A 58,537-nucleotide genomic window follows, 5' to 3' on the forward strand; every position below is an offset into this window, starting at 1 on the left:
CAGAGGAGCTCGGAGCAGCGTGCCGAGGCTGTTGTTTCTCTCTTCCTCTGTTAATGAATGCAGAGGTGATCTGTTTGTCTGAGGAAGAGAGCAGAGGGGAAGCCTGATTTCCACTCAATTTTATCTGTGCCCCACAGCCTCTACCAGCAAGCCCCCTGTGCTTTACATGCAGGGGTCCCACAGGAAGCAGCACTCCATGAAGGTCAAAGGTCAGGGAAGGAGAGAAAGCCACTCGTCCTTTCATTCATCACCAAACCAACACACACACTGCGACTGTTTCTACGCTCCTTCCTTTGGCCGTCTGACAAAATATTATAACATGATAATAAAGTCACATGACACTGACCCTGTGAATGTATGTGTATTTTTATGTTTGTTTGGGTAAGTGTACACTTCAAGAGTACAAATTTAGAGTGGAGACCATGTATTCTGTGCTTGTAGTTTTTGCATCTATGCTGCACATAAATGTATTTCAGATTTATATACAATATATATTTATTCTAAGACTTCAAATCATGTCCTTTTTATAAATGTGAGTATAAGAATTTAGTAGAATTTTTAAATATTGGAGGAACTCTCATAAGTTTATCGAGATGGAACAAAGACAATTATGTCATTATCTTAGGTTAATGTTTAACTGTATTACTATAAAGTTGTTATTTTTTGCCAGATTAGAATTCCAACAGCAGATAAGACACCATTTTAAAAAGTCAATGGGTTTATTGATCCATAGTAAATGAAAAACATAGAAGAAAAACAATTTGCATCATTATATATTATCTTAGAAAGAAAAGCAAATGAGGAACACATCTGTCCAGCAGAATCAGCTTCATAAAAATAATACAAATAACATTTTAGCATCATTCTTTTCAGTGTGTTTTTCAATTTTAAAGAAGCATGAACACAAAATATAATTTGAGCTACAAAAAGTAAGCAAAGCAAAATCACCAAAATGAAGATGAGCAGTAACTGAAGCAAAGGGATTAAAGTTGTATATGAATAAAAAGGGAATAATCTCTGATTTCAAGTATCTCCTTTCAAACAAAGTACAGATATGCCTGCGTATAATAAAAACATATCATACATGTCCTGCATGCATGCTTCTTTGTCATTTTCCATTCATAACTTGTTGCCTAGTTGCATATTACAATAATTTGAGTGATATCCTTTTGTCCAACATTAATTAAAACTTGCTGAATCCACCAGACAGCTTGTTAAAGAGCTGGCAACATAATGCCTCACTGAGGAAAAAGCATCAGTCCGCAGGAAATGAAAAACTCACATTAAATACTCGGGGGAGGAAGGATTGTCACTGGTGGACCCAGTTTCGTGGTAACAGTTTGCACCGGACAGTTTCTCACATTTGAGTTTGTATGCATCTCTCTCCCGGACCAGTCTGTTCAGTTCATGTTTCAGCTGCTCGACCTGTGACACCAGGCTGGTCTTTTCGTGCTCCAAGATGTGCTTCTGCTGCACGCGCTTGTATCGGCAGGACTGTGCGTAACCTCTGTTTTTCAGGGTCCGGCGCTTCTGCTTCAGACGCATCACTTCGTCCTTGGTGAGGCCTCTGAGGTGCCGGTTGAGCTCCCTGACGGACATGGACACCAGCTGGTCGTCTGAGAAGCTGTTCTCGGCGTTGGATCGCCTGTCGTGGCGGCTGTGATGCTGCTGGAGATGGTGGTGCGCACCGAGGACCTGCTGGGCCTCCGGCGACTGAGGGGACGCACTTCCCATGTCATCTTTGAGAAAGGGGTCTTGGCAGTGACTGCTGGGGATGCCTTGCATGTCGGGGTGACCCGGGAGCCCCGGGTAGTGCTGGACAGGTTCGCTCAGGTGTCCGTACCCATCGTATTCAGCTGGAAAAGGTGGCGGATGGTGACCGTGGGGCGCAGATGGGTGCCCCTGCTGCGCTGTGGCGCCGATTAAGGCCTCCATAGCGTCCTCGGGTGTCAGACCAAAAGCTTGAGGGTACATCTGCTGAGGGTAACCCCCGTTGTTTGCTATCCAGAACTGGTCGCCCCCGGGGTTATTTCTTTGCTCGTTGGGATTCAGGTTTGGTGATGAGGGCATTGAGTTGCAAGGTGTGCTGGCAGGGGTAGAGGAAACAGAGTCTGGTCTCTGGAGCTGGCTGCACGGCCCGATGAAGGAGCGCTCTAGCCCCTGCATCGCCTCCTTTTTGACGCCGAACTTCATCAAGTCGAAGTCGCTCACAAAATCCATGTTAGTTTTCTGCAGTCCCAAATGTGAATGCGACTCAGCGGTCATTTCAGGTGGCACGCCGGTCTCTTGTACGAGCTCTGAATGTCCAACGCTAGTTCATACAGTCAGTCTAAGCGCGCTTACTTTTGAAAAACAGTAGTAATTCCAAACTTTGATTTCAGCTCAGAAAAAAAAGACATGCGTGCGTGAAAGCCTCCCACCTGATCAAACTGTGTGCGAGCTGGTGATTCTGTTCCGCGCAGCCTGTTTGGCTTCAGCAGCCGCACAATGAATGTCCACCGATGCCAAGAAGAGTGAACGCACCTCTCTGCCTGTTCAGGAGGAGCGCACTTTCTTCATAAAGCTGCATTGGCATGATGTCACGCCTTCCAGACTACACCTCCACGCTCCTCTCCAATGAAAACACGCTGAGGAGGAAGATTTGCATAAAAGCTGCTACGGGTCTATCCTGTGCTCACGAGCTGTTCGTGATGATCATTTGACCAAAACCTATAAATTGTAAAAGCGGACACAACATTATCTTCTGCAATATCTTATTTTAATTATTATAGAATTACTATCTGTTTTACATTTACACTTTAAATCCCATAGGGCTGCTTAGACTTATTACTTTGTTTAAGGCCTGGTCAAATACCTATGGACACAAACACTTGTCCATAGGCATAATTTTATAATTTTTAAAGTAAATTCTTAAAAAATATGGGATCATGTTTGTTTTTCAAATTGACAGAATTATACTACAATTTGATTGTTGTTGTTGTCTTATATCTATGTCTGAATTTGCAGTGATTTAAACATCTTTTAAGGACACCAAAGTTCATTTTAACAATAAAAAGGAGGCTGCAGGACAATTCATTTGACAGTTTGGTTGTTGCTGTGTTCCTTAGTTAGTGAGCAGGAGAATACTGACATCTAGTGGCCATCAGTCTGTACTTCATTGAAATATTCCCTCTATGTTGTATTTCTGTGTCCAGTGCACTGAGGATTTTACAGTGGACAGACGCTACGTCCAAACACCTGGAGAAGTGCCTGAAGATTTCAACAGGTTCCCTCCAGGATTCATGAGCCCCCTGACAACAGCTCAGCAACATCTCTGACAGAATAAGAACCTCTGGCATGTTTCAGAATCTGTTGTCTGTTTCAGGGCTGTCGACTCCAGTGGTGTCCAGAGGGCGACACAACTGCACAGGATGTCAGGGGGTTAAGCGATGTTCCTGCCCTGAGGTGACCCTCTCAGGCAGTGCTTACACCAAAGATAGTGAAAGCTTCGCTGACAAGATAGAGGACTCAAGCCAAAACCAATAGAAAATACTGTCTGAGAACAGCGATGCATTGTTTCAGTCAGTTTTAGTTTCTGGGAATAAAGGAAAAGAGGAGACAGCGTGACTGAGCAAGGACAGCTCAGGGACACATGTTAGGATTTATGCCAGCTGGGCAGGGCCACATTATATGTTATAACTTATGCTAATGACATGATGCTAACAGCCTAAGTGCACGTCAACACTGGTCATATGAACATTGAGGCACATGAACACCTTTAAAATAATTGTGTAGGAATTTCTACACACCAATACAACCAATGAGAATCATTTTAGTATCAACACCTCCTAGACACAAAAGCTTCTCTCAATTAGTATCTGAGACCATTACAACATTTGGATATTTAATTGATATTTATTCTATGTGCCAACCCAACAACAAACTCTACCAATCAGGCAGCTCACGGTTAAGGTTGGGGCTAAACATACTAAGTGCTTAGGTCTGCCAATTAAGTTGTCAGGATTTAGATGCTGCCTGAGAGGCTGGATGCTTTCACATCTCAAAGCTCACTTTAAAAAAAACATGTTGCTATTGATTCGGAGACTGATGCAGAAACCACATATAATAGAAAATATCACAAGCATGTTTTTCTGGTTTTCTGTTGCCAGACACACTTATGATGACCTTCACAATGAGATTATTCAAACTCAACCAGAGTTAAATGTGTGATGCATGACTGTGTGACTTCTGGGAGGCAGTTACAGCCGCAGACAACACAAAAAATAAAAATAAATAGATAAATAATTCTTCAAATAAATAAGTTGTTTTGTCCATTTTGTGCTGCAAATTTTGAAAATGTATTTAAAATGCTTAGAAAGTGTTACCCTTAATGCAGACTTCTGCAACAAACCTTTCAAAAGCAGTCAGAAGTCAGAGACTGCATCACAACATCCATTAACTGACTGATTAGAGCCATGACGGCAATTAGCAAAGGGTTGTCATGTGAATATCAACAATTATTTGTTTTTCTCAAAAAAAAAAAGTGACAACTGGGGACAAGTCAAACTTGCCCTGTTTGCTGATAAAATAGATAGCTAGAAAAGGAGTGATAGCTTCAGCGCTTAAGAAAGAATAAGACAGGCTTCTGTCCGCTGCTTCCAGACAGAAATGTACCAAGTCTTTGTCTCTTCTGTCTGTATACACAACATCTTTCCCACATGGCAATGGGGTTCTGTGTGGTTCAGGGGCTATTTTGTAAACACAGTGAGCCAAAATTAAGAGTTCCTCACTTACTTTCTGGTCCACAGATAACAAACATGGAGCGAACAAGTAGCATCAGGAGAAAAGCCATCGCGAGACAGCATAAAGCCGAAGTCATGATTGCTGGAGAACAACTCAGGTACGAAGAGAGATAGAAGGGAAATATTCAAGATTCAAGGTCAGACATGCAGCTACATTTTAAGGATTGTGGCTAAATTGAGCTTAATTTCAAGGTTAAGGCTTCATGATGGAAAACTGATCAAGGACCGACGCTACCACCTGCGCACATATCCTAACTGCTTTGTGGCACAGGAGCTGATAGACTGGCTGGTGAGCCATAAGGAAGCTCCTGATCGAGTGACCTCTGTGGGCCTCATGCAGCACCTCATGGATCATGACATTGTTCACCACGGTAAGAAGGAAACAACAGCACCAGTTTCTGTACCGAGATATTGAAGGAACTTCAGTTAAATGATTGTACCTAAATTAAGATAATTAAGACTCACTGATTTCAAAACTCACTTTAAACTTTGGTCTTTTTAAGTCTGTGATAAAAGGCCAGTCTTCAAGGATGCCAAACTGCTGTATCGTTTTCGCAAGGATGACGGCACATTTCCCTTCAATACAGAGGTGAAGATCTTCATGCGGGGACAAAGATTGTATGACCAGTAAGAGCTGCTGTTTGTTTTGGGCTATGTGTCTCTTACTCCAGTTGAAGCAGCTAGCCTTAAACTGTTCTCAATAACAGTCATGATCACACATACCAATATGATTAATAGGCTGGGCTTTAAATGTCACACACAGCAACACAGTCATCTCCTGTCAGGTACATAGGATATTTTGGTAACTTTGTCTGTTGCAAGGCAGTTGAAGGTAATTTGCATGTTCCGAAAAGATATTTGTGCGTTCATGTCTGTGTCCTCAGTCTCATCGGGGACAAGAACTCCATTCTGCAGCTTAGAGAGGAGCATGGTGTTGCATATCAGCGCTCCTTTCCTGGATGCCAGTTAATTGACTGGCTCCTTCAGAACGGAGAGGCAGAGAGCCGGCGTCGGGGAATAGAGCTGTGCCGGGCATTGCAGGAGCATGGCATCATTCAGCATGGTGAGGGGAGACCTCAATTGCCCTTTGATGTGTGACACCAGAGATGAGCCGACTGTCAGCAACTGCTAGCAGTGGGAGGCCAGCTGGGATTTTTGCAATCTAAAACAAATACACTCATCAACTCTTTGTGAAAAATCCAATTAAATCTGAAACATGTTTGACTTTTGTTTTGTGCTCTCTCTATCTACCACTTTCACCACTAGTGGCCAAGAAGCATGATTTCTTTGACAGTGGGTTGCTCTATCAGTTCTGCATCAATTTCCGTCGCCGTCGACGCCTATCTGAGCTGTTAAATGAAAATGAACAAGACAGTGATGAAGGTGTTGTGGTGTCAACACCAGAGGACAACCACCCTGATAGTCCATTTGTTCTGCGTAAAAGCCAACCTCAGGAAATCAACAGTGCTTTTCAGTCTGGTAAAAGAGTAACACTACCATTTCTTTACACTTTGTTGAAACTGCTAATTACAGCATAATTATTTTCCTACTAATGTAATCACAGTGGGGTCAGGTAAAGACCTGAAACAGGTTACCAGTGGGCGTCGAGGCAGCTTGAACTCCCTTCAGCGTCACACAGCTGGATTTCCACCGCTTGTCCAGCTGTCCTCAACTTCGGTGGTGAGGTGCAATCCTAAATCAGGCAAGGGTGATATTAATATTCATGTTTTAAAATGTTTTAAAAGACAACACATATTTATTGAAGCTTGCTTGTGTGTCATTGTCCAAAACTTGAAGGTGAATGTTGAAATCTTTGTTTACTTTGGTAGTACTTCGAAGGAATTTTACATGTGAAGAGTTACTGGCACCTGGTGCACCCTTCATCAAGAGAGTGTTGACGGTGAGTTAGGTAATGAGTTAACCATGGTTTATTTAAGACCAAAATATATATAATACCTAGGATTTAAGCTCATTAATTCAATATAGCCTGAACTTACATAGTGGTGATGAAAGCATTTATCTGTGATGCCACTATGGAATAAAATATTTCATAATCAAGCCTTATCTTATATAAACATGAAAGAATCCTCATCTGTTGTCCATAAAAAAAATAAACATACTTAGACCCCTTCATAGTTCACTTCAGAAACAAGACTCAACACATTCTTGGAGAGATTTTTTGCCCCTGTAGACCAAAGAAACTATATGTCACAAGGGAAAAATTACTATAATGTCAACAGAATGTGTCATTTCTCAGCTTCCTGTTATTACAGGTTATAGGTGATGCCCTGGGCTGGGGCTTTGTTGTCAGAGGCATGGCTCCTTGTTATGTGCAGGCTGTTGACCCTGGAAGCCCTGCAGCAGCTGCTGGAGTTAAGGTTAGATATATATATGCTACACTATGCACTTTTACCTTTTACAAAAATAAAAGCCTATGTACCTGATATTATTTTTCTATAGGTGCAGCAATTTGTGTGCCAGGTGAATGGACAGTGTGTTATCTACCTGGACTACAGGACGGTCACAAGGCTGGTGATGACAGGAACTCGCACTGTAGTCCTGGAGGTGATGGAACCACTGGAATGAGAATAACTTTCTTTGAGTCTAGCTCTTGTTTTAGACACATTTGCTAAGACTAAATTGTTGTTTTTGTTTTATAAGATTGGCTAATATTAACATTAATGTATTAATAAAAGAGTTAGTTCATGTACTTGGAAACTAAATACATGAAAATTGTATCTTGGTTGCAGCAAGAGTAAATAAACTATGAAAGGATGTATCTGTTTTTTTTCCTGTACAGTAAATGTTCACTTTTTATAGATGAAAACAAATTATTGAATTAATTACAACACAAAGAATACTAACTTTAGGCCGTCCAGCTCTCGCTCCGCACCCTGCTACGACTTCCGCCGTTTAGTCGCCATTTTGAATTCAGAGTTGGCTCACTTGGTAAAGATAGCGTTAGCTAAGAGGCTGGCCCGACCACCGGTCCAAGAACTGCTCTGAGGACAGTAGCTGATCCTGGCTGTCATCATTGTAGGAGTATAGTGTTCTCATGAGATGTGCACCACCCTGCATTGCCTTTAGATTCTCCTGTTTGGTGCTGCGGCATCAAAGCAGATGTTACAGCTAACGAGCTAGCTTAGTTAGCTAGCTGAGCATCAGCACCGGCTTTGATGAGAGCAAACACCACCGTGACACCACCGCAAGACCAGTGGGCTAACTCCTCTGTTAGCCATTAATGTTGTGACTCGACGAGAGTAAAGTTTGTCACCAGACGTATCATAAGGTGAGTGAAACGCATCAATTGATATTGTCAGTGAAAATGGGGAATAATTAGCGATTACCGGCAAGACAACGTTAGCTTTGAGTAGCTATGCTAGGTGACCGAGCAGACAAGAGCGGGCAACAAAGCTAATGTTGTCTACAGTACGGCTAGTCTACAACGCTAACAACATGTACTGTAAAACTCTGATTCCCCACAGTTACTGGTCACAGTGGAAAAAGAGGTCACAGACCTGCTCTGTGTTTCAGTGTTTCTGTTAAAACTAGCGCCCAATCAGTAATAAAGGCTAACTTGAAGCATGTCCGATGAAATAGTAACGCTATTGGGCCACTTAAGTATTGTACGTAGATGTCCTGTTAAGTTAATATGTTCGTAATTATTTATTGAATGGACAGCAGCATTGAAAGGGCGTACCGTATGCTCATGGAGTCAGTCTCTTATTATTGTGGAGATTTTTCATCTGTAATTTTCAAAATTTTAATCTAAAACGTAATTTTGAGTAATTTGCTTTCTGTGACTATGGTTAATATTTAGCCTTCCTCAAACTAATTATATTTGTATTCTCTGTTTGTTGTTTTGTAGACATGTATCAGCTTCCGGTGAATAACCTTACTAGGATCAGAAGAGCTAGGAAACAAGTGAAAAAAGCACTTGAGGACATTGGACTGGAGTACTGCAAAGAGGCAGCAGAGGTGAGTTTAATGGTTGTCCTTCATTTTGAAAACATATTTTGTGTGGGCATTTACTTTCTGTCTTAAAGACCTAATTTGGAATAAAAGTTATGAAATTATAAAAGCATGAGAAATGTAAAATACAACATATTGTATGCTGGCGTATGCATGTATGTTAACTCATGCGTACTCCATATGATAATTATTATCTTTATCTCCTCAATTCAACAGGAATTCAAAGAGTTTTGCCCAAATGAACAATTTGTAAAAGGCAGTCTTTGCCTTGATATCTGTGCGTGGGACCCATCATCCTCTAAAACACAGGTAAATCTTCTATCTGTATCCAAGTCATTTACAAACATTATTCCTCTGAACACCAAAATTGTCTTTATCTAAAGACTTTTTCCCCTTATGTCTTTTAGGAATACCGATCAAAGCCATTTTGCTGCACAGAGTGCCCATTTTCTTCCAAATACTACTCAGGCTACAAAAATCACTTCCGCAATGTACACAGGAAAATCTTTGATAGTAAAATACTGCTCAATTGTCCATACTGCACATTCACTGCAAGCAAGAGAACTTTGGAGACTCATGTTAAAATATTCCACATACCCAGTTCAGTACGGCAGAGTTATGGGACTGTTCAGGGAACTGTACTGGCAAAGAAGGACAAAGCATGTCTTGAGAAAGCTAGACAGGGAGATGGCGTGGAGAAAGCAATGTACTTTTGCAAAAAATGCACGTTCCGGGACACTCTCTACAATGTTGTCAGAAGGCACATCTACAGGGAACATTTTCAACATATTGTGTCACCATATCTAGGTATGGTTTCTGAATCGTCTGTCAGAAATGGTTCTAATTCTGTCAATGGCAACAACATCCTTTGTAAACGTTGCCAGTTTTCTACTCGTAGCTACGAGGCTCTAGTACAACATGTTATAGAGTATCATGAACGGATCGGGGCTCAAGTAACCACCATGATTGGACATGCTAATATAATAGTCTCCAGGACTCAATCCTTTCCAGTCGTGTCTCAGAAGACCCCTCTAATCATTAGCAGGGGCACAGTAGCACAGGGCCCAATAGCACAACCAGTAATTGGCTATTTAAAGCCTGTGGCCCCTGTCATTAACAATCCACCGACCATCACAGCCAGTAAGGTGCGTGTCAAACATCCTGGCAACAGCGCTGTGGCTGAAAATAATTCTGCTGGTGTGAACACAGCACAGACACAGAAGTGGAAGATATGCACAGTTTGCAATGAGCTCTTTCCTGAAAACCTCTACAGTGCTCATTTTGAGAATGCACACAAGGCAAAGAAAGTTTGGGCACTTGCCAAGTACATCATGAAAATCCACAACTTTACAAGCAAATGCTTGCTCTGCAACCGCTATCTGCCTAGTGATACACTACTAAACCACATGCTAATCCATGGGCTTACCTGTCCACAATGCCATGCTGCTTTTCACAATGTTGAGAAAATCATGGAGCATGTGGCCCAGACGCATCCCGAAGACTTTGTTGGACCCCCTGGTGCGTCACCTCTAACTTTTGATCTCACCATTAAACAAGACAAGTCCAGTAATGTACAGCTGGTTGTTCTCACTTTCAACATGAAAGAATCCATCAATGGTCAAGATCAACCTGCACCTGCTCAGAGCAGTGTTCCACCTCTGGTCAAAGTCAGTGCTCCAAAAATGATTCAGAAGAATGAACCAGTTGCTGCTACAAGTTTCCCTTCCCTGCCTCACAAAAGTGAGGTTGGGAAAACTCTGTGTCCGCTGTGTTTCACCATCCTCAAAGGTCCCATCTCTGATGCTTTGGCCATGCACCTGAGGGAGCGACACCAAGTGCTCCAAACAATGCATCCTGTTGAAAAGAAGATGACATACAAGTGCATTCATTGCTTAGGCGTGTACACCAGTAACATGGTGGCTTCCACGATCACACTGCATCTTGTGCAGTGCAGGGCTGTTGGTAGGACCCAGGCAAGCCAAGGCTTCAAGTCCGCTTTGACTCTCAACTCATCAGGGGCTGGTTTCATAAAGAGGCAGCCACCAGCACAGGCTACATCCAACCCGAAGAGGTTAAAACTGAGCAAAGAGTCAAAGATTTCCTCCACAAGTGTCGGAAATCTGCCCGAATCTGATGGTCTTGCTCTGGATCCTAGAAGCTACGAGCACAAAACCTATGAGGCTAGGAAAGATTTCCTGACGGCCTACTTTAACCAGAGACCATACCTTTCAGCTCAGGAAGAGGAGAAGCTGTCTGCAAGTCTGTGGTTGTGGAAGTCTGATATTTCTAATCACTTTGCAACAAAGCAAAAGATGTGTGAGAGACTATGTGAGACCAAAAAATTGTCTGTGCTGCTTGGCTTTGACATGCACGCTGTCAAAAAGGTAAAGCATGACTTGATTTTTGAGGAGAGCAAGTTTGATGGCACTTCAGTTGTGAGATCTGGAGGCCTAAAGTCTGGTATTCCAAACACAGACCAAAACAAGCAGTGTGAGACACTTAACTGTACCTTAAAACTCAGTACATGCACAGAGACCATTTCCATAGATTCGGACAGTGAACCAGAAACAGAAGATAAACCTTCTGAGAATGGACAGGATGACAATAATCAACTTAAGAATGTAAATTCCCAGGAGCCAGAAGACCTGACAGAAGAGACAGAACCTGTGAACAAGGACGATCCCTCTAGAGAGAAGGAGAGCTCTTTGCAAGATGGGAAATCAAATGCTTGGATGACTTTCTGTTAGTGTCCTTAACTGACTGGCAGTGTGCCTTGGTTGTGAAACAGTTCAGTTTTAAAGGAAGTGTATAAATTCAGCCGAAGAAAACAGTTTGAAATCACATCTATTTGGTCTAAAGGCATGGATCACTAAAATACTTCAATTCCAGATGTTGAACTTGTTTAAAGTGTTAAAAAGAAGGAAAAAAAGTTACATTTTAGTGCATAAATATGAAATGTAAGTAATATTGTATATAGTTTTGCCATTGTTCTTTGTTAGGCTTTCAACTGTCTTATTCACCTCTAACTATCACAAGATTTCTGAAATGTTTATGCCAACTCCCATGGTTGTTTTTCTCAACTGTGAAAAAGAACTGTATCATGTTATTTCACATCTAGGAAGTGTAGGATATGCTTATTGCTTATGTACACGTTTTAATAAATATGTTTGTTTAAGAAAATCATCAAGTTTTTTTTAGTACTCCAACCACCAAGTCTGACAATTGGTTTATGTTCCAGTTGTTGTGAAACAGTCATTTCTTAAAAATTATGTGGAGCATATGATCAAGGTTTAATTCTTAGGAAGACTTGTTTATGTGATCGCTGTCCAGTGTCAACAAGATTTATGTATTTAATTTATTTTTATTCTTTATTTATATTAGTTTCCCTTTTAGTTGGATAACTTGTTATAGGTTGCAGTTAGACGTTCAACATTGTATCAAAAGTTTGCAAGCAAGATTACTTAAAATGTTATTTATTATTACATCAACTTTGTCTCTAAATATTGAAAGTACAGGGTAAGTGTTGGATATTAATATGATAAGATATATAGTATACACCAAAAAACAGATTTATGTTATATGAATTTGAAGATAAAAAATTATTAAACATTTATTAACTACTCATTATCCCATTCTTGCATTATGCAACAGTTTATTTATACTCTCAAAAGACATTACAAATAGAACAACAAAAAAATCACTGCAGGCGTTTCACAATCTAGGAGTCATTTACTGTGTTAATTAAAACGGAATTTAAACTGATTGTTTTTTGTACGTCACATTTTTTCTCAAGGCGCCATGCTTCTTTAGTGCGAAAATCCTAGACTGTATGAAAAGACGAAATAGATAAGAAAACAAGTCACATTTGAGGATGTGATGATTAATCATGACTGTATAAATAAACACTGAATAAACGTACTAGCTTTTCCAGTGATTTTTACTTTATTTCCTGGGCCCCTTAATTTCCGGGCCCACTTAACGTTGATTGGTGCAGCGGTCGGATGAGGCGGGACTTCTGGTTGGTACAGTAGTAGAATTGGCCAACCGCCAGCGTGCATCACTGTTGAGGCCACAGAGTCTGCAGCTGCAAAAATGTCCATATTGTGTCTGCATTCAGAACTACAGCTTTTACTAACTCCATAGCTGCAGTCTCTAAGGGGAAATAACCTTTTTAACAGATGTAAGTATAACTGTCAACAAGAATTACCTCATAGTCTAGTAGCTGTAGTTTCTAGTTGTTTTTCACGCGTTTCCTATGGACTGTTTATAAACAGCTAGTTAGCATACAAAGCTAAAACTCGTAGTATTTTCGTGACGTGTTGCCAGAGCTGTCAGCGGCGCTAGATGGGCATCTAGATGCATACAATTACATTAATAAACATCGTAATGATTTAATGTTACTGACTTTCATAGTGCTGAGCGCCCAGATCCGATATTTTGGGAATGTTTGTTAGCCCACGTTTACTGTCAAAGGTTTGTTTCAGATATGTATTCTGTATGCCTCTTTGTAACTTTTCGTGTTAGTTTCCATTTATCTCGTACAATTGGAAAAACCTGTCCGCTTGCTGGAACAAGTAATGAATATTTGTCACTATCAGTTTGTGCCTGAGCAGTGTTGATACTTCAATTCAATCTTCAATGAAACTGTATTACCCAGCATCGATAATGTGACTGACAACAATAAATGCAAACTTGATATTCACTGTTGTAAACTTAAGAAAGTCTTAACACTCTCCTAGTAGGTTTTTATATAATTGAGAAAATGGATTCTGTTTGCAAAATGTTTGCCTTGAAGAAATATTGCTAACTGCTAACTATTGTGATCCTTGTTTGCCCCTAGGCAACATAAGGTATAGAAGCTCTCTGTGGCAGCTGACAGACTGAGAGGAATGGAAGCGGAAACCAGGGGGTCTGATTAGGCTGGCTGTGTGTTGGAGGGTCACAGTGTAAAAATAATGTCATACAGTAACAGAGAGCTGGTGGAGTTCTTTATAAGCTACAAACTGTCTCAGAGGAACTACCCAGCTTCTGTGCTGAGGCCAGAAGATGTTGGTGGAAGGACTGAGGCTTCAATGGCCAACTCTGCGGCCAGTAATGGCTTACTGGTCAACAGCCCGATCGGGGACGGCCAGCCGGGAACGTCATTGTCCCCACGTGCTGACATAGAGGCTGTGAAGGCAGCTCTTCGGGATTCAGCAGATGAGTTTGAACTGCTCTTCACACAAGCGTTTAGTGACCTTTCCTCGCAGCTTGACATCACTCCTGACACAGCCTACCACAGCTTTAAGAGTGTGATGGACGAAATGTTCAAGGATGGTGTCAACTGGGGGCGTATAGTGGGCCTTTTTGCCTTTGGTGGTGCACTGTGTGTGGAATGCGTCCAGAAGGATATGGGTGAGCTGGTTTCCCGTATCGCAGAATGGATGACCATGTACCTGGATGAGCACATCAGTCCGTGGATCCAGAGCCAAGGAGGATGGGTGAGTCAGCAGGGGAAGAACACAACATGCAGCTGAAAAATATGGTGCTGTAACTGCGTCCAGATGTATTTAATGTTTGTAATATCCTAATTGGTCACAAAGTTTAAAAGAAAAGCTTCTGAAAATGCTCCGTTTTGAGTATCAAATACTCACTGGCAAGAGGCAGGTACTAATAGGTAGTTCTGAAAGGATTACAGCTTGAATTTTAATGAAGGACAGCAGCTACAAATTCTTCAGAGGCACTCAAAGTGATAACAAAAACATCCTCAAATCTTCCAAACTACCTTCAACATAGTACACTCTTCTGTTATTGAACTATATACTTACTTTTTCTGAAAGACTGTTTAAATTACTATTTTACATGATATGTAAACAGTTATACTGCCTACATGCCACTTTTTGTGGGAAACCACCCAAATATTTGAAAACATTTATTTAAAGGATACACAAACATACATTTTTGTACAAAGTGCAACATTTTCTGTGAAATACTTTTTTAGTTGAGGATGAAACGAAGCCTAGAAATTGTCTGATCACACTTCTTTACCTCTGTTTTGTCTCAATTCATTTTTCCAGGACTACTTTGCTGAGATATTTGGACGCGACGCAGCTGCAGAAGTAAGACGATCTCGGGAGACTCTCACTAGATGGCTGCTAGTTGGAATGGCGCTGCTAATGGGAGTGGTGGTTGGTGTTTTCATTGCTAAGAAACAGTAAAGGTGCTCATCTCTTTCACCAAGGCACACTCAGTGTAATGCTCTGCAACAAAAAGAAACGTAATAGTTAATGTTTACAAAAACCCAGTCTGCTTGTGCACTGACAGAATGTGGATTGGCTGAAGCAGTTTGTGGGAGTATTACAAATATGTAGCTTGGTGAGCTGATATACTCCTCGCCCCACTTTGTCATGTCTTTTATTTTTTTAACACAGATTTCCCCTTTGTTAGAGGGTGCTACTCTTCAGACTGGAAGTGCTTTAAATGAACCTAATAAGCTAAGCGACGGTGAAACAGAATCAGCTGGTTTGATGAGATTGCTTATTTTTACTTTTTCCTCTGTTCTTTATCCAAGGACCAATTTTTACTACTTACAAACAAAAAGCTGACAGAGAATATAAGTTATATTTTCTTTTCACAGTGTAATGCCCGGCTGTACTGGAGTTTTAGGCATGCTTCAAAAAAAATAAATATATTTATGTTTTTCTTGTGTCTTTATTTTGTTGATTGTCTTAAACACCCAGTAAACACAGGAATTACAGCAATGTTATATGTTCCATTAAAACTCAAAAAGAGGAAACAGATTTCAGCGTAATATATAAAAATGTTTAGGGGAGACGATCCAGTGTCATAAGTTCTTTGCAATATGTAATGCATTATCTAAAAAATGATGCTCTGTCTCATGAATTGAAAGAGAGTAATGCCTCAACAGACTCCTAACCACAAATTTATGTAGAGAGGCTTTTATCGTAGTTGAGGGAAAAATGTTGAAAATGGTTCCAAAGCTTAAATACAGTATAAATCAGTCGGCAGTGAAAACCTCAAGTATATTAAGTTTATCAAAAAGATCTTATTTCTTTTCCAGCATATCCTAAATAGTTGTGAGGTGCATGAAAGGGAATATTAAAATATTGTAGATGTAGGAGAGATTAACTTCTCTCCCATACATCACATAATTATGTTATTGCTATACAAAAAGTTAGACCAAAGTTATACTCAATCTGTCTAAACTGACACCATCATACTTTACAAAAAGTATTTTTCTTCATCTTGATTCAGTCCTCTCAGTGTCACACTCTAAAGTGTAAAGCCTTCCTCCGTTCACATTCAGTTCTGTCCCATTATAACATGCATCATCGTCATACATGACAATATTAACCACACACATAAAATAATAAATGCGTGTTATCTCTGAACTGCAGCGTTCACTTTTTTTACATCCTGTGGCAGTTGGAGGTGGGAGGGCTTTAGCTGCAGTGTTGTGTTCTTACCATTTGGTGGTGCTCGTGTAGCACATGTTCTGAAAGGAGAATACTGTATATGAAACTGAAAGCTGTGGTAGCTGCATTAGTTCAAAATAACTTTGCTTGCTGAAGCTTAGATGCTAAGAGTCTAGTATTGACATGTTTTCTGTAGGTCACAAATGCAACTGTTTCCTCTTGAAGAGAGGCTTTGTTTAAAACTACTCAAAATCAAAACATTTATTGCCCAATGATGGATCTATCTTAAAATGTCTCCCAGACTATTAAATAAAGAATAAGTCATTATCAAATCTCTTGCTTCCCTGTTTGCATGGTTTCTACAATTTAGGACACTGTAAAGCTCTGAATGGGAAGAGACAAATACTGAAGGAACAGGAGAGAGCAGGCCACCAACGGATGGCCTTGTGAGTCAACTGGCCTGTGGTTGCTAATCTGTCCCCGGCATTTGTTGCCATTTCCCCAGAGAAGAGCTGCCAGCTGCAGAAGATAAACAGCAGATAAAGACAGTTAAGGAAAAGAGTATAAATTATAGATGCGCTTGTAGAATAATCTCCTATTTTTTTACAATGCATTTTTTGTTGTTGTATTTATTGTAATCCTGCTTGAGTAGGAAAAAATCTGGATTTAGAAGGTCTCGCTGCTTTAGTTGTATTTATGGTTAACGTTTGGTAAATCAAATAGAAAACCCCTTGTCTCACTCGATTACTTCAGTGGCCATCAAAACATGACATTTCCATCATCGAGGCCCTGGGGGAATCAGGGGAGGTGTGAGAAAGGTTGACTGCTAATGAAAGTAAGCTGCACTAAGAAGAAAATAGCTACTAATTTGCAGGTTTTGTTTTTCTTTGGTATTTGAAAATTTGATTGGTCAAAATACTCATAATCAAAATTTCTGCCTCAGGGTTGGTTTATCACCTAAATACTCAGGGGAGTGACTGTGCATTAATTTATGTGTGTGTTATGCAGCGTTATGAGTGGGTGTCGTGCCCAGATGTTCACAGGGTTGAGCTCAGAAAGCGGAAACCAAATGCATAAATGAAAATGTTATTTCTCCCTGGAGTCTGCAGTGAAGCATGTACAAATCTGCTATGAAAACACACACAGCAAAGTGTGTGTGATCATTAATAGATTTGTGTCAAGTGAAGCGTTCGGTGTGTGCCTACAGATTATGACACCTGACTGGATTCATTTGAACCCAACATATCATGTCACAGTGATTTTGAAACTGTGACTGAACTCTATTGAGTTTATAATTCTATCTGCAGCAGCGCCTTCAGATGACACCAATGATATCTTTCTTTGTGGATCATAACTCTTTCTGCATCATGTCTAAAGTGTACATGGTGCCCCTCACTGACTAACTGACAGCGAGTGTGAGAGTGGCTGTGCCAGCAGCAGGTGGATGGTTGGGGGTCTGTGGCCTCAGTGATAACATATCAGTTATCCCCCAGCAGAGAGAGAGCGACCCCAGCCCTGCTGCTCAGCAAGAAAAAAACACAGCACATACGAACAGTGTACTTTTATACTTTACAAGTAAAAGGCCATCTCAACAAAGTGAAGGTGTCTTTTTTGCATATAAAGATTTTTCATTGCCTTTTGCAACAACATTTAATCAAAGAACTTCCCTAAATAGTCTAATCTAACCTAACTGAGACTTTGCTACATGTTTTATCATGAGGCAGTTATCTTTGTTCGGTACATTGATTGGACATTGAGTGGAATTACGTGAATATAAACAATCACAGCAGTGCAGCCTGTTTAATCGTCTTCACAACACAGCTAAAGAGCTACTGAGTTAAGACATACCATATTCTGATAAAGCCAGCTAATATTTATCTATACTTCTTCTCCACTACAGTAGAAATGTACTTTTCACTCCACAACATTCATTTTTCAGTTTAAGATACATTTTCAAACGTATTGCAGCATATAAAACTTGATACATTGTTGCAGATATTTCCATGCCTCGTTTGCTTCTAGGCTGTATTATTGCAATTCCCTCTTATCAGGCTGCTCTATTAGGTCTTTAAAGACTCATCAGCTTGTCCAAAATGCTGCAGCACGAGTACTGATACAAACTAGAAAAAACAATCATATTTCTCCTGTATTAGCTTCTCTGCCCAGGCTCTCTTTAAAAATCTAGAAAATATGTTAAATTCTTCTTCTCACCTATAAAGCTCTTGAGGGTCAGACACCATCTTATCTTAAAGAGCTCAAAGTGCCCTATTATCCCTCTAGAACATTGCGCTCACAGAATGCAGGCCTGCTTGTGGTACCTAAAGCCTCCATGAGTAGTATGGTAGGTAGAGCCTTCAATTATCAGGCCCCTCTCCTGTAGAATAATCTATTATGAGTTATGCTGCTATAGGCTTTGGCTGCCAGGAGTCTTGATAAACCGAGCCCCTGTCTCCTCCGCGTGCTGTTTGTCTCTATCCATCTCTCTCTTTCTGCCGCTCCCTCTATCCCACTATCCCGGCCCTTCCAGTTGAGGCAGATGGCTGTTTACCATGTTTACCGTGGTTCTGCTTGAGGTTTCTGCCTGTGAAAATTTTTTGCCACGTTTGTCAAGTGCTTGCTCATGGTAGATTAATCTTTCATCTCTCTAAATAATGTAACAAAGAGTGTCATGAAATATTGTAGTATAACTCAATATGAATAAAAATTGATTGATTGACTGATTGATTAAGCTACCCTGCTGTTTTTTTACATGTTCCTGTATGATTAATAATTAACCTTTAACGCAATTTATAATAATAAAACTATTTTGGGCTATTATGCTTAATAATAAATACTTGAATCTTACATGATCCTCTGCTGGTTCAGGTAAGTAAGACTTTTCATGCAGGACTTTTATGTAGTGTTTAAATGTGAGGTAAAAGTGGTATTGCTACATTTTCTTCAGTCTATAATCTGAGTACTTCCACTTTTATTTATTATCTATGGCATTCAGAACAATGACCTCTATGACCCCAGAATATTTAGTCACCTTACACAATCTGACAGCATGATTCATCTGCTGTCTCACAGTTGTGACTTTGGCCTTGTTGGGATCAAATAAAACCCCTTGTAAGAGCTGTGGTGTCATGTTACCTTATCACTACTAAGCAACTTCTTTATAGCCTCTGACCTTTGCGTTCAAGCATGAGAGCGGAAATTTTCTGCATGAAATAATTCCCCTTTATGAGCACACTGACATGATGAGTAATACAGAACATGGCCTTGTGTTTGTGGTTTTGAAGCCCAGACTCTGTTTTAAATATAAACCCAGGCATAAGTGTTGCACTTTAGTTGAATGTTTGTCACTTCTGCAGAATGGAGAATTTGCATACACGTACAATTACACTGTCAAAGTGGAGCGCTGCCTGTACAAAGAGACTATTATACATGAGTATGGGAGTACAATTAAACCACTCTGGAGGCTCCGCTGTGGTCAGTTCACTGCTGAACAGATGAAAGGAGAATTCAAATGACTTCAAAAACAGTACCTTTGATAACGGCAACAGAATGATTCACACATTTTATTATTTTCTTCACAGAGTTTCAAAATGATAATATCCTTTCAAATAAAAAACATGCGTGTGCCACAAAACCAAAGCATAATTTCACATATGCATAATAGAAGAGGGATTCAGACTCTAATGGCAGTAAAATCACATGTGTGTTTGTATTTACAGCTAACAAGCACTTGATAAAAATAACATCTACAGGGTCGGTGCTAACTCTAAAATACAGTGAAAACAAACAGAAAACCTTATTCACATGATTCAGTGCAGAAACACATCTGTACAACTTCACACAAGCAGGCGTGCTGATCCTAAACAAACAAGGTGTATGTTTTGTTGTTTCACACCAGTGTGGGCACCATGCCAGTGTTGAGGTGGTGTGTGTAGGGTAATGAGGCGGAGGGATGCAGTGATGGTGTCGGGATGAGGTGTGGTGTGTGGCTGTAGGTTAGAAGAGTCCCAGGGCCGAGGGAAAAGGGGCTGCCGTTTCCGTCCAGGGAGGTGGGCTGAGTCACATCCGAGTATGGCTCAAACATGGCCGCCTTCTTGCTCTTCTTGTTCTTGTTGGACACTTTTCTGTTGCGCGTTTGAATGCCGTCCTTCTTCATGGTGAGGGGCCGGTTAACCTGGGAGAAGAAAGACATAAATAAGGTTCTCAGGAATTTGGGGTCAAATGTTGTGGATTTTTCAAAGGAACATAGTAGGGAGGTTATGTGCGGATGACTGACTCACATTGTGCAGTTTAAAGTAGAGTCCACACGCATTACACACAGGTTCTCCATTGGCGTTGCGTCTCCACAGTGTTGTTGTGCTTGTGTGGCAGTTGGCACACAGTGTGCCGGCCCGCTTGCTCACAATCTAAAAAAGAAAAGAAACATTCAGTGTCATTAAACTGCTGTGACAGTTATTTATTATGTGTTGAATATTTCACAAAGCAAACATCTTTTCCATCTCAGTGGTTCATACCAGCCTCTTCTTGGGTCGGATGAGAGGTCTGTTCTGGCCGTTCATCTTGTGGTACAGTCCACAGGCGTTACACAGGTAGTGGCCTGTACCATCCCGACGCCACAGAGGGGTAGCTGTGGCTCCGCAATTGACACACTCTCTGGCCTCTGTTGAAGTCAGAAGTATACAGTTGATACTGTTTGTAGCAGTTTGCTAACATTATGAAATGCTACGTGTATGTATTGAAAAAACAAGATGTCCTCTAAATAAATCAGTCAGTATCTGGAGTTTGTGTACTTGTGTATACTGTAAGTTAGTGTGTCTTACTATCACTCATTATATAGTGAATATGGATAAAGTTAATATCCTTATTGAAGAACTCACAGTTGGACACAATATTTGGTCAATTCATTGGCTTTTCTATTGATTTAAACCATATCACATGATCTTCCTCAGCATTAGAGATGTTCCATTTTTTCCAGCCACCTGAGTACACTCTTCCACTATTGATAAATAAAAGGTCATAAAAGGAGATTTTATCGGTGGAAATTATGTACCTTTCTATTGCAACTGCAAATTAATTTTCCAAGTAAATTACTTGTTACTCAGAAGTCTATATTCATATCATAGAGTGATTTGTCATGTAATCAAAATAAAGACTTAATAAAACACGTTCCCACCTGGAGTGGATATCCTCATCTTATTGTGGAGCTTTGGGGAGTATGAGGGGCTGATCCACGCTCCTGGGCTGGAGTACAGTGCTGCAGAGTTGTACTCCTGTGGACCTGTCATATACGAGCTGTAGGGGCTCAGCATGTGTGGGTGGGAGTAGGATGAAGAGGTGTACACACCTCCAGCAGCAGGAGTCAGATTGAGAAAACTGCTGCTGGCCCCCAACCCCCCCAGCGGGCTCAGGCGCTCAGCCTTTAAGGCCTCCTGCAGCCTGGGACTCTCCCTGCCCTCTCTGATTGGAGACGAGTATCCGTCTCTGGAGGTGGTGAAGGAGGAGGTGACGCCGGGGGTGTAGAGGGAGGTCGGGGTGTGTGAGTGCAGCGGGGTCTTGGTGAGGGGGCTGCTGCTCCAGGTGGAGGCGGGGGGGTTGTAGGGAGAGCTCAGGGAGTGGCTGCCCGACCCATCTAGCAGCTGGAAGTTGCTGAGGAGGCTCGGCGAGGTGAACACCTGACGAACTTTGGAAAATGAAGAGAAAAGATAAAGTGAGATGATTGGAGGGTGGATAAGAAGATGGGTTTCAGCGGGTGGGAGAGCTGACCTGAGCTGTGTCTGTAGGTGGATTGCGCTCGGCTGTGGCTGGGGTTGGAGAAGAAGGAGGGCAGGCTGGTGTAGTCTGTGTCCTGGCTGGAGAAAAAGGCCTCTCCATCTTCTCCTGGAGGCAGCAGGCCGGCCTCAGAGGGGAAACCAGCCAGAGGGTCGGAGCTGAGCAGAGCCGGAGACACCCAGTGGGACTGCTCGGACGAATCCTCCATGCTGACAGAACAAATGTCAAGCTTTTAGTACTACCACAGCTGGGATGTGATAAATCTACAGCTCTTTTGAGATTTGTGTCAAATACATACTCATAAGAGCATTTTTCAAAGACTGAAGCTGGAATCATGTGTTGTGTTTTTTCAATAAACAGATTTACTGTACTCTGATTGAAGCAGGAACATTATGAGCAAACTCTTCACCTCAAAACAACCAGTGTCATGTGAAGGTATAAGGGACATGATCGCTCAACAGCAGGCTTCTTTAAACTTCCTTTTCTAGGAAAAGGAAGTTTGACGGTGGCTGAAAGTAAAAACTAAAAATACATGGGTCTATAAATGTTTGGAGGCAGCCATTGACCAAACGGTTACTCAGTGGCCTTTGTACAAAAGGTGTGCCTGTTAGAATAATGCAAAAGACTTGCCCTTGGGGACGCCCTGAGGGGTGGACAAACAGCACAGCACCCAACCAGAATAAAAACAAGTAACAAGTGAGAGTGCTTTGAAGATTTTCAGACATTTACCCAGCCTCCCTTCAAAGTTTTTATGAGGTGTTCTTATTTAGTAATTATGCAGCTGTGGAGTGACCAACCAAACACTCTTCATTTAATTGTGACACAATCTTTAGTCCTTTAGATGAAAAGCCCATCTGCGGCCCTTTAAAAAAAATCTTAAAAACAACTCAAACTGAAAAAAGCAGCGAATGTTACAGCAATATTATGAGAGCTGCAATAACAGACAGAAAGGCCACAGTGACTCCATATCTTTAGAGGAAAGAGAAGAGGAAAGAGAAGAGGCTGATAGTGTCTGATAAAGTCTGAGAAAATCTGATAGACGGCATTATTATAAAGCTAAATATATCCAGCTCCACCGATACTACATGACCCCAATGCCATCAGATTAATAGAAATCTGTCAGACAAGACGTGTAACATATGACATAAAACACAGAGAGGCAGGGTGACCTGGAGCCGACCAAAGGAGTTTTTTCCGAAAATTACAACAGGTGGCAAAAACAATATTAAGGTAGATTTAAACACGGTTTATTTAATTGAGGGTTCATTCTTTCCATAAATGAAAGATTTACTGTTAAGAATTTAGTAAAGTAAGTGTAAGTGCTACATCAACATTTCAATGAAAGGTATGATGAGATATTAAATTAAATAAAGATGATTTAGCCCAAAGTCACTTAAAAACATTGATGGATAATTAAATTAATTGTATCACTCAGTTTTTTATGTATATATTTTTTATAATTCATTATAACAAATAATGCGAAATAATAAAGAATAATTCAAATCAAAATAATACATCAGAACTTTCCCTCTCTCTGAGCAGAAATTATATCATCCCAAAGCAAAGTCGTCACCTCTCATATCTCCTCAAGTCACAGCTAATCAAACAATATATGGCCTAAGATTATTTTAAAATTAAATAAATTAATAAATATGTTTTATAAAGCCTAATTCCCTCTTCTTGATCGACTTATATATATATATATATTATTGTCTGCAGAAGAGTAAGAATGGCTGGAGAGAAGAGCCAAGGGGTCACCTACCTGAGTGGATGTCACAGATGACAGATGGAATTTGAAGGACTCTGGGTTTAATTTATGTCACCAGGTAGGCGGCAAAGCTCGTGTGTCTACTTGGATATTGGCTGATGGCTACATGAAGTACTTCTCCCACCACCAGCAATGTTTAGGGTTAAGAGACAGTCCGTGGGAGGGGTTGGGGACAACATTTTAAAAGACACACCTCTTTGGCCCAGAGAAAAAAACATGTATGAAGGCAGATATAACACGTCAAATAATGTCTTTCTGTGTCATTTATCTACAGGTAGTATAAATATTGTGTGTCCTATAAAAGGCATTTTGCATCAAAAGCAACTGGCAAAGGTGAAGGTGTCAGCTTTAAATCTTGGTTCCTCTTCCTATGTGACTGTGAGTGCTACTGATAACATGCTTTAAAGTTGAAGATCTCAACAGAGAAAGCACCAAATATCAGCACCAATCTATGGCCACCATCAAACACTCAAGTAGATATGACAGAGAGAAATTACAGGCCAAGTTTTTCACAGATAAAGACATAAATGTAATGTACCATATCATACAGCTGCTCAGGCAGGACAGAAAGCATGCAGGATGGGTGCTTTTTGTCTGTTGATGAAATGTGCATACTGCCCCTGATAAGGCCGAGCCTGCATGGAAAATAAAGTTGATGGACATTTGAACAAAGCAAATATAAAATGCAAAGACTCAATTTCTTTGTGGTCCAGCAAAGCTTAGAGTGGAACACAGTAATGCAAATTGGGAAAGGAGCTGCAATCATGGGGGAGAGATATGGTCTGGACACGTCCTGGCTCCACACAAGTCTGACACTGTCCCAGTCATTTGATAGTCAAAGCAGTTCCCCAACTTTCCTCTCTCTTTGTTCATTTACAGTTTTCAGGGAAATCAGGGGAGAAAACAGTTGGGAAAAATTGAGGCCTTTTTTTATTTGCAACAATGGACCTTTTTCTGTCACTGAAGAACCTGCAGCAGTTACATTGAAATTATATCCTCATAAGGGAGTGAGATAGATGCAAATCCATGTTTTGGTCATGCTAACCCTGGCACAAAATTATACTTAAGTGAAATATTTGCCTAAACTTTTTACTCTATCCACATATGCTTTGCAGGTGGAAATTGTCCTGCTGTTACACATACAAAGTGCATTATTACCAGATGGGTAGGATGAAATAGATCCTCACTGTAATCTCCTCTTCATTACGACTGTAGCTGTGTAGCTGTAGCTGTTAAAGATACTAAATGCATGCCTTTGGTATTTTGTGGGGGATGTAGAACCCTGTTACACATGTAAAGTAATAAAAAACACTGGAAACATAACTTCGGGATTTCTTACACCATAGCTTTGCTTCTTTTTTTAGTGTCTGAGCAATTTAAATGTAATCCAATTAAGGAAAGTTATAAATCTTTAATGGTGGAGCTGCATTATTGCAATAAAAGCCATATGTCATACTGTGTTTACATATTTTTTTAATGCATTTTATGCTTTTTTTGCATAGACAGGCTAGTCAAAGATGGCAGACTTTGAAAAGGCAGCAATGGGGAGATAACACTTTATGCAGGTGCAACATCCAGGTTTAGGGATATGGGCCCTTTGTTGGTACTGTTGTCTTAGTAAGGCCCAAGAAAATGCCTGTATGTATTAATATATCTGACCGTCTGGCATCCTGTGCAGTTTGTAGCCCGTCTTTCACCTGATGCATGCTGGGTAGGCTCCAGTTTGCCAGGACCCTGAACAGGAAAATGGGAGATATATGTAGAAAGATGGCTGGTGCTGCTAACTTGTTGTGTTATCTATTTAGAGTTTACCCCATTTTTTAATTGCGGTCATGCAGAGAATAATATGGAAATCTAACGGGGCTGAGCGAAACTGTTAATGGAGCACATCAGTCTGTGTGAATGAAAGTGATATTAGGAATGAAAGTTGGTCTGTGTGGCAGTGTGGACAGCTGGGCAGGGATGTGGCTGCTGCCGCTGTGAGAGCGGGCTGCTCTGCTCTGATAACAAGTTATCAAGATGAAAGAGGGAGGCCAGGAATTACAGGCCTGCCGCTCACTGTCATACTGTACAGCAGCACAGACGTACACACACACCTACAGGACATTGCAGCACGTCCGTGGTAAAGCCATGTAACTTATGAACCCGCATACACACGCAACACACACACACTCACACACACATCATGCCAGCTCTGTTGACAGTATCTCGACAGAAGCAGTTGGAGCGGACACTGGAACGTCTTGTTGGACAGTTGGGAGGTGGTGTGACCTTGTTGTAGCTCACTGACGGATGGTGTTGTGTGTCACCAGTGGACTTTGGGGACAGCTTTCTAATTCCCAAGAAACAGGCTTCTGAGTAGGCGGTGGTCTTATCTCTGCCACACAGCACTGCAGCAACATACCCAGGAGAGCACACAACACACACACACACACACACACACACACACACACTGTCCTCGCCATGGTTCTTTAGCTTTCTCATCAGGTAATCTAATTTTTAGTCAACAAAGAATAATGAGTATACATGTGGCTCTTTTAGCACACACTTAAGATCTGCAGGTGATGTTATGTGTATCACAGTATGAGTGTGTCTCTCTGCAGTGACTAATAAAGTCTATATATATATAAGTCTTTATAAATAAAATGTATTATTATTATTACTATTATTATTACAATCATAACATACATTTGTTTACCTTTTGTTTCTCCTGTTATAGCTTTGAAGTTGTTTTAAACAATGTTATTCCACTTTTTCTGAAAGTATACCGTGTCTGAATACTTGCTTCAGCTCTACAATGGAGAACAATTTCACTGAGTAAAAAATTTAAACTCCATGTTTTTTATGTCATTATCATTACATCAAATGCAAATATTGTCGATGAAAAATGTGCTTTACAGACATCTTTCTAAAATTCATCCAGTCATATCTGGCATATTTAAATACTTTAAGCTCTCCACAAGAATACAAACACTGCACGGGTTTTTATAAGGAAGACAAATTTGAACTTATTACACTGAGAAGAACAAAATGTGACTAAATATGAGAGTTGAAACCTTCTGTGTTTTTAATGGAAATGCATTTCTGTGCATTCCCATTAGATATTCAGCATCTTCTGAGTAGCAATGAACTCAGCTTGACATTCATTTGAAAACAGAATGTGGAAAAAGTGCATCACTGGTGTATTGTACATAACACCACCTGAGGTTGCAACAGAAAAGACATCTTGGAAGAAAGATGAATCACCTGAAGCATATGCTGCCCCCTAGTGGTAATACAGTAATTGTCAGTACATCGCTTATGTGTGTCATTTTTAATGCCCTACTTTATAAAAGGTTTAAATTTACAAACGGTCAAGGTTGGTTTTAATAATATACAATGCAAAACAAAAAAAACAAATAAAGAATAAAAAAGATCCTGGACCTTTGGGTTTGGGTGACTTAGAAAGGGCAGAGGTCAGCTATGTGCCAACTAGACAAAGTAGCTGTATTATGATGCCTTCAAGGGTTTGTTTAAAAAACTGTAATTGGAGTACAACAGAACATGCACAATGAAGCAGAATGACACCGGAAGAAGCTTTGGACATCTTTTTTCTGAAATAAAGCATGAATCATCTAAATGCTACGATTAGGACACATATTTTGGAAACCGTAAAAGGAGTTTAAACTGCACAGCTTCAAAAGCATGTAGCTAATATATTTATATTTGATTACTTTTAGGCTAACAGCAAGGGTTACATATTTGGTGTCATAGCATTCTAGAAATGCCATTGAAACACCCTGCACTGTCAAGTTGGAAGATAATTGGGACAGCTATAGCTCAGTGATACAGCAGGTCAACTTCTAATTGATGGGTCATCCTGACTACAAGCCTGATCAAAAACACTTTGACCTACTTCTGTGATACACGTCAAATGACCGAACACAAAACTACGAGGAGCACCTGAATGCAGCATCGGCTCGTAGTGGAAACAGACGTGAAAATGAACAGAGGAAAAAGTCCAGTACTGAAAATAATCATCATTGGAAGCTCCGGGTAACGTTAACCACCCCGCTTTTTAAACTATTATTTCACCAGCTGTAAAGTGTTGTTTAACTCCTCCGTCGACACTTTCACTTTCATATAGTCTCTGATTTACTGCGACTGCGGTGTAAATACTGCAGGATACGCCTTGCTAAAAGTATCAGAGTTGGTATTTAAAGTTAACCTGGAAAGTGAAATGTATCTGTAAGGGAAAACGGATTTGAGATTGTTGTACCCTTACTTTGTTGTGTGTGTGTGTGTGTGTGTGTGTGTGTGCGTGCGTGCGTGTGTGTGAGTGCGTGTGTGTGTGTGTGTGCGTGCGTGCGTGCGTGTGTGTGCGTTTGTGTGTGTACACAGGGTGGGAAAATCCTCCTTCATGAACAGATACGTGAATCACCGCTTCACTAACATGTACCGGTCCACTGTAGGGACAGACTTCCTCTCCAAAACAGTCAATATAGACGGGGACACTGTCATCCTGCAGGTAGGCCAACCCCTTCACACCGGACCAGCTGCTTTTAATCACACACAAGCACAAAAATCCTCAGTAGTGTGTCTTCCTCAGATTTGGGACACAGCAGGTACAGAGAGGTTCCAGTCTCTGGGCACACCCCTGTACAGAGGAACGCACTGCTGCATGCTGGTGTTTGATGTCACATCCAGAGCTAGTCTCTCTGCACTGGAGGGGTGGAGGAAGGAGTTTCTGATCCAGGGCGAGCCGCAGGATCCCTCTGAATTCCCCTTTATTGTACTGGGCAACAAGACTGACCTAAGCGACAGGGAGGTCAGTGAATGTGCCATCTTGTGATCAAGTATGAAAGAGAAGTGATAAAGTGAACCACAGATTGTAGGGTTTTGGCTGTACACTAGGTTAATAATGACACTTTGTGGTATTTTTGTGATCCAGTCATGGACACTGTTCAAAGTTCAGCGTTAAAGGCAGTAAGAGGAGTAACATTTGTTGTATTCATTGTCATCATTGCCACTCCGGTCTGAAAGAAAGTAAAAATTGCTTGTATAATATTAGATTACTGAGAAGTAACACAAGGGTAAAACAAATGACTCTTCAGTATCAACAAAACTTTGTACTTAATATCTTTTTGCCCAGTCTCGTGTGTATTTTTTCCCTCATATTCCACACAATGGACTCTATGCAGCCCTGTTTGATGATTTTGCTATCGCCTTTCAGGTGTCTAGCAGGCTGGCCCTGCAGTGGTGTGAAGACATAGGAGCAGAATACTTTGAAGGAAGCGCCAAAGAGGATCTAGATGTGGAAAAGCCATTCCTGAGAGCTGCTCAGCTCGGCTTGCAACAGGTGATCTTTTTATACTCTTTAGTAAGAAGAAGAAAGACACACGTGTATGTTTAACATGTTTATTTTTTGATGATAAAAGATACATTACTCCCTACAGTACAAAAAACACACATTGGAAAATACAGGACATTTCCAGATAACCTGCAAACAGCCGAGAGAAACTCGCAACACCTGTGAGTGCTGAGAGCAGCACTCGTCCCAGTGTGGGAGGGAAAGTTCAGAGAGACCTCGGCACTGCTGATGATGACCTATCTAACGAGGGTGCAAAAATAGTGACCCAGCAAAGGTACTGTGGAAGGAAAGGACACAATTGTATACCACATGGAGAGAGGAACAAACTCATTAAATGTTTTTTCTTTTTTTGAGAACCTTCAGCTTATGGTCTAACTTAAGGCATCACTACTAAAATACACTGCTTTTGCATGCATGTCTAGTTTTGTTCAACAGACACACTGACACGCACAAAAATTATGAATGCATATGAAGAGAAAGTTCATTTCTAGAAAGGAATCGGGAGAAACCACAAACGAAAACCAAGGTGCTAGCCGGAGAAAAGGCGGCAAGCGAAAACCTCGGCTCTGATCGTCCTGGCTGTTACCATCACAACTGAAACCGCCCTTACAAAGTAGATATACACTCATGTCCAGTCAGAAACCTCCTCCCTGTACAAGGTTGTATTGTAATGAACCTAGCAGTGATTCAGACTCCTACAGTGAATCAGCCTGACAGAAGCAAATTAGAACAATCAGGGAGACTATATATATTTATATATATATTTGTTTCTTTTATAAGTAAAGACACAAAAGGCAATCAAGAGATGACCAACATGTAAAAACTGTTTGTTACAGGTAATTATATAAAAGGCCAAGATGTTTTTTTTTGTTTGTTTTATTCTTGCTCTATGAACGAACTAATTTACAGGTGAGTACACTCTGGCCGTGTAAGCTTTCTGCCCAAGATATCCCCATTCAAAAACATACGGGTTTACACATCACAGTTAGCTTGCACACCATCTGTAGTCTGAAATACAGAGCCATGGAAGAAAAAAATTAAAATTTATTAAATGGATTCACATACATCAATAGGATAGGGAAAATATGCCTACTAATATAATTTCCCATTCTAAAAATTAAAGAAGAGGTGAGAGACCACATTCATGAGCATAAAACGTGTAGGACAACGGATGGGGATATTAGGGTATGAAAAGATGTGATGGTGTTTTCCTTATACCTCCTGAAACTCCGGGTTTGGCAAACAAAGCAACACAAGCATGGAGTAGTAAACAAAGTCAAAACTCTCCTCTCCCTGGGTCCACTTCAAAGTTCCCTTCAGTCCTATAACCTCTGTGGTTCTACTTGGAACAAATACAAAAGTCTTTCTCTCGTTCATTACCATCTGTTAACATCAAGAACACACAACCAACTGAATGAAGATTTTTAAAAATATAGTGGCAACCTCAACACAGCCACCCATCTTCCCACGAACACAAACTATGGGGATGAACAACAGTTAAAAAAAGTGATGTTTTTAAAAATGCACACAACATACACATACACACAGGAGAAAAAAAAAGCTTAAAAAATACAAAAATAAACTACACAAAAGATCTTCTGCGTCATTGCTTGCTAATTTTTTGGGAAGATTTTGCAAGATTTTTTTGTGTGTGCTGCAAGTCTTAGTCCTAGCAAAGTCTGTCGTTCTTTCTCTACAAATCTCTTCCTTTGTCATTCTTTGTTGTCCACTTTGAAGTGTTGGCCACCAGTCCTCATCTTGGGGTAAAAAGCGCACAGTGATGACATTACCAGGAGACTGGAGTCCAGTACGGTGACTATAGACTTTGTTGTAGATGAAGCAAATTTGTTTTGAGCAAAAAAAAAAAAGGGGAAAAAAAATGATGTCCTCTTTCGTTGAGGACAAGTGCTTTATTAGATTCCATACCGATTTTTCCTCTCATCTAAACTAATGCCTCCACAGCCTTTTTCAACTCTGTACATCATTTCATGTAGTCTCTCTCTACATCCCCCAAGGATTCACAAAACAAAGACAAAAAAAAAAAGATAACGTTGCGCTCAGCTGGCTCCCAGTTTGTGAAAGATGTAAATGCTTTTCTATACTGCTCAACTACTGAAACAAGCCAAAAGTAGAGGTTAAACGATGGAGGGGGATGTGACTGAAAAAGATAATGTGCTTCTAAGTTTGTGTTGCTCTAAAAATAGTACGACCAACAGAACAAGGAGGAAGGAGGGTTTTTATCTACAGAAATGTCTCTCAGATTGACTTTCATCTCAGCTTCATTCAGTTGTTCCGCCTCCATTGCTGTCTTGATCTGAGACTTGAGGGTGGAGGATGAGAGTAGGATGAGGATGAGGAGGTGGAGGAGGGGTGAAGGTCAGTCTTCCTGATAAAAGGACAGCAAGTGGAAAAAGGACAAAAGACTGGGAGGGGTCTCTGGGCAACCTCACTGGTCCGTTCTTGCTTTCTTTGGACCAGTAGCCTTACTGCAAGAGCACACATAAAACCAGAGTAAGTATTACATTTTACTGCATCAGTGCCATGTCGATGTGTAGCCTGTGTGCACAGTATGAAACACGGTCACTGTACTTACGTATCAGGAGAGGTGCCTGGTCTTTTCGGGGCCGGTTTTGCAGAGGCAGCATCTTTGCCAGATTCTACAAAGCAGAAAAATGGTTAAAATAAATCAATTTATCCAATAACAAATTGCTCAGAATTTACATGGTTAATATGACAGTTTGTCAATCCATGTGCTCACCTTGCAACCATCGAACTTGGGTGGCAGGGCCGTAACCCTTCTCATTGCGGGCGGCGATACGGAAAATGATGGCTGGCTTGGTGGTATAGTCGATGTGGGCGTTGGAGAGGCTGGACGACTGCACCAAGCATGAGGGGTTGGGCCCACAGTATACGCGCATGAAGGCTAGCTGTGCCGGTGTGGAGGCCTTGGCTTCAGCTGTCTGGCTGCTCTGGATGGCCAAGTACACAGAGTATTCGATGATCTTTCCTGATGTCACCGAAGGTGGCTCCCAGGTCAGGTGGGCACCATCTGGGCTCTGCAGAGGGCAAGTGAAAAAAGACTAATAAGAATCTGAAAGCATGGCTCTTGAATACAGCTGGTCTTTATGTTTACACAGATTTATGTCAAATCCACAACTAAATAAGAAACAATTAAGGGAAAGGCTCTACTGGTGTGTTACCTTGCTGATTTTGATGGCGCAAGGTGCCCCTGGGAAGCCGGGTAGGCAAGTCTTGAAAGCAGATATCTCTGAGAAAGCACCACGGCCACAAGCGTTGATTCCAGCAACACGGAACTTGTAAGCAGTTCCTGGCTGCAGCTCCATTTTCTTCATCTGGCCGTAATCTGGCATGATGCCAGAATCATCCTACCAGACAAAAAAAGAGATTAGAGATGCACTACAGACACCAAAATAGAGTCATCTTGGCATAAAAAAGCCTCCTCAGCCACTTACATCTCCATGAGAATCATCTGCTGGCATATAGAAGTGGGTGACAACCATATTCGTCACTTTAACAATTCCAACGTCAAACCACTGGTTCTCTTTCTTTACAACAGGCTTCACTGGGGTTGGTTGAGGGCCTTGCTTCTGTAAAAATACAAAATTAAAATACAATTACACATACTCTCTTTTGACCTAGCTGAACCTGCATGATGTTTAGAATTACTACAATAACTCACCTCCCCCTCAATACCATTGGCAACCTCTGCTAGGGCAGCTGCTGCTTGCAGCTTGGCTGGACTTGCCACCGATACAGAGGGTGCAAATGTGCTTGATGGAGCGAGTGCTATAGAGAGAAACAAAATGTACAAGGAGTTAAATCTACTATACAAAAAGATATCAAAAACTGACCAAAAAAACCTTACAAGTCTTACTCTCAGCGGTGGTTCGTGGCAGCAGTGATGCCACAGCACTGGTTACTGCGGCAGCCATCTCATTGTGTCCGTTGCTCTCCACAGAGGGGTCGTTGAGGCTGTCAGCAGGGGCCAGGCCCTCAGTAGGCAAGCTTGTGTCCACGCTGGCTTGCTGTGCAGCAGCCTGAGCCTCCTGCAGCTGCTGCTGCTGTTGGACCAGCGCTGCCAGCTCCTGCTGGGTCAGCATGATGGGGATGTTGGTCGGCTGCTGGCTCTCACCAGTGGAATCACCTTCATCTGTAAACAGAAAATATTATTAAGACTTTATTGAAACTACAACCATGCCAGCATCATGAAGAACTCTCATTGTGGTGCTTGCAGTTTAGAGAATTTTCCAATACACTTTGTCTTCCCCTCTTGACAGCTAGACGTTTGATGAGGTTAACATAAAAAATCTGACTATGCAAACATTGGCTGAACTCACTCATTACGGCTTGCTGAGCTGCTTGAAGGACAGCCTGGATAGCAAGGGCCTGGGCTTCTTCAGTGGCAGCTGCCTGAGCGGCGGCCTCAGCTGCTGCAGTCACGGCTAGCTCCTCGTCCGAAAGCCCAGTCACCATAAGTGTGGCTCCCTGACCCTCAGACATCAGCTCTGAGGGCAGATTCAAGGCTGTTCCAGCGGCTGCTTCTCCCTGATAAAACACATAATGGGTCACATATCCAAGCAATTTACCTTTAATTAAATTGACTTAAAAAACATTATACTGCATTTACCTCTGCCTGTGTCTCCATAGCAGCAGCTCCCTCCTCTGCAGTCGCAGCTTCTGCTGTTGCTGTCTCATCAGTTTGCATTGGTTCCTCTGTGGAGCTTGCAGCAGTACTCACACCCTCTGTGATCGAGGAGATCGACTACAAAAACAAAACATACAGAATGAAACATGCAGCATAAAACACAGTTTGGTCATCACCGAAAATGTATATGGAAAGAAAACTAGATGTGTGTCTTGAGAATAATTGCCATGTGATTCAGAGATGCAGCCTTAAAATGGATAGCTGCTGAGGTTACTACAGCTCAACAGTGGTGGTTATGCCCTTTGGGATATAATCGAACTCTTACAGGAACAGAGGGTCCGGGAGCTGGCGTAGACTGAGTGACAGTAGTAATGGCCCTGCCCTGGGTGGTGGTAACTATGCCAGTTGCTGCAGTGGTGGAGGCTGCCTCTGTGCTGCTAGCACCTTCTGCTCCCTCTTCAGTCTGCTGGGTGGCTGATAGATAGAAAAACAAAATTGGTAAAAGGGCAAGAACAAGTTCTTAGACACAGAAATTACATGTAAAATTATTAAAAGCTAAGGCGGTTTCAATGTAGCAAAAAATGCTTTCAGGTTGTCTACTCCAGGCGCGTGAATATACCTGTGCCTTCGCCTGTCTCCATGTTACATGTGGCAGTGGTGGCTGTGTTGGTGGTCCCAGTCTCATGTGTTTCACAGGGCGGGTTGGAGCAAACCCTCTGGACCATGCCTGTCGCTGTGCTAGACTGATCACCTCCCATGCTGGAGGTGGCCGTGGATGGGGTGTTGGTGGTCCCCGTTTCGTGTGTTTCGCAGGGTGGGTTGGAGCAAACCCTCTGAGCGGTGCCTGTCTGGCCTCCCCCCATGTTAGATGACGACTGGGTGGCTGTGTTGGTGGTGCCTGTCACGTGGGTCTCGCAGGGTGGGTTGGAGCACACCTGCTGGACTCCTCCCATGCTAGCTGATGCTGTGGTAGCTGTGTTAGTTGTCCCGGTTTCATGGGTCTCGCATGGTGGGTTGGAACACATGCGCGGAGCGGACATGTTTGAAGATGCAGTTGTGGCTGTGTTGGTGGTGCCTGTTTCATGGGTCTCACAGGGCGGGTTTGAGCAGACCTGTCCCGCCTTCATTGTTGCAGAGGAGGTGGTGGCCGTGTTGGTGGTTCCGGTCTCGTGGGTCTCGCAGGGCGGATTAGAACAGACCTGTCCTGCTCCAATGGTGGCAGAAGAGGTGGTGGCCGTGTTGGTGGTTCCAGTCTCGTGGGTCTCGCAGGGTGGGTTAGAGCAGACCAGGGTGACGGTCCCAGAGCCCTCTCCAGCTGCTCCAGCCTCAGTGGAGCTGGGCTGCTCAGAGGTCGGTGAAGCCAAGATAGACACTGGTAGATCCTGCACTGGTTGAGCTTCTACACCACTGGGGGTTGTGATGAGAGTGACCTGGGTGGGCTGGTTCTGAGCAGAGGAGATTACAACAATTGCAGTTATTTTCTCACAGTGCATGTTTTTCATAGCAGTCACTCTGTTATTGTTCTGTAGTTACAGAAATGGGCATCTACTCCCTTTGCAGGATTTTTTATAAGCATTCAATGCCGGATTTGAAAGCTAATGGCCCCTACTGCTGCAACTACTGTATGTCCTAATGACTGAAATGCTAGATACAACCTAAGGGACAACAATCAGCTGGGCAACTGTTACCTGCACTGTCATGGTAGAAGAGGGCAGTGTGGAGGCAGAAGTCAGACTTGTCTGAGCAGCTGACACTGTTATGGCAGATGGGCTGATCACCTGGCTGGACAGGGTAGCTATGGTCCCCAGAGTGGTGATTGGGGTGACCAGGGAGGCGTTGGAACTGTCCACTGTGCCTCCTGCCAGGCTAGTGGAGACTGTACCAGTGACTGTCCCAAGAGTGGTGACACCTGGAAGGAAGAACAGTGTCATGAAAAAGAGCTCGAACCAAGGATGAAAAGTATAAAATATGTAATAATGACAAAAGTAATTCAATAAAAACCTTTCTAATAAGAATAAAATCACAACAACAGTCTTACCAGTGGTCCCCTTGACAACAAGAGTGGTGACAGTAGGCTTAACTGCAGACACCGTCACTGGTGTTACAAGTCGAACACCACCCACTGTGCTCATGGGCACAGTACGCAAAATAGTGCCAGGTTGCCCAGGTGCACCCTTCAAAACCACCTAGAGACACACAATTTAGGATTAGTCTCCTCGGGTGAAACATATTTGAGCAACACTAGATGATATGTAAAAAGACACAGCAGAGTCAGTGTACCTGCGTCAGTCCCTGCTGGCCGGCTGCAGTGGCAAGTTTGGGCACTGCGGTGATGATTTTAGCAGGAGTTCCAGTGGTCATCACCTTTGTGGTAAGGATTGTGATAGGTGTTTTCATGCCTGCACTGCTGGTCACACCTGCAAGGCCAAAGCATGTATTACTAAAACCAATTATCATCTGATTGTGTCGACTCACAATGTACAACCATTTAATTTATACCTACAAATAATTCTAAGCATGTTTTTTATTCACACAATAAAAATGTTTTATATGTAGTTGTAACAATGTAAACTTCAAGGACTTTAGACCTGTAGCTCCAGGTTGGCTCATAATGGCTGACATGGGGATGGTCTTAATGATGGTGGTGCCCTGCTTAGTGGTGGTAGGAGAGACGCCGCTGATGTTGAGGATAGTGGGCTTGTTTCCTGTGCCTCCTGCCTGGGAAGTGGTGATGATGGTTGTTGGCTTGCCATCTGCAGAGGTCACCAGCTTAAGGATGGTGCCGGCTGGAAGGGGACCCTTTGTCTGGGGAGAGAGAAACATGTTATACAAACCAATAGCAGAAAGATATCTGGTGCCTGTCTCAGGAGATTTAAGGTACCTCCTGTAAATTTTTCTGTACTCATGCAGATAGCTGACCTGTATGAGCTGTGTGAGAGGGTTAGTGGAAGCCTGGCCTGTGACAGTTGATGTCTGCACTGGCTTGGTTTGTACCACAGACATCATCTTGCCAAGGTTGGAGATCTGCCGACATAGGAGAGAGACTCGAGTTCATGAGTCACCAGAAAACATCGGACAGCACAGGGAGTTCAGTTGGAGGGAGGAACACCAAACTGGTGGACCTATGAATAGATCCTGCCCTAACTGACTGATATTCATGTAGATCCTTAACATCATGTTCCCTGTTTTAACAGTAGAGTTCTCCAACAGTCACTATAGGCCAAGCTTTACTCCCACCCACCACTGGTCCAAGCTTGATGCATGTTGTCTTTATCTTGCAACAAGAAATAAAAAAAATAAAAGCACACACAAAGTGTGACAAACCTATTTTACAGAACCCATGATTTACAGCATGCTAGTGAAAGCACCAAAGGGTGCTCTCATAAGATCAAAATTAGTATCACAATGTGCAACAGAATTTCCAGAGTTCTCCTTTCTTACCAAGGTTCCACTGCTACCCATGGTGAGGGGACTCTTAACCAGGGTGATGGTCTTGGTGACTCCTCCTACCACAGTAGTTACAACTTGGGCTTGCTGGGCCACTGTGACTGCACCAGACTTGTGGACAGTGATGATGGGTCTGGTGGTGGGAGAGGACGCAGTTGCTGTGCCCACCTGAGCTGCAGCAGTTTTGAGCATCCGGGTGGCTGGGTTACTGACCTACAAGAACGGCAAGACTTTAACAACTGGTCCATGACAGGCAGAATTCACATGAAGTTCTAACTGACAACATTTATTGAGATTTGTACCATGACTGGAGAAGCCACTTTCATGGTGGTTGTGCCTGGGGAAACCGCTACTGTCTTGAGAATGGTAGCACCTGCAGGAACATTGAGGACAGTGCCTGCAGAGGAGGGTGGTATCTTCTGTGTTGCTGCAGCTGCTGCAGCTAAAGCTGCCATGCCACTCATCTGAGGGCTACTGCCAATGGGCTGAAACACAGTAATGTAAACAATTGTTAAACTTGTTTGCTCATGTAACAATGATATATACACTTAAATAGACTGCAGTACAAATTGCTCATACCGATCCTTGCGTGGTCTGGGCAGGTACTACCATTCGAACACCTGGAGGAAGGGATGTTACAGTGACAGGGGATTTCCCAGGCTGGCTGGGGCGGACTGTGACAACAGATGCCCCTGCGGCAGACTGTTGAGCAGCAACCTTCAACACAGCTGTAAAATAAAGAGATCATTTATTAGACTTTATGTGCAGTGGTTTTTGCGGTGTTTCAGCTTCCTTGTGTAGCGACTTCAATGGACTACAAACAATCAGAAAAGAGCAAAGGTGGCCCCTAATATAGTACCTGTCTGTGGCAGGCTCTGAGCAGAGAGTGCTACAGCAGCTGGTGCAGGGCTCTTTGGAGAGTTCACAGGCTGTGAGGGGGTTGCACTCATGGCTGGCGAGGCTGCAGCTGGAGTTGCAGGGATGTCATATTTCTGCAGCTGCAATAGGTAGGTGTCAGCGGTTGAGACGGCACCCCAGCTCACCTCCAGAGAGTTTGTGTTGGCACGGACTAACTGCACCCTGGCCGGAGCGTGTGGTCGCTCTAGAGAGGTGGAAGAAAAAAAAAATTAACAACAACACTTTTTGACAACCTGAGCCAATAATGCCATTATTATTGGTGTTACCAATCGGGTTACAGTACACCAACCTGTTTCCAGGTACCAGAGGTCTTTACAACAGACTTGGTTGTTCCAAGCTTTACGATATCCATCACGACCACTCCAAACATACAATCTGGAATTGATGGCCACAGCACAGTGGCCTGCACGGGCCCTTGGGATGTTGTCTTCAAGAGTATCCATTAATACTGTCTCCCAACACATGGTGTCTACAGACAAATATATGGTATAAAAATTAAGACCCGTATAGCACATTTTACTTAAACTTTATCAAAGTTATAAAATTATACACAACAGAGCAACAAACCAAGATTTAGGCAGGCAAGAGTGTTTGTGCACTTCCACTCCTTCTCATGTGTGGCCACTTTAACATCGTCCATTACTAAAGGAACCCATCCTCCAAAAACGTACATCCTGCATATTGAGAAGATTAAATAAATAAATAAATAAATAAATAATAAGTGAGATGGTGTCACCCAGCAAAGCCTTTTCTACTCACAATCCAATCATGAATATTGTTTAGGTGCAGAGTTTGTCTTACTTGTTTGTGATGGTGGTGGCAGAGTGAAGACTTCTGGGGAGCGGTGCTGTCCCGTTTACTGATGGTTTGTTCCATGTCAGGGTGTCTGGAGATAATGACCAGTAGTGGGAGGTTATATAATAGCTACACACAATGTATCATGACATATCAGATAAATTAAGGCACCACATGACAGAGAAATTCAAACTCATAATTGTCAAACATTGACTTTTATGTTCTCTTCAGAGTGATGATGTACAATTGGTCTAAATCTAGCACTCGAAGAGGCACCAGAAGGGCATGTTAAATTGTGCTTTAATTTTTCTATTAACACTTTTAGAAACCCACCAATATCAAGGGTCCATAGATCTCCAAGACGACAACCACTCATCCCTCCATAGATTATCAGGCGAGATTTCCTGCTTGTCTTTTCTGTGTATACCACAGCAGTGTGGCTCTCACGGGGAGGAGGCAAAACTCCATATGTGATTGGAATATCCCATCCAACCACGCTAGAACCAGCACGCAGCTCAAGTGTGTACAGATCATTTAGGTATCTGTGGAGAAAATACACAGGCATTTCTTATAGTCATCTTGCTGGTTGGAAGTAAATCTAAAGCAGTCCTGCATCAGAAGGCTCTACTGTTACCACCTAGAAAAAAGTATCTGTACCTGGGAATGTTGTTTTTTGGGTCCTCGCTGTCATTGGCGAGCCCACCAAATAGGTAGCATTTGTTGCCAACCAGAGAAAAACTGTGGCCAAGACGTGGGCAAGGAGGGGGGCCATTCTTCGGGTTTTTTGCCTTCAACTTTTTCCATTCCCATCTGCTGGCCTGTGATCAAAAGAACATATTATTGATGGATTAAGTCATAGTAGAAGCAGACCAACAGATCACAGGTTAACATCAATCCCTTTCCTTACAATCTGATAGTAAGGATTTTGTGTCAAAACTTTGACTTAAACAATATATATTATATACATACATACATCACCAACCCTATTTTATCCATTGCTTTAATTTATTCATTTTGTTATTTATCCATTTTATCTGAGATGGCTAAAAATCATTATAATTAAAAAATACCTACTTTATATCAGCAACAGAGCATATCTATGAATTTAACTTCCTTCACAGTGCACTGAACATAAGATAAACTAGAATTAGTCCCCTAGAGAGGAAAACAGGATTTGGTGAATCTAACCATTAGGAAGATCTACCTCTTTAAACTGCCCTTTCCTCCTCAAAATGTGAATTATTTGTAATTACAAAATGATCTGAGTATTTCCGATTTAGGCAGTTTATGGCTCTGGGTGAACCCTCTGAATGTTTTAAGTTAATTGTACTGCACTAACCCTTCAATTAATTAGCACACATTAGAATAAACAGACAATTATGGAACTCCATACCATCCATTCCAACTAAACTTTTTATTGAAAATATAATAAATGAGCTTGAACCTTACAATATGAGCAAGACAGCAATAATTTAAAATGGTTGTGCTGTAAACATGACTTTTTATGTGATGCTTGCATGAGCCACAATAACAATTATTAGAAATAAAAATTACATATGAAACGTTTTTTGGAGGATGATATCTAAATTAATATTACATTTTTTAATGTGGAGATCTGAAAACAAAACAGGGTTATTGTTCATCCTAAGCTTACCTGTAGTTCATAGAGATCGTTGCTGTACTTTCCATACTCCACCATTCCACCAAACACCAGCAATCTTGTGCCATCACAGACAAAACCATACGCAGCACAACCAGGAGGAATATCACCACGGACTGCTGGAATAAACCACTGGTTTGTTGCTACAAAATAAAAAATGAATAATGACAGTGAGACAGTGAGATAAGCAGGCAAAGCTTTTTACATTTAAATTGAAGTTATTAAAATTCGAATTGAATTTTATGTTACAGTTGATTTCTAATCTCTACAAGATCTTGTTGACATAAAAAAAAAAATCAACAGCAAATAAACAAACATCTAAATAATAATAATGATGCTGACACAAAGACAAGATTTCACAAACTTTTCGGTCCTTATTGGTTTATATCCTAGGAAATTGGGACAGAGGATAAGCTTAAACCAACCGGCATCATCCATTTTATTTTAGCCCGCCTTTTTTCACGTGCATTAAAACCCTTTTCCCAGCAGAGGGGGACAAATCTATTCAGACACGAATCTGCCTGGCCTGCCGAGGCCTTTACACTACTTAGTTCTGTACATCACGAATCACTCTATAAAAATACATTGAAATAGTTTCATAGCAAAGATTCAGTGTGAAAATGCGTAGTTTTTTTATTCCACATTAGAAGATTTGTAAATTAAATGTGTGCGCTTATGACATATACAATTCAGTAAAGTAGACACAAAGTTAAGCTCACCGGTGTTGTATACATGTAATTCATCCACAATCCCTTCGTTTCCACCGCCGAAGACAACCATGAGCTCCTTTATAGCCACAGCTCTGTGTCCATGTCTGGGCCGGGGAACAGGACCGGACCATCCGAGGACCCGTTTCCACCGCGGCTGCAGAACCGACACCGTGGTCCCAGACACCGCGGAACCAGGGGCAGACATGACTCCTATAGGAATAAATGACAACAGATCTGTGTAGACTGCTTCATAATCAGTGATGGTTACACGCTAACAATAGTGGAAAGTTAAAAGCAGCATCTGATCATGAGCTAGTGTTGGGAATTACGGCTCATTGAAGGGAGCCGGATCTTATGGCTCCATTCCTTTCCGAAAAGAACGGAACCATTTGGGTACACTACATGTATAAAAAGAACGGCTCTCACCTACGACTCGGTTCCCGCCGTTCGCACCAAAGAGCCGTCCAAAAGAATCGGATCGTTCGCGAAAGTCACAACACTACTTCTCACAGTGTGTGTGCTCAAGCAGCTGAAGAGCTTCACAGTTAGCCGTTAGCTTTGTTGGATGAACACATTCAAGCACATTCAGAGTACAAACTATTGAGCAACAACTGGTTAAAAAACTTTTTATAAATTTGAAGCTCAAGTTGTGCCAAGAAATACACAGAACCCTAGGTTGTGTTTGAAGTAGTTGTTTGTAACCATTGAATTCACTACATGGAAGCAGCCATCTTGCAGCCAAACAAACCCCCGCCGCTAACGCTACTGCCAGTCTGAAAAATGGCGGAAGCGGACGAAAAAGAAAAATACATGATAGCTAACCAACTACACCGGCAAAGACATAGTGTACAATTAAAACAAATTAAATACACAGTAGCGGGGAAACCAAGTAAACCAATTAACAGATGCAGCCCAAAGTTAATCCATGGTTAAAGCCGTTAGCAAGAGTCGGCTGTTTTCATGCTTCTCTGGGAGTCGCCATATTGTAGCTAGCAAACTTAGCATTCACTGCAGCCCCTTTAACGCACTTATTTACATTAGACACATTGTAGAAGCCTACTTTAACAGTTGTAGCAATGTAAAATCCAAATGTCTTCAATCATATCGAGTAATACATTGTAAAACATTTGAAATTCAAGCACAATCGAAGCATTGAAATTGATTCTAACGTAAGCTAGGCTCCGATAGCACTAGCGGCTAGTTGCTCAACCTAATTTGCCCAAGCTAACAGCGTTAGCTGTACGGCTGGCATCTGTCAAGTCGTCGCCAAATTTTACAATTAAATGCACTGTTATTTCGTTTTATTTTGACATGCATATTTTACCTGATATAAATGTAGTTGCAACAACACGCTTAAAACGCAGCTAAATTCGGTTAAACTGCACAAATAGAGTGTTATTATGTTTCATGCCGTCTCTGGAAGCAGCCATCTTTTCGACAATCGGCCTAGTTCTACAGCTCCCACAAGAAAAATGGCCGGACGGTATGCCACAACAAAACACAACAAACCTAAAAGGGCGGATATTTCCCAGAATTTTACTTACTTATTTCGATGCAGTAATTGCAAAAACACTGGTTTGTGGGCTTATCTTGCGATAATAATCCAAATTCATTCGATTTGTGAAGAAGTATTTCCTCTCATGCCTGCCTGGAAGCTGCCATCTTCTTGACAACCAGAGGCGGAGGAAAATGGAAGAGAGTTGGCGTCACCCAAAGTAAACATGGCGACGGAGACCCGCTCACCAGCCATTTCATACAGAAGCGCATTTATCGTTTTTGTTATTTGTCATCATAAATAGGCGAAAAGGGCTGTCTATGGTAAAGTGCTTCAAAGAACCTTTAAAATCTATGCAAAATGAACATTTCGCGAGTTTCAGGGAATTACAACAAGTTGTGTTATTTCACTAGGCTTATTGTCCCTTACTAAAGATGGCGACATCCGTGCCGGAACCACTTTTATATTAATATCGTTGGCGATGCTGCTTTTCCCCCCCTCCATATCCTACTTAGATATGCACACACATGCACAATAATAGTGTTTAAGCACAATTTTATAGATTTAGAGCTTAAACATATTAAAAAAGATGCCACGCCCACATTCACCATGAGCGCGCCCTCCGCTGAAACAACTACTGCATTGCTAAAATTCCTTCCACATTTACCACATCCTGATCTATCTTCCAAATCACTGTCCAGCATCACCCTTCCAATGATACTACATGCAAAACATTGCTCTGACATATTGAAGTAATGCAATATTATTTACTTTCTATCTAAAGTAATTAGCAGAAATAAATCCATGTTTTTATTTGTGGGCAGGTCTTATTGTACAGGGGCATCTGATTACTGCCCAAACTGAAATGGAAGTCTGTCAGAAGATATTCCCCATTTATGTTAAACTGAACTTTTAAAAACAGAAAGGATTTTTCAATGCACAATATAATGTACTTACATTGAAATTAGTTACATGAAAATTAGTAACATTATTTTAAATTACAATATGGGGATGGGGTTGGATTTCACACATCAGCAGGATCAGCCTTGGTACAGGTCACTTGAAGTCTAAAGGCTTGTTGCTTTTTTAGGACCTTAAGCAAAAGCTGAACCTAAATACATTCCATATAGAACTGTTATTCAATTGACCCTGGACACTTGACTTATTTTGGATTACAAGCTTTGCACAAGGCAAAAGTTGCTGTGAAAAAAAGGATAATAGGCCTACTTGTTGTAGTGAGTTATGATTTTGTTATTTTCTTTGCTGCCCTTTGATACTATAAACTACACCTGCATTCTCCTCTTCGATTGGTGGGACAGGCCCTATCTTATTTATTTTAATGAATCTTTGTGTGCATGTTTATCATTTTTTCTATGCATGCTTATCATTTTTTAAAATCCTTATAATTTAAAGTTTTCATTCAATAAATCGGATTATTGTAGTGTGAAGCCTCAATATACTAGTTACCTACTACACCATGACTGCATTAGCAGCTCCCATGAATGAAACACTTGCTTAAGATAAACCTAATCTGGACTTTGACTTAATTCAAATGAAAGCAAAAAGAGAATATATGGAAAAAAACACATTTTATTATTTATTTGCTAATACAAATATTGCAAAGCCATCCTATAGCCAATAAAATGAATGTGGCCACAGTATATATGACTCGTCTGTATATATATATGATGTCTGTCTCCACTCTCTCTGTCTCCAGTATAGTTTGTTTGGATAACAAAATGTTCATGTTATGCAATACATAATTTGTCCATTAGATGACAGGCTTGCATTGTTTTCTTTTTTCTTCATGGTTTGCAGCTTGAAATGAAAAGTATTTTACAAATACAGAGGGAAAGAAGGGGATTTGGGTTTTCATCATTTACGTATTCTATTATTGATTAAGTTTGCTGTCCCTTTGCAGGAATTAATGATTAATACTTAAATCTAGTCAGGGTTGAAGACCGGCTGAGTTGAGAATTTCTTGAGATCACAAGACTCTTTGTGCCAGTAAAAATAACTGTGTCATTTACATTTACATGATTAACACACTTTTAATCATTTAAATATCATCCCTCATCTGACATGACTCTATGCACTACCTCATGTTAAGGGCTCATGAAAATCAAGAGTTACAACCGTGACAAAGGGAGCCAAAGGTGAATGTCTGATTGTGTGGGATGTATGCGCCCTCGATATCTTTTTATCGCCACTAGGTGCCACCAAGTAGAACGAAACTGAGAACTTTGAGACTAGATTGATAGACAGATTGATCCCAAAATGGGAAATTGTGGCGTTACAGCAGCAGCTTATCAAAGCGACTACAGCACAGGAGAAAATAAATACACAGTAAAAATTACAAGACAAAGGTGATGTTTTCTAGGGCAGCTATAAAATTAGATAATGTGTTTCTTAGGCATTAAGGGCCACACACAATTACCACAGTTTTTAGTTAAGAAGCAGTAAATAGCTGGTCATTTAAGTCTTCATGTCCTACATGGTATGCTTCAAGTTAGTAAAGTGATTGGTATGCTTCAAGTAAGTTAACGTATTGGTTTCTTTTGGCTTCATTGATAAGTGTCATCTGCATAACAATAAATATAAATGGACTATTCGTTATGATATTACTCAAAGAAGCATATACAACAGTTATGTCTCTTTGTTGATGAGATATACATTCTCCAAAGTCTAATGTGTAATAAAGGTTGCTCAAAGTTGTTTTAATTTAAGAAGAATTTAGAAAATCAAAAAGCAACATGTTGGAGGAAACAAAGCAATGTGCGTCCTATAGGCTAAAGAAAGGGGATGTAATGGGATGTATTGGAAGACATCCAAACAGATTGGAGACTCATTAAGCAAGCTATTCTAAGAAACACAAGTTGGAGCTTTATTTAGAAGGAAATAGTGGGGATCAAACTTCTGACTCAAACCTCTTTAAAAAAAAAAAAGTACTTTGAGGTGAGCAGTCTTTACAGTTAAAACCTCCAACTCCAAATCATTTCAAAGATCAGAAGGGAACAAAGAGTCATTACCATCATAATTGATTTGACCTGATGTCAGTCTTCTTTTTCTTCATGGCTTTTTTGCAGTCTTACGATACAATATAAAAATATACAATATTACAATTTCGCTTAGCAGACACTTTTGTCCAAAGCGATGTACATTTGAGAGTTAATACAACACAAGCAACGATCAAGACAGGAGGGAACAAAGTCAGTAAGTGCCAAAAAACAGCTTCAAGTGCAATTGGACACTGGTGCCAACAGGCAGTGTATAGGGCATTTTGTTTTTTCTTTTCTTTTTTTTAAAAATAATAATAATCATCATCTGCAACATCAACAAGATCAGTATAGTCATCATCATCATCATGAAAATCCTAGTCAACATAAACTACATCCTCGATGTCATCATCACCAATAGCATCAATATCATATCAAAGTGCAGAGGTGTTCATGAAAGAGCTGGGTCTTTAGCTTCTTCTTAAAGGTGGAAGGGACTCTGCGGACCGAATGGAGTCTTGATTTCAAATGAATTTAGGCCACAAAATGAAGAAAGCTACAATATTTAGTTTTAATTTACTGAGCTGCAGCTCATCTCTCTCAAAGCCTAAATTAATCAAGGACACGCAGGTGGTCATGCGCAGAGAGGAAACACAGCAGTGAGGAAACACAGCAGCAAGAAAACAGATAAAGAAGCTCAGACTCAGACATACTGATCTGAATGGCCAGTAGTGGTTAACACACAGTAAGAGTCTTAAGCGGCTGGAGAACTGAGCTTTAACAGCCTTAAGAGATCATGGCAGAAAGCCTCAAGAGCGACAGGAGAAAGGATTAGGGCAGGAGGGCTATGTCTGGTTTAACCAGTGCAGACCAGTGTGCCAGACCATTTTAAAATGTTTCATTTTGTGCTAGTAGTGCTATCATATCGTATCTGTATGACTGTTTTGATTCAAGATTCTATTTTGTTGCCATGTGATGACACGTTGACAGGGATTTGTCACAGATTTGTAACAAAATCTTATTCTTAAACATGTTTATTCTAAGGCCCTAACCTTAAAAACAGACTCTTAAAAACTCTAACTCTGGAAAATCAACAAGCAGCTGTTTCCGGAACACTTGTAGCTACAGATCTGTCTCGAGCATCTGTCTCAAAAAGAACAGATTGTGATTTTTTTAATGCCAACTGTGACATCTCTGTGACAAAACTCTACAGCACTTACCTTACTGGAGGTGACTGATGTCATTATGAAGGCTGCACATGAGGATTGCTGCGCTCCTGGCATTGTGACTATGTAACAAGAATCTCAGCGGTGTGTGACACATAAACTAAACAACGAAAATGAAAGAACAAACTCTCGTCCCAATGCTCTCGTAAACCCTTTTTGTAAACCGTTTCTTTAGTCTAGTATTCTAAATGCCAATTATCCTAATTGTCTGTGTTCTCAAGCCGCGAGGGATGGCGTCATATACAAAGCCCTGTTAACCTGCTGTAAGATATAAATAATAATGTTGTGTTTTATAAATACAAACACTCTCTTTAAGTTTCCATTTAGGTTGAATAGTTTTGCAGAATATTGTTGTTGTTTTTAATTTTGTTGATGATATCTTAACCTAATTACATGAATAAACACACAACTACAACGGAAATCCCCTGCTTTGTGCTGCAATCCATGCTCATCTCAATGTAATCCTTCTTGATCCTGCTACGATAAAGAAGGTTTAAGATCATCCATCCTAATGGTAACAGAAAACAGGATACCTGCACCAGTTTAATGTGATTAGCTGCCGTAGAAGCACTAATGATTGGATTATCTAGTTACAAAACAATGTGCTTCCCAAAGGATTGGATCCAACTGAAACAGCTTTGGCCCCGAGACACTTAACTCCTTTAAAATGTCAACTATATCAGTATATATACTGTGTGACTGGTAAATGGACTGCACTTATACTGTACAGAATATGGTGCTTTTCTAGTCTTCCACAATTTAAAGCGCCTTACACTACATGCCACATTCACCCTGTCTCAAACACATTGACACACTGATGATGTGACAAGCAGCCGCTCAGGAACTAATCTAATCACTTTCACACACCATACTAGGCTATGCCTTCTGGAGCAATTCAGGGCTCAGTGTCTTGCCAATTCACACACGTCACACGTCGAATCGTGGACTGCAGGAGCTGGGGATGGAACCATGAGTCTCAGAGATAAGAACACGCAAGTGAGAATATCCTGAGGTTTTTCCTCTCGTTTTTATTTCACTGTGCAGAATGTTTGTAGATGTTGATGATTCTTGGAGGTTTCTTCTGCAGATTCAGTCAAACAATTAATTATTCAGACATTTTACTGTCTTGCAAATGTAAATGAGAAGGTGCCTATAGGTTAATAAAGTTCAGTCAAAATGAATACAGCTGTCCTGTCATGCATTCTGGTTTATGCACTGGAGAAAATGGTCCATTCAAACAATCAGTTGTTACAGTCCAAAAAACCTTACTTCTCTTTACATCAAATATAGATTTTTGCATTCATAAGCTGGGCAACATGAATCGTCTCAGTGTTTCAGAGCTTCGCAAGGATTTCTGGATTCCCCTCCCCGGAGTTATGAAACATCCTGTGTCTCAGCAGCTTCCTGATCCCCAACGCCATACAGTAAGCCCAGGCACCCAGTGGTGATACAAATGTTTTTTATATTTCTTGTGGGATCTGCCTTAAGTGTGCTTACAATTCATGCACTGCCTAATACGAGAAGCTCTGGCCCCACCTGAACTACATTCTGATGAACCTGACCTTTTCGTGTCCTATGTGGCCTCCTTCGTGTCCTTCTTTGTGGTTTATATTGTTTTTATGTGATTATGTTGATTTTAATGTACCTACCCAAACACCTTTATTTGTTCATTTCAAATTCATCCTTTCCCCTCTGTAATATCACTTGCCTGGTCTGATGTAATGACACATCAAGTCCTCCATGTCAAGGAGTTGTTAGAATGACACAATGAATGTACAGTGAACAATTTATGAAATTATGTTGTGTTTTAAATGTCTTATCAGCTGCTTAGGCTCAAGAAAGGAGGCAAAATGCCCAAAAGGTAACACACAGCTTGAGTTTAACCAGTAGAGAGGATTACAAAGAGCTACAGCGCATGAGATTATCAGATTAGAGTTATTGGCTCTTCTGCTCTTCATTAGAAAGTGGGATTAACCTGTTTAACCTCTGGACCTCTGGACAACACCACCCAAAGCACTTTTACACTATGTGTCACATTCATCCATTCATACAAACTTATACAGTGATTTCAGAGGCTGCTAAGCAAAGAGCCAATCTCCAATCAGGATCTAACCATTCACACACAGTCACATACTGATGACTATGACTTTGGGAGAAATTTGGGGTTCAGTGTCTCGTCCAAGGACTCTTCGACATGTAGACCACAGCCAGGGATTGAACTGCTAACCTTTCAGTTGAAAGATGACTGAAAACTATTGAAACACAGCCGCCCCATGCTGTTTTATACCGATTTTAGTACATCTCACTACTATTCAATAAAGTTATTGTTATTGTTATTGTTATTGTTACTACTACTACTGTACAACACTTTTATATTACATTAACAAACTTGGGCATAGATAAGTTTGACTAAGACTGAGTGTCTTTATGCATGGTTGCTTACATGTGAATGAATTTAATGTGTGTGTGTGTGTGTGTGTGTGTGTGTGTGTGTGTGTGTGTGTGTGTGTGTGTGAGTGAGTGTGTGAGTGTGCTTCGTGCTTGATTCTTTTGATTTTGATCTGAAATAATGTATTAGTGATGAGAAAAAATCAATCAATCCATCAAATTTATTTTAAAGAGCCAAACTACAACGAAAGTTATCTCATTCAACTTTACATACAGGGAAGGTCTAGGCCATTTTTAGTCAGTTAAAAAAAATGGTACTTCGTATCAAATTACTTGTAGTCATTTGTCTTGGACTCCTTCAGGAGACACTATACCAAATTACATGAAAATATATATTTAGATAAGACAGTACCCACTTATTATCGACTAACCAGTAATCGTAGTAAAAACATGGATGTGATTGACCTGACCTGAATCAGGTCAGATGGAAATCTGTTTAAAAGGGGTGGGGGGGTGGGGGACCAGGTGCACATGCCAGAACAAATAGGACACAATGTGAAGGTTTGTCTGGTATCAATCTTTCTTCCTTCTAACGGAAGTGCTCTATTACCGCCATGTCAGGGAGTTTTTGTGTCACGTTAATCCCACTTGGAAGTTTACTGACCTCCTTTTAAAAAAACACTGTTGTTTATTTGGAAATGTTGTTAATGTGCCAAGAGATATAACATAAAGCCTGAGGTAAATCACCTGAATTACTGAGGGCCAGGTGCATGCAATTGACCTCATGAACATCAGCGATGATCAGATTATGTGGTCTACAAACACAGGCCTCTTAGACATTAGGATGAACTGAGATGATCCAAGGCGGCTTTGGGACTGAGTTACTTATTAGCTACAAGGTGGCGGAGGTCCTATGGGAGTTCATGATGTACAAGTATGTGTGGGATGTGAACTAAAGCTGCAAATCCCTTCCTTGAGCCCGTATGTGAAGGATGTGAACCAAAGCTTTAAATCCTCTCCTTGAGCCAATTAAGTTGAGCCTATAAGTAATATTAAAGTTTCCTATAAATGTGGGTGTGAGGTCCCATTTGAGAGAGACTGTCTGAGGACAGTACAGACAACAAGTTCCTCATTCCAAATTAGATGGACATTCTTTTTCGACTAATTCCATCTTAATATCTTTCTGTAGAGTGCTTTTTCATTTTATTTGGCACTCCAACAGACAAAAATGAGGGGACAACGTCAAACAGAGCTCCCAGAGGACTTCTGGATTCCTATCCCTCTGGACACCAACAACATCACCACATTGAGCCCGTATCTGGTTCCCCAGGATCACTTAGGGAGCCTGGGTATCTTTTATTCCATGTCAGCTTTTATGTTCTTCCTATTTGTGACCGGAACATCCATTAATGTCCTCACTATCGCATGTACTGTTCAATATAAGAAGCTCCGGTCTCATCTGAACTACATCCTGGTGAACTTGGCTGTGGCAAACCTCCTCGTCTCCACTGTGGGGTCCTTTACCTGCTTCTACTGCTTTGCCTTCAGATACATGGTTCTTGGTCCAGTCGGTTGCAAGATTGAAGGTTTCACAGCAACTGTCGGTGGTGAGGAGCTTAACAAATGATATAAGTTCTACAAACTGTAAGCCAGCTCTGCTAACTGCGCTCTTAAGCAAACCCCATACTGTCATGTATTCCCGTTACCATACAATCTAATTATCAATAACTTTGGTTTAGCCATCAGCAACATGGTATAAAATGAGGATGTGTTGGATTAAATAGCTATAAGTCTCATCTTGTACACAAAGCTGCAGTTATAGTCTTAGCTTATGCTACAAGTGTAAATATTTACAAATTTTATCTTTAGTTCCCTGTTATTCTAAAAACGAAAACATGGATTGTATTTGTCTATTTCAAACTAATGATAGGTCAGGTAAATTGCTGAGTTTTTAGCTGCTAATGAAGCTCTGTGAACCTAGAATCCAGAGGTAGAAGACTTGATACTTTTCCTTTGTTTTGATTAAATCAAACCTGATGGCATTCTGAATCAGATGATCTATTATGGTTTCACCAGCCCATCAGCGTAAGACCCTCTCCAAGCCTTTTCATAATAAATACAGTCTTTTCATTTAATCTAAATTGACTGTAAAATGTGTCTGTAAAGACTTTAATGGTCATTGTAGATCTAACTTAAATTCCTTTAAACAAGAGAGCGCACTTCGGGCTACACTGAAGTATTTTTATGTAATTAAGCCACAATTTTCTAAATGCTTTTACCATAAATATGCACTATATTCAGTTGCAGCTCAATAAGGGAACTGCGATCAGTGTTTGATTCTATCTTCTGTCTTCTTCCAGGTATGGTGAGTCTGTGGTCTCTGGCTGTGGTAGCGTTGGAACGATGGCTTGTTGTCTGCAAGCCACTCGGGAACTTTGCCTTCAAGCCTCACCATGCTATAGCATGCTGTGCACTGACTTGGTGCTGTGGATTTATGGCTGCAACACCTCCCCTGGTTGGATGGAGTAGGTCAGTAAAGACGAAACACACCCGATTTATTTGTTTTTTTATAATCAATATAGTCGATTAATTATTCTAAGGAAATAACACTTCAGAGATGAGTCTAACTTCTTTTATATTAAAATCTTTAAGAGCTCTTGTTATGAGTATCTTTTATCCCCTGCACCTTATTCCAGATGTGAGGCCGTAACCACCACACAAGTTTTTATTTCTTCATTCTGTGTCTCTGCAGGTACATCCCAGAGGGCTTTCAGTGCTCCTGTGGACCCGACTGGTACACAACCAACAACAAGTTTAACAATGAATCCTACGTAATGTTCCTGTTCTGCTTCTGCTTTGCTGTTCCCTTCAGCACCATCGTTTTCTGCTACTCACAGCTGCTTTTAATGCTGAAATCGGTAGGCAGCATGTCTCAGGATATCTGTTACAGATTTCATAGATGTCTGTTTGTGTGTGTGTGTGTGTGTGTGTGTGTGTGTGTGTGTGTGTGTGTGTGTGTGTTTCCATTTGACCTACCACTTTTATGTGCTTCTCCATCAACAGGCAGCAAAGGCCCAAGCTGAGTCTGCCTCCACTCAGAAGGCAGAGAGGGAGGTGACCAGGATGGTGGTCGTCATGGTGTTGGGCTTCCTTGTGTGCTGGTTGCCCTACGCTTCCTTTGCTGTTTGGATTGTCAATAACCGTGGGCAGACGTTTGACCTGAGGCTGGCGACACTCCCCTCCTGTCTGTCTAAAGCCTCAACAGTCTACAACCCTATGATCTACATTTTCCTCAACAAACAGGTTGGTTTCTTTGTGTGTGTTCATTTATTCATTAAAAAGCTGTTTGCAGGACGAGGGTAACTTTGTATTCACTTGACTTAAGTTTGACTGAATTTTAAACAAAGTGACAACAATAAAGAACATATTTTATTTGAATTTCATTTCTGCATCTATTGATGGCTTTCAAAACATACAAAAACTGTTCCTGATAATCCTGATATTCATTCAACATGACTTTTGCATTTCAAAACACATAAGATTTAGAGATTGACAGGAATTCACTGATAGAACTAAGTAACTTGATATATTGTCATGGTTCTACATGCAAGTAAGTTAGATATAAAAATAAAAAGATATTTTTCCCAGCAATAAATGTACTTATCTTCCCCCTATCAGTTCCGTGTATGTTTAAAGAAGATGCTGGGGATGAGCGGAGGCGATGACGAGGAGTCATCAAGTCAATCAGTCACTGAAGTCTCCAAAGTCGGACCTGCTTAAGTTGTTCATGGTTTATTCTGATGACACGCACATTGTAAAAAGCTTTGAATGGATGCATGATATGATAGGTGTTATGATGTTATTCTTACAGATTAAGAGTTATATGCAAATATAAAATGTAAAAAAAAAAAAGAGAGAAATAAATAAACAATGACAGATATTATTTCTTTACCAGGTTAATCATTTTGAATGTGACAGAAATGTAATCTCCTGGTCCGAAACAGGTCGCTACAAAACCCATAATTATCATTAGTTATGAGACAATTAACAAGCAAGTGTTTCAAGTACAATATTTATGAATGTTTGGAAAGTTGCACTACATTTGTGGTATAGAAAGCTGACAACAACTTCACAGCTTACATCTTTGCAATGGGGAAGGGAAGTGTGGAGACCCTCTGGGTTCAGCTCTGCAGATAGTATGGCTCTCGAGATCAGTGGGATGGCTCCAGATAAAGTCTACATGTAATTCACTTTTGTCCTAGTAAATGTTTATAATCTCGCATTGGTGTTTGTTATTCACTGTTGTTGTGCTATAGCACTGAACACACTATAAGCCTATTAAGGTTTTTTCCCTGGAGACAAATACAGTAATACCATGACATTTATAAATGTTTTACCTTTCTGCTATTTTGGAATTTGCAGCAAAACATTTTATGAGGTAATGAAATAAGAGCATGTCCTTATATAACATATAATGATATATAAGGAAAACATTATATACATAACATATGAGTGTACTTAATCAAGACCAATTGTTTAAATATCCAACCAAAAATTATTGCAACAAAAAAAGCTTAACATACAAAAACATGCAAAAATGCACTATAAGCATGTGCATGTTCCACATCCCATTTGAACACCACCTGGCACAGTAACATAAATGTGTAAAAGAGATATCAGAAGTCACTGTGGTGTAAAAGATGAGACAATGATTTCAACAAGCAGCCTACAGATGGCGTCAAACCTTCGAAGAACAAGCGGCAGTGACCATCCGCACTGCAACTGCAAACCTGTGAGTGAGTCATTGAACAGACTGTCAAAAGGCAAAGTTACAATACCTGCACTGTAGTCCACTGGAAACATACAACAATTCACTTATTGTTGCCCACATAGCATATAGCATAGTTCACAAGTTTATTCCATAAACAGTGACTTTTAGTGGCTTTATGTTGCTAGGATAACTGGCAGGCAAACACAAGCACACAGGCAGGCGCATGCGCACACACACACACACACACACACACACACACACACACACGTGCACATGCATCAAATGCAAGCATGAATACTTTTCATCATGGATCTGATTTGATAAATTACTTCAAAAAGAAATGTACACTTTTACACAATCACACAATAAACTAAAGACAGTTAGCTGCACAGACTTACTCTTTATCTTCTGTGAAGGCACTCTCACAATCCATTCAGATTATTTAGAATAGTGCTATCACAGAAGGACAGAAGTACAATTCACATAATAATTCTGTACAAATGACGCTATTTTAAAACAAGAGCGTTGGAAATTCTGTGCTGATCTGTAGTTGTACCCGTGAAAGATGGACAATAACACTCTAAACGTGGTTACATGTCATCTGCCTGTCCTGGTGCTGAAAGAGATGAAAAGTCAGAGCAGTCAGATCAATACTTGGAATCACTACTGACACTGTCCCCCCTGGAATTTAGGCCATCGTGGGTTATCTGAGCTGCAAGGGAAGCAAAGGGAAAACAAAAAATCATTCTGGTTGTCAGCTCCCAACATCTCTCGACAACATATGTACACAAATCTGAGAGTAAGATTATTACCTGATGTGAAGTGACCGAGAGACCATAAGGCTGGCAAAGGTGCACTCGGTCCATATCACACCAGTGTAATTATTTACACTCAGTAATTGTCACCACACATGTTGACCACCTGCTGCTCAAACGGCAAGTGTGGAAAGCACTTGTCCCCTGTTCTCGGTGGTCATGGAGATTCACGTCGGTAGTCGGGAGCAAATCCGAGTTCTGCTAGTAGTGAACTTTTACCAAACATGAATAGTTCAGAACTAGCGGAATTCCAGACCTACCCTCGAAACATCACAGCATCACATGGGAATGGCAGTCAAGATAGGTAAAAAAAAAAAAAAAACACTGCCAACTCCACCTCATGGATGATGTGTAAATTTACATCATGTATTTCAAAGCAAAGAACTCTCCCAACAAACTTTGGTTAACAAAATGAGCACTTAAGAAACTAGTGGAAAAATGGCAACGTACCAAACAAAACAAAACAACAAATGCTAATTCAGCTCTCTTGTCTACTATTATGAATAGACTCATTTTGAAAATAAGGAAAATAGAAAAGTTTACAGATTGCTTCAGAGTCAGGATCCTTCCTCTTCTCGACGTCCAGTCCTCACCCATGTGAAGTTCTTATCCAATCTGCGCGACAGTTATCTGTGCATGAAGTGCACTTCAGAAACACACAGAACGGATTAAAATAAACCATGGTGGCGGCTTTTGTTAACCTCTGCTTTCCCCTGAGGTGAACTGTTGTTCCGGAGAGATTAAAGTGTTACGGAGTGAGCATGTCAGAAGTAATTACTCCGTGTTAATCTGTTTTGTGGAAGAACCTGAGTTGTCCGCTTAATCTGCTTTGTCAGCTGAGAAATCTTTAACAGCATTTAACTCTTAATACAATTAATACAGTTAATTACACCGTAGTTAAATAAATGACTAAATACCATCAAATAATCTTACAATCTTTTTTTTCTTGCTGCTGTTTTTTCCCAATAGATAACAATAATTTTTTACAGCAGACACAGAGACTTGAAGTAGGCTTAGCACAGTTAACAATGGCTCTGCTCTGTTCCAGTGTCCCAGCTTCAACAAGACAGTGCAACAATGAGACAGCATGTCTTCAATAAAAATTGAGGAAGCAAAATGTAATTCCGCTATCCTTTGTGTTTTTATCACCTGTGCTTTTCCTAATGTGACATGTCAAAATGTTAGTAATAAAAAGGGTATTGTTGTTGTTGCTTTTAGGCCACACTAACTAACCTTGCAAATGAGTTTAACACACTATGACTGTTTTCACTTCCAACTATCTGAAAGTGTTTCAGGCAACCCAGATTTAAATGACCTTTGTGTCTCTCTCATGGACTGTGTTTAACCTGCATTCTCTCTAATGGCCAGAGGGGGGCGACTACACTGACTGCAGAAATAATTCATATACAGTATATAAAATGAGCTAATGATCCTACTTTATGAGCTCAGTAAACATTTTCCTGAGTTTATGGTCTATATAGCTATTTCCAAGCAGTGTGAAGCAAATGAAGCAAAGGTTTTACAGGGGATTTGATTTAAGCATTTTTTTCATGACCCCAAATTAGCACCCCATTCAATATAAAGCGTTTGCTAGACTGTCAATTTTTCCACATCAAAGTTATCTCATGACTTTATGTATAGCGGGTCTAATGTGTACTCTTTATATTTTTTTTTACAGCGACCAAACAACTTGACCATGTCTGAGCACTTAAGGACAGAGGGGCTGATCCACTTTATAGAGCAGGTCTAGACTGTATCACTGTAATATTATGTACAGAGACCAAACAACCCCACCATGACTGAACACTTCAGGACAGTGTGGCTAATACAGGACAAGCCTGATACGACCCCTAACTGTAAGTTTAATAAAATGGAAAGTCAGAGGCCTGCTCCCAAAAGTAGAGAGGGGGTCTTACTCCCTGACCCAAATAGAAAGATGAATCCACAAGATTGAACCACATTTGGCCTGCAAATAGAATCATTTTAAGTGATATTTGTGCATACAAAGCAATTGAAGGTCAAATAATTCATTAATTCATGTTTAGGGCAAGAGGGCCACAATTTGTCGTTAAGGCATGCTCGTTTAATTTAGTTAGCAAATTGCTGTCATCTGGCTTCATTGAGAAATATATTTGGGTATCATCTGCATAAAAAAGTATGCAGATGTAAGTAAGCTATCTAGCTAACTCTGGCCCAACAGTTGTGTCCTGCACGGCCCCTGTTAAATAAACTAATAAACTAAAACTAAACTAAAAATGAATATTTATGGATTGCTTTCTGATAATGTGTCGGAGGGGAAGAATATATTTAAGGTGAAAAGAATTGGCCTGAGCACAAAAACTTGAGGGACTCTTTGTATCACTTTGTGTATGGAGGATTCATCATACCGTACGCATTCATACCAGTGTGTACAAACTGAAGCTGATCATATAAAAATTTGAACAAGCTTGATTTTATTTCTTGAACGACTTGTCTCTGTAGTAGGATGTTAAAGCAAAATGTAGCACAGAGAAATAACAGGACTTTATGCTTTTGACGATGGCAGAAGAGAGACAAGAACGTTGGGGGAGGCACAGTGGAGGTCACATGCAGTAAGGGGCACAGATTGGAATAAAATCCAGCCCATTGTGGTACGGACTCAGCCTTAATGTTGAATTCCAGCAAAAAGCTTCTGGGTTTTCTGTCAGCTTGGATTAGACAGCTTAAGTGTTGCAGCTGTACATAAGTTGGTTGATAAAAGTCAGAAATAACTTTTTTGTGTTTTCACCATTATCCTGAAGTTGGACAGGAAAACTATAGGATATCTAGGTTTAGGTGAAACAGGTCATTATCTCCACATTAGAATTAGAATGAGTATCAGACAACTTGTACTTCTAAAAATTTTAACAGTGTACCCAGTAACAGTGACCCATCTGGCAGAGTATCAGTTGAGCTACTCACCCTATTGGATTTAGACCTAATCCTTCTACTGAAATGTCAAACTGTGCTCTATTAGCAAGCATCATCATAGATAAGGCTTAGAGGTTAATAGGCAGAGGATAACAACGTATGTACAAAGTATAATTTTTTTGTAAATTTAAATGTAGGATTTTCTGACAGAGCCGTACTCTGGACTGATCTAGTTTTATCATTAGCCTCTTTTACAGAGCCTGTTGACGGGACTGTTAGGCCTCTGTTTCGCTTGCTGTCTGTGTCACAGAGGCAGAATGGTGTGGCGAAGACCTTGTGCTGCTGAGTCGGCAGTGGAGGTAGTAACAGGGGACAGGGTGTCAGTGCAAACGGCAGAGCTGGCAGGATGGAACAGCACCGTGTGTGTATGTGAAGCTCGAGCTGTTTGTTTACATGCCGCGCATCTTTTGCTTGTGCAACGCCACAACACTGTGAAATCATACACAGGGACAGCAATATTACAGCACTGTGTGGTTCAGTGTAAAAGTAAAGCGTCTGTGTAAAGTCGGAACTTCACTACTGCACTGTTGCGGAATTTCTGAGTAAAAAGAGCACATCATAGTGCAGACTCCAAAAGTAGTATAGGAGGCAGACCCCTCATTTACCAAGCTCCTTTCCAGTTGCACCTAGTGAAACAGACTCCCACTCA

At 40.9% G+C, this 58,537-nt stretch overlaps 8 protein-coding genes across 8 annotated transcripts; 5 read left to right on the forward strand and 3 right to left on the reverse strand.

Moving 5' to 3' along the window:
- Positions 1 to 708: 708 nt before the first annotated feature.
- mafbb (v-maf avian musculoaponeurotic fibrosarcoma oncogene homolog Bb) lies at positions 709 to 2,518 on the reverse strand. The gene has a single exon (XM_069678145.1). It carries the CDS (start codon positions 2,263 to 2,265, stop codon positions 1,279 to 1,281), a length of 987 nt encoding a protein of 328 aa, XP_069534246.1. The 5' UTR covers positions 2,266 to 2,518; the 3' UTR covers positions 709 to 1,278.
- A 2,263-nt stretch (positions 2,519 to 4,781) lies between these two features.
- LOC138606312 (DEP domain-containing mTOR-interacting protein) lies at positions 4,782 to 7,551 on the forward strand. The gene is made up of 9 exons (XM_069678779.1): positions 4,782 to 4,879; positions 4,974 to 5,152; positions 5,285 to 5,408; positions 5,666 to 5,844; positions 6,048 to 6,260; positions 6,346 to 6,483; positions 6,611 to 6,681; positions 7,055 to 7,159; positions 7,242 to 7,551. The coding sequence occupies exons 1-9, from the start codon at positions 4,797 to 4,799 to the stop codon at positions 7,365 to 7,367; spliced, it is 1,218 nt and encodes a 405-aa protein (XP_069534880.1). The 5' UTR covers positions 4,782 to 4,796; the 3' UTR covers positions 7,368 to 7,551.
- Positions 7,552 to 7,735: 184 nt separating this feature from the next.
- adnpa (activity-dependent neuroprotector homeobox a) lies at positions 7,736 to 12,079 on the forward strand. The gene is made up of 4 exons (XM_069678291.1): positions 7,736 to 8,070; positions 8,650 to 8,759; positions 8,970 to 9,062; positions 9,161 to 12,079. Exons 2-4 carry the CDS (start codon positions 8,652 to 8,654, stop codon positions 11,498 to 11,500), a joined length of 2,541 nt encoding a protein of 846 aa, XP_069534392.1. The 5' UTR covers positions 7,736 to 8,070; positions 8,650 to 8,651; the 3' UTR covers positions 11,501 to 12,079.
- Positions 12,080 to 12,821: 742 nt separating this feature from the next.
- Positions 12,822 to 15,422, forward strand: LOC138605894 (bcl-2-like protein 1). The gene is made up of 3 exons (XM_069678352.1): positions 12,822 to 12,933; positions 13,594 to 14,233; positions 14,810 to 15,422. Exons 2-3 carry the CDS (start codon positions 13,709 to 13,711, stop codon positions 14,948 to 14,950), a joined length of 666 nt encoding a protein of 221 aa, XP_069534453.1. The 5' UTR covers positions 12,822 to 12,933; positions 13,594 to 13,708; the 3' UTR covers positions 14,951 to 15,422.
- Positions 15,423 to 19,710: 4,288 nt separating this feature from the next.
- On the reverse strand, positions 19,711 to 23,792 carry gata1a (GATA binding protein 1a). The gene is made up of 6 exons (XM_069678443.1): positions 23,697 to 23,792; positions 21,929 to 22,143; positions 21,339 to 21,845; positions 20,680 to 20,825; positions 20,446 to 20,571; positions 19,711 to 20,339 (listed from the first exon to the last, which is right to left on the reverse strand). The coding sequence occupies exons 2-6, from the start codon at positions 22,140 to 22,142 to the stop codon at positions 20,055 to 20,057; spliced, it is 1,278 nt and encodes a 425-aa protein (XP_069534544.1). The 5' UTR covers position 22,143; positions 23,697 to 23,792; the 3' UTR covers positions 19,711 to 20,054.
- Positions 23,793 to 27,661: 3,869 nt separating this feature from the next.
- LOC138605352 (ras-related protein rab7) lies at positions 27,662 to 30,465 on the forward strand. Its single transcript, XM_069677544.1, has 5 exons — positions 27,662 to 27,737; positions 28,083 to 28,209; positions 28,291 to 28,509; positions 28,915 to 29,040; positions 29,138 to 30,465. The coding sequence occupies exons 1-5, from the start codon at positions 27,685 to 27,687 to the stop codon at positions 29,222 to 29,224; spliced, it is 612 nt and encodes a 203-aa protein (XP_069533645.1). The 5' UTR covers positions 27,662 to 27,684; the 3' UTR covers positions 29,225 to 30,465.
- Positions 30,079 to 42,908, reverse strand: hcfc1a (host cell factor C1a). The gene is made up of 28 exons (XM_069677543.1): positions 42,793 to 42,908; positions 41,258 to 41,458; positions 40,533 to 40,681; positions 39,536 to 39,696; positions 39,212 to 39,420; positions 38,885 to 38,969; positions 38,651 to 38,757; positions 38,373 to 38,552; positions 38,025 to 38,267; positions 37,745 to 37,893; positions 37,468 to 37,650; positions 37,160 to 37,378; positions 36,638 to 36,742; positions 36,307 to 36,523; positions 35,999 to 36,135; positions 35,757 to 35,904; positions 35,407 to 35,627; positions 34,338 to 35,163; positions 34,044 to 34,192; positions 33,701 to 33,835; positions 33,411 to 33,618; positions 32,948 to 33,223; positions 32,753 to 32,859; positions 32,526 to 32,660; positions 32,253 to 32,438; positions 31,811 to 32,108; positions 31,646 to 31,709; positions 30,079 to 31,538 (listed from the first exon to the last, which is right to left on the reverse strand). Exons 2-28 carry the CDS (start codon positions 41,451 to 41,453, stop codon positions 31,499 to 31,501), a joined length of 5,133 nt encoding a protein of 1,710 aa, XP_069533644.1. The 5' UTR covers positions 41,454 to 41,458; positions 42,793 to 42,908; the 3' UTR covers positions 30,079 to 31,498.
- A 7,673-nt stretch (positions 42,909 to 50,581) lies between these two features.
- On the forward strand, positions 50,582 to 53,133 carry opn1sw2 (opsin 1 (cone pigments), short-wave-sensitive 2). The gene is made up of 5 exons (XM_069678379.1): positions 50,582 to 50,960; positions 51,714 to 51,882; positions 52,106 to 52,271; positions 52,417 to 52,656; positions 53,032 to 53,133. The coding sequence occupies exons 1-5, from the start codon at positions 50,582 to 50,584 to the stop codon at positions 53,131 to 53,133; spliced, it is 1,056 nt and encodes a 351-aa protein (XP_069534480.1).
- The last annotated feature ends 5,404 nt before the right edge of the window (positions 53,134 to 58,537 follow it).

The sequence above is a fragment of the Semicossyphus pulcher genome, unplaced genomic scaffold (genome assembly GCF_022749685.1).
Source record: "Semicossyphus pulcher isolate SPU_LCO1_2020_fin unplaced genomic scaffold, fSemPul1.0.p SCAF_3, whole genome shotgun sequence".
Taxonomy (NCBI): domain Eukaryota; kingdom Metazoa; phylum Chordata; class Actinopteri; order Labriformes; family Labridae; genus Semicossyphus; species Semicossyphus pulcher.

Bases quoted from the DNA above. Each gene is read 5' to 3' on its own strand.
- LOC138605352 (XM_069677544.1), top strand. From the start codon at position 27,685: ATGAACAGAGGAAAAAGTCCAGTACTGAAAATAATCATCATTGGAAGC. The intron at 28,210-28,290 runs GTAGGCCAACCC...TGTCTTCCTCAG, and splicing joins GGGACACTGTCATCCTGCAG to ATTTGGGACACAGCAGGTAC. The intron at 29,041-29,137 runs GTGATCTTTTTA...TACTCCCTACAG, and splicing joins CTCAGCTCGGCTTGCAACAG to TACAAAAAACACACATTGGA.
- adnpa (XM_069678291.1), top strand. From the start codon at position 8,652: ATGTATCAGCTTCCGGTGAATAACCTTACTAGGATCAGAAGAGCTAGG. The intron at 8,760-8,969 runs GTGAGTTTAATG...TCAATTCAACAG, and splicing joins ACTGCAAAGAGGCAGCAGAG to GAATTCAAAGAGTTTTGCCC. The intron at 9,063-9,160 runs GTAAATCTTCTA...TATGTCTTTTAG, and splicing joins CATCATCCTCTAAAACACAG to GAATACCGATCAAAGCCATT.
- LOC138606312 (XM_069678779.1), top strand. From the start codon at position 4,797: ATGGAGCGAACAAGTAGCATCAGGAGAAAAGCCATCGCGAGACAGCAT. The intron at 4,880-4,973 runs GTACGAAGAGAG...CTTAATTTCAAG, and splicing joins ATTGCTGGAGAACAACTCAG to GTTAAGGCTTCATGATGGAA. The intron at 6,682-7,054 runs GTGAGTTAGGTA...CTGTTATTACAG, and splicing joins TCATCAAGAGAGTGTTGACG to GTTATAGGTGATGCCCTGGG.
- LOC138605894 (XM_069678352.1), top strand. From the start codon at position 13,709: ATGTCATACAGTAACAGAGAGCTGGTGGAGTTCTTTATAAGCTACAAA. The intron at 14,234-14,809 runs GTGAGTCAGCAG...TCATTTTTCCAG, and splicing joins TCCAGAGCCAAGGAGGATGG to GACTACTTTGCTGAGATATT.
- hcfc1a (XM_069677543.1), bottom strand. From the start codon at position 41,453: ATGTCTGCCCCTGGTTCCGCGGTGTCTGGGACCACGGTGTCGGTTCTG. The intron at 37,894-38,024 runs GTACTATATTAG...TTTATTTTACAG, and splicing joins TCAGAGCCTGCCACAGACAG to CTGTGTTGAAGGTTGCTGCT. The intron at 33,619-33,700 runs GTAAATGCAGTA...GTGTTTTATCAG, and splicing joins CTATGGAGACACAGGCAGAG to GGAGAAGCAGCCGCTGGAAC.
- opn1sw2 (XM_069678379.1), top strand. From the start codon at position 50,582: ATGAGGGGACAACGTCAAACAGAGCTCCCAGAGGACTTCTGGATTCCT. The intron at 51,883-52,105 runs GTCAGTAAAGAC...GTGTCTCTGCAG, and splicing joins CCCCTGGTTGGATGGAGTAG to GTACATCCCAGAGGGCTTTC. The intron at 52,272-52,416 runs GTAGGCAGCATG...CTCCATCAACAG, and splicing joins TGCTTTTAATGCTGAAATCG to GCAGCAAAGGCCCAAGCTGA.
- mafbb (XM_069678145.1), bottom strand. From the start codon at position 2,265: ATGACCGCTGAGTCGCATTCACATTTGGGACTGCAGAAAACTAACATG.
- gata1a (XM_069678443.1), bottom strand. From the start codon at position 22,142: ATGGAGGATTCGTCCGAGCAGTCCCACTGGGTGTCTCCGGCTCTGCTC. The intron at 20,826-21,338 runs GTGGGAACGTGT...TGACTTCAACAG, and splicing joins GATGAGGATATCCACTCCAG to AGGCCAGAGAGTGTGTCAAT. The intron at 20,572-20,679 runs GTATGAACCACT...TTTCTTTTTTAG, and splicing joins TCCGACCCAAGAAGAGGCTG to ATTGTGAGCAAGCGGGCCGG.